General features: G+C 52.5%; 2 protein-coding genes across 2 annotated transcripts; both read left to right on the top strand.

Moving 5' to 3' along the window:
* Nucleotides 1–17,992: 17,992 nt before the first annotated feature.
* KCNJ12 (potassium inwardly rectifying channel subfamily J member 12) lies at nucleotides 17,993–19,465 on the top strand (the record flags this gene model as incomplete). The annotated part of the gene is made up of 1 exon (XM_082603823.1): nucleotides 17,993–19,465. One exon carries the CDS (start codon nucleotides 17,993–17,995, stop codon nucleotides 19,274–19,276), a length of 1,284 nt encoding a protein of 427 aa, XP_082459949.1. The 3' UTR covers nucleotides 19,277–19,465.
* Nucleotides 19,466–41,110: 21,645 nt separating this feature from the next.
* LOC309792854 (disintegrin and metalloproteinase domain-containing protein 29-like) lies at nucleotides 41,111–57,373 on the top strand. The gene is given in 3 exon segments (XM_082602779.1): nucleotides 41,111–41,266; nucleotides 55,538–56,242; nucleotides 56,245–57,373. Coding segments are annotated over 2 exon segments (1,662 nt in total). The 5' UTR covers nucleotides 41,111–41,266; nucleotides 55,538–55,602; the 3' UTR covers nucleotides 57,267–57,373.
* The last annotated feature ends 13,496 nt before the right edge of the window (nucleotides 57,374–70,869 follow it).

The raw sequence follows: 70,869 nt of genomic DNA, 5'->3' as shown, positions 1-70,869 counted from the left end.
TCCATGGGCAACTGAGCATAGACTCCTGAATTAGTGAGCAGGGAACATGTGAGAGGGTAGGGCCGTCTGAGCAGAGACCCTCATGGAGCTGGGGAGGAGCTGGCCGGGGTCTGGCAGGCTGCAGCTGGGCTCGTGTCTCTCTCACGTGTCTCCTCATAAAAGTGGATCGCAGTGAACCAAGGTGATCTGTGTCGAGGGGCTGAGCCCTCCGAGCCCCGGGTCCCTGGGCGTGCCGTGGGAGTCACGCCACCCACTCGGGGTCCCAGTGGAGCCGTGGGAACCCCGGGGTCCCGCAGGCCTGGCACACAGTATGTGCTCAGTGTGTGCTCAGTTGAGGGGCACAGATGTGGACGTGTGTGTGCCCAGCAGGCATGGGCTCCCCAGGGAAGGGGGTGTCTGCCTGCTGCTGGGAGGACAGAAAGGCTGGCAGGGGACAGGAGCCCCTCCCTCTGCACCCCACAAAGGCGGCAGCTGCTCCGGGTGGGAGGCGGGGGCACAGTTGATGCCCCACCCCCTAATCAGCGTGTCAGTTCTGAGGGGCCTGCAGGAGCTCCCATCAGGGCTGTGCCGGTGGCTGGATATGGAGGGAATCCCAGCCACCTGGTTCCCCTTGGTCTGGGGGCTGGTGCTGCAGGAGTGGAGGGTCTCATGGACCCCCACCCTCCTTTCTGTGCCCCTTCTTACAGCACAGCATCCTCAGGGGGTGGAGCCCAAGCACGTGGGTTCAGAGGGTGGGCCTGGGACCAGCCGTGTAGGTGGGGTCAGGCCGTCTGAATGGCAGACTGTGTAGACGGGTGTGGACAGTGCGGGGTGCTTGGCTGTGTGTGCTGCGGCTGTGCAGGACCCTGACTGTGTGGCAGGCGCGTGTCTGAGTGTGTAAGCGGGCATGAGGAGTGTGTGCGCTTTGCGCTGTGACCAGTGAGGCGGGTATGACCGATGGCACAGGTGGGGAAGGGCCGTGCCGCCCCGTGCGCTGTGTTTTGACCCTTGGTAACTTTTAGGTCCCCGTGTCTTTCGTTGTCTCCTGTCCCATCACTCTGCTCCCAGCATCTCCCCGGCTCGTGGGTTCTATGGCTCCCCTGTCACCCCGCCTCAGGATCCCCCCGACCCCCCTGCTGGATGAAGAGTGTGGGCTTCAGGGTCTCAGGAAAGGACGTTCCTGGAAGCTCGTGCTGCTTTGGACTTTGGTGGATGTTGACACATTGCTTTCCTGTGGTGACCCCAGAAGGCGCCAGTACTCTCTTTACCCCCGTTTACAGAGGAAAGCATGAGGCTCAGAAAGGTTATGGGATTTTCTGGGGCCCAAGGTGCTCCTCTGAGCCTGTCTGGGAGTGTGGCTGTGGCTGATGGGGCAGCCGTCAGAAGCCCAGCTTCAGGGCCCCACGCGGTCTGCCCCCGCATCGCTGGCTACTCGCAGGGCTGGCCCTGCTCACCCCCGCCCCTCTGCCACCCTTCCTTGTGGGCACAGAGTCTCTGCGACTCCCTGCCTTTGTGCAAGGCCTGGAGTGCCTTTTCTTCCTTGCTTATGGGGCCGTCACTGTCCGATGGCCATCAATCTGGTGCTGGGACCCTGAATGCCCCTCTGGGGGCCTCAGACCCCTGTCTGGGTTGACCTGCCAGTAGGAGGTGGAGGCTTGAGTGGCGGGAGACTGGTGGACCCTGGGCCATTAGGGCCCCTTCAGCCCTCCCTTCCATAGCTGATGGCTGAGTGCCCAGTTGGCCAGGTGCCGGGCTTGTTCCTACCACCCATTATACAGATGAGGCTTCAGAGGCCGGGAGTGCAGCCCCCACGCACCTACTACTCCACCTTCCATCCGCCACGCCGAGCACTGAAGGCCCTGCGTTTGGGCCAGGATGTGGCTTCCCAAAGCTCGGGGCCGGGGGTGCCACCGAGGGTCAAGGGGACCATCCCCACCGAGAGTCAAGGGAGCCGTCCCCACTGCAGGGCATTGCCGGTCACTAGTGCTGGCCTCTCCTGCCACCCCACAGGCAGAACAGAGAAGGGGGTGGGGTCTGGGCTGCAGCCCACATGGTCTCCAATGTTCAGAGGCCATCCTCCTGTGCCTCGGTTTCCTCCGATGTCAAAGCAGGACTCTCATGAGGCTTAAATGAAAGCATCCAGGTAAAGTCCCCGGGTTCCAGGTAGGCGTGTGGTAGGTGCCCAGAGAGCATGCGCACTCCTTACCGCCATCTGCCCTGGCTGCGCCCGGCCCTGTGCTGGGTGACAGTCAGATCTAGAGGCTCAGGACTCCAGGCTGGAGGTGAGGGGTATGTAGTGTGGTTGCTCTTTGGGCCCCCGTGGCCAGGCTCAGGCCGAGGTGTCGCTCAGAGGTGCCAGCTGCCCTGGCCTTGGAGTCGGGTGGGGTGAGGGTCTGTTTGGCTGTCAAGTGCTCGCTGAGGCCGGAGCACACCTGGACAGGCCCATGGGCAAGGCAGGGACACCAGGGCTCAGAGACGGGCTGCCAGGTGCGTGAGACACACAACCAAGGAGTCAGAGTTGGAATTGGAACTCAGAACCGGCACCCCGCAAAGCCCGTGCAGCTCTGTGGTTCAGCAGGTGGGCTGCTTCGTGCTTTGCAGACGACGTGAAAGCCAACGCCATGACCACTTGCTGAGGGCTTCTCGTGTGAAGGCCTTGTTCTGGGCGCCACATCTTGCGTACCCACCCCACCCTCAGAGGGCCTGCTGGTGCCTGTCTTACGGATGAGGACACAGGAGCTGGGAGGTGGCCTCACTGCCCTCCGGAGCTTAGCTGGCTCCGTTCCCAGGGTCTCAGGAGAAGCCAGGGCCAGGGGATGCCCAGGGGGTGGAGGTCGGCAGGGGCTTCCCAGAGTTCCCTGCTCTAATGCTGATGCAGCCAGGCGAGGGGCACCTTCTCTGTGAGGGTGATGACCGGAGGTCAGCGCTAGGATTTGAGGGCCCTTCACACTCGTCCCTGTGCTGGTACCTGGGTCCTTGGAGGTACCAGAACCAGGCAAGCTGCCCTCCCCTGGTGTCTGGAAGGTGGGCTGGGCGTTGAGGCAGGGCCGCCTCACAACGTGAAGGGGCCCCACATGGCTTCTGCTTCAGGTAGCAGTGGGGACTGACTGCCCTGAGCCATCCTCATCCCCCTGGGGCTGTTCCCTGCAAGCGTCAGTGGGGGTCGCGCAGGGCATGGATTGGAGCACATTATCAGTCAGGGTCACGCATCTGGCTTCTGTTCCTGGCTGTGTGACCCTGGGCAAGTCACTTCACCTCTCTGAACCTCAGTTTCCTCTTCTGTAAAACAGGAATCATAATGATGCCCACCTCATAGGGCTGCCCTGGGACTCAGTTAGGGAGGTCAAATGCTGTGCAGTAAAAGCCCAGGCTTTGCGGCTGCTTGGCTGCGTTTAGTCCCCAGTTCTGCATCCTACAGGCTGTGTGGCCTTGGGTAAGTCACTTCAGCTCTCCAAACCTCAGTTTCCTCACCTGTCAGATGGGGGCAACTGCAGACTCTTCCTTACAGGGCTTTCTCAGGGCACAGGGAGGCAGGTAGGGCAAAGCCCCTGTAGATGTGAGTGCAGGCCCGGCCCAGGCTCTTGAGCAAGGGTGTGGGCACCTCGCACTTCTGCCTGACGCAGCCCGTGTCGGGGTCTCAGCTCCTGGCTGCTCGCGGGGTGCGGAGCACTGGCGGTCTCATCCCTGTGCACGCTGTCTGATGAGATATAAATAGCGTGCAATGTTTGCGAGCGAGATAGGGAAGCGTCTGGCCGGGCCCTCCCTCCCCACCCAGCAGAGGCTGCGAGGCTGGCGAGCTGGCCGCGGGGATGGGAAGGGGATAGGAGCTCGTGAATAAATCATCACACGACCTGGGCTAATGCACTGGCCACGAGGCAGCGCGTGCAGTTAGTGTGTTAACTGTCCAGAGAGGGTGACTGTGTGTGGCCCGGCCCAGTGCCCCCTGATCTGCAAAGTGCTCGGTGTCTAGGATGCCCTCTTCCGGGGCTTGGTGAGTCTGCAAAGAGGGGGGCCCACCCAGTCCCTGACTGCTGCCATCCCGGGTGGGCTCCCCGGGACTCTGAAGGGACCCCCCACACCAGGGGCTGTCTGCCCGCTGGGTCCTGGGACCTGGGTCCTGGCTGTGGCAGCCCTCGCTGGGTCGGGACAGGTGGGCCGGGTTGCGGTGGGAGCCGTGAGCGGAGGCTGGGGCTGAGCCTCACCCTCACAACCCGCCAGCTCCTTCCCTTCTTTGTGTTCAGTGGTTTGATTTTTTTTTTTTCTTTTGAAGCAAGGCTGCCCCAGCTCAGCCAGTTACCAAGGTGACCAGACCATCTCCACCACCACACGGCCACGGCCAGGGTTGGGTGAGGGGCTTTGGTGCGTGCACACGCACATAGCCTGAACATGTGTGCATGCCTGTGCCATACCTTGTGCACACGTGTGCGCACACACAGCTCGCACGTACGCATACACATGTGCAGGAGCAGGCGCACGGAGACTCACCCCATGTGTCCATCCTCGGCATGACGTAGGCACAGATGCATTCTCGTGAGGACACAGCCCACGTGCCTTTGCGTGTGTTCCCGTGGGGGAGCAGGGACGCACAGACATGCGCTGCCCGGTGTGAGCAGCAGGCTGCCAGCTTCGTACCTTGTGCCCTGGTCTCTGTGTGAGTGCCGCCTGCGGCTGCACAGCTGTGGGATGAAACACAGCATCCTGACTCCAGGCCACTGCAGCCCCGCCTCCCATGGCACCCCCTTCCCGCTGATGCCCCTCCCTGGTCACCTCTCTGGGTTCACCTCCCAAGTAAACTACCTGCCCCCAAATCCTTGACTCAGAACCTGTTTCTGGGGAAACAAAGTGAAGCCAGGTGTGTACGTACCACAACGCTCCTGGAATAACACGTACCCACACCCCAGGCCGTGTGTCCATGCAGGATGTGTGCGCCCACGAGCACGTTTGTGTGCTGGACCCGGCTCTGCGCCCTGTGCATAGACTAACAGCTGTACTAGGCAGGCAGTAGAATTGGGCCCCTTTTACAGATGTGGAAACTGAGGCAGGCATTAGTCATGTAAACACGTGCCTTAGAGGTGGAGGAGGGCAAGCTGGAGCTGGCGGAGGTCGGGACCAGGTGTGGGGGTGTCCCACGGGCCCCCAGCTGCTGGTGGTGCTGGCGTGAAGGTGAAGGCGGGAGCAGCCCCACCATTCCCCCGGCTTCTGGCCATGCACCCCGGCCACTGGGTGCACACAGCCTCTCCAGGACTCCCTGCCTGAGGACGGCGCAGCCCCTGGCACTGATTGGCCTGTGGCCTTGGGGCACTGCATTCTCTCTCTGACCCTGTTGCTTCCTCTTCGGGAAGTGTCTCATAGGATTGTTGAGAGGGGCACACAGTTGGTGCTAAATAAAAGCTCCAGGTGTGAGAAGACTTTTCCTGGGGCTCTCAGTGGCCACCCTTCCTGCTCTTGGGGCAGAGACCTGCTGCTCACACCCCCTGCACCAGGAACCATCCCCCCGCAAATATGCCTCCTCTTCCTGGGCGCAGGCTCAGAGAGGGCTGGTGGCTCAAGCCAAGGTCACACAGCACAGCAGGGCCTAATAGGATCCAGACACCAGGCCCCTGCCCCACCAGTCTTGGGCTCTCAGCAGCCCCTGCCTTCCTGCAGCACCAGGTAGCCATGAGGGAGGGGCAGCCAGGCAGAAGGCTTCCTGTAGGAGGTGGTCCTGAGCCCCTTGGAGAGACCGTGGTTTCTCCTGGAGACATCAGGGCCAGACATGTGTGGTCAGTTCCCGGGTCTCTGTTCCCATGGCCCTGAATCTGGGTTCAGATGATTCCCACCCAGCTCTGGGTGGACCAGCTGTGTGGCCCTGGGCATGGCGCTCACCCTCTCTGAGCCCCAGTCTGTTGCGACTGTCCGAAGGAAGCATAGTGTGAGCTGAGGTAGCACGTGTCACAGTGTTCATGTGTATAGTTCAAGTTGTGGGGTTGGAAAAACGTGTGTGGCATTGAGGTCACAAGCGTGGGAGGCTGCGGTGGGTCAGAAGGTCAGGCGCCCTCCAGCTTGGTGCTTTACCACACTGAGCCTCGGTCTCGTGCAAGGCAGGAGGTGGAAGTGTTTCCTCTGAAAGCCATTTCTGGGATGTGGATTGTTATTGCTGCTGGCAGATGAGAAAGAGGAGGCTCGGGTGCCCCCATTGGCCGTCAGGCTGTGTGTCCCAGACAGGATGGCTCTCCCTCTGAGTGCTCCTTCCCCTATCACCTTCTCTCCCTTCTGGCACATTCGGCTCCGTCCCCACTGCCCTCCCTTGAGTCCCTTGAACACATGGAGCAACATTCCAGCCTCAGGGCCTTTGTCCTTGCTGTTCCCACATTCTCTCCTTTTGAGGCCCCGAGTCAAATGTCACCTCCTCGGAGAGGTCTTCCTATGCCCACCCTGTCTCTGGAATGACGTGGGTTCTTTTCTCCCCGGCATGTTTTTTGTCTGCCTTGTCCCACTTGGATCTCGGCCCTGAGCACCGTGTCTGCACATAGTGGAGGCCCAGTAGGTGTCCACTGAGTGAGTGAATGCCGAGTGCGGGTGGAGGCCCCAGGCCTTGGCATTGCTGCCGGAGCCGAGCTGGCAAGGGGACCCTGGGTGGAGTGGTGGGTCGTCCGGAAGCCCACCCTGTTTTCCCAGACTCCTGATCTCAGAGCACAGCCTCCAGCCCATGCCAGGGTGAACCCCAGCCCTCAGAGGTCTGTCAGGCCCTCCCAGTGAATCTTCTGTTCCCAGAATAAAGCCAGATTTACACAGTGAGGAGGGGAAGAGGAGGGAGGCTGAGAAAACAACTGTCCCTGTGCTCCCCCAGCAAGCGGCCGGGGGTCAGGCCATGTTCTGCCTGGCCTTTGCCAGGCAGGCCTCATGCTGGGCCCAGCCTGCTGTGAAGCTAGGCAGCCCCTGGCTGGGAGGGCTTCTTAGGAAGGAGGTGGCTGGATGCAGAGGGACAGAGGCAGGACCCTGGATGCTGGGCTTGGAGCCGTGGCTCATAGCCTGGTGACTGTGGACACAGTGCTCTTTTCCGTGACTTACTTCCTCCTTGGTCAGAGACGCTTGGGCCATCTCACCTGGAACATTCTCGGATGTAATGCCAGGCACTCAGCAGAAGCTAGGCATTTGGTTCCAGGGGTCCAAGAAAGATGTGGGGACCTGGCAAGGGGCAGCAGCAGCTCCAGGGAAATCTTGGAAGGCTTCTTGGAGGAGGCATCCTTTGAGCTTGAAAGATGAAAGGCAGAGAGGGGCTTTCCATGGTGAGGGGCCAGCTCATGCTGAGGCTCGAGGTGTGGACATTCCTGAGACGTCACCCACTGAGGATCGCAGGATTACACGATCATTCCTACCATGTCCTTTTCTCTTGTTGATTTATAAGAACCCTTTATATATTAAGTATATCAATCCTTTTCATAACAAACATGTTATCATTTACCTTTTGTTTAGCTTATAGTGGGTTTTGATAAGCAATATCATAAATATTTTTATGTTGGCAAATTTTCCAGCCTTTTTTTTCATGGTCTTTCTTGTCCCAGGATGTTTCTTGTCACTATCTCAGGTCCATGCTCTCTTCTGCACACTTAGAAAATGTCTGAGGCTTGAATTAACTTGAAGCTTGAAAAATTACAGCTGTAAGAAAAATAGACACCATGGTGCCTTTGCTCACTGGGTCCCTCCCATCCTGTCCATCTGGTCTCTCCTTCCTGCTTGGAGGTAAGGTCCAGTCCAGGCCCTCCAGGGACTGGTGGCCCCTCTTCAGAGTGAGTCAGGGGCTCAGAGATGTGATGAGGGGAGGGCGTGGGGGACCAGGAAATTTCCAGCTCCTTGTACTAACTTGATGAACCCCATCATGACCCCATCGACAGATAACATTTATTTATTTATTTTTTTGCGGTACGCGGGCCTCTCACTGTTGTGGCCTCTCCCGTTGCGGAGCACAGGCTCCGGACGCGCAGGCTCAGCGGCCATGGCTCATGGGCCCAGCCACTCCGTGGCATGTGGGATCTTCCCAGACCGGGACACGAACCCGTGTCCCCTGCATTGGCAGGCGGACTCTCAACCACTGCGCCACCAGGGAAGCCCCAGATAACATTTTTAATCCCATTTCACAGGTGAGAAAACTGGGCTCAGAGAGGTTATATGACTTGCCCAGGGTCACCCAGGAAGGGACAGAGACAAGATTTGAACGCAAGCCATACTGCCTCAGAATTTATACTTTCTCTGGCACCCCAGTGCCCTTGGGGTCAAGTCCAAGCTCATTAAAATGACTCACAGGGCCTCTCCGAACCTCCGATTCTGCAGGCATTGGTGCAAGGCCTGTGCACACAGGCACTCAGCACACCTCCGCCCTCACTGTTATTAGGGTGACAAGGGGTGCCCCTGCCTGTCTCTCTATACCCACCTCAGCCCCAAATCCTTAGGATCCTGAATTCTGGGACCGGAAGGGCCAGCCCCCTCATTGGCAGGTAGGAGCAGGGAGGCTCAGAGTTAGGCGGGACTTGCCCGAGGCCCAGTGTGTGAAGAGCAGAGCCGGTATGCACCTGACCTGGGGGACCCTGAGTGCCCTGCACTGCGCTGTGCTCAGTCTCAGCGGTCACTCTCCGGGGACTGGGTCAGACGCGTCCCCTGGGCTCCGAGGGCTCTCCCCGCAGCCCTGACCCTGCCCGTTGTGTTTGCTGCCTAACTCGCTGTCTTCCTGCTCGGTGGGGACGCCCCTTGCAGGTGGGCACTCCTGGTCCATCGCCAAGTCCCTGGCACCCTCAGGAAAGTTTGCCTGCCAGAGGGAGGCCCAGAGAGGGACAGGGGCCTACCCTAGGTCACACAGTGAGTTTGAGCAGAGCTGGGAGCCCCAAGAAAACCCCAAGACCCTCCAGGTCCCATTTGCTCCTGGGACCCAAGGAATCCCAGGGATGGGGCAGTGTCTGTAATGGCTACTCTAGCAAAGGGCACCAGGGGTCTGTGTCCTCTGCTGCTTCCAGGGGCCTGGGGCCAAGGACACCTTGTCTCTCTCCTGCCCCTACCCACCAGGGAAGGATGTTCTCAAGATAAAAATACCCTCGGAAACATTCCCTGGTGCCTGGCATGACCTGTCATCCACCGTGGGGGCCAGCACTTCCTGCCCTGGCTTCACCTCGGGGCTCAGAGAGTGGACACCTGTCCCTCCCGGCTGCTTGGTGCAGCCTATCCTTGTGGTCAGTGCGTGCAGCCTGTCTCCTCCAGGCCATGGAATCTGAGGGGCCTGAGGGGCCGTGGTCACTGTGGTTGCTGTGGCCAGCGTTTACTGGGCACCCCTGCCAGCGATGACACCCCTGGCACAGAGGAGCGGGGCAGCCAGGCCTCTGCACCCTCAGAGCTCAGGCTCTCCTGCTTTGTTGCCTGTTGGGTGCATCCTGAGAGCATCACAGCAGACTGCACGGGAGGGTCCGGGATGCCCCAGCTTCCCATCGTGTCAGGCATCCCGATGGTTGTCAGAGCAGGAAGACCTTTCAGAGAACACTGGGAGGACCAGTGCTTACCGTGTGTCTGCTGCGCACCAGACCCTGGGGCAGGGCCTCGGTCTACCTTCTTCACAGCCTCCCCAGGCAGGTGGGATCTACCCATTTTGCAGATGAGAAGCCTGAGGCCCAGGGAAGTTCCCCCTGGGAGCTGGGGAGTGATCAGGCCTCGAATGCAGGGCTGGGAGCTCACTGGACCCTGGGCCCCGCCGCTCCGGGGGAGGCTGTGATGGTGGTGACGGAGCCACGTGGTGCCGGGCCTGTGCTCAGCGCACACCTGCTCCCCAAGTTGAATTTCACAGGCACATCCGTGGGGAGGCCGGGCAGGAAAGGGAAGTGCCTCGCCCCTGGCTGACAGGATGGCCCTGGGGGAGGAGCAGGAGGCTCCCCTCCCTTGCTGGGAGGCCGAGGGACAGTCTCACTGTCACATCCAGTCACCCCTGTCACCTGCAGACCTTGCCCCTGCTCCGGCCTCCCCTGTCCAGGACTGTGACCGCCACCCAGGAAAGTGTTTGGTGAACTTCAGAGGGTTGGGGGTCACGTCTCGTGGGCCATGGCCACTGCAGGGGCAGGGGGAGCGCTGGATGGGGTGTCAGATCCCGGGCTCTTGTGTCCAAGCTGCCACTCAGTCCGTGGCTTTGTGACCGTGGGCAAGGCCCTTCTCTGATCTGAGCCTCCATTTCCTTCTGTGTAGAATGGAGCTGGTTTTGCTTCCCTCATAGGAGAAAGCCCCTTCCAGGAAGCAGGGAGTCAGAGGCTGAGAGGGCTTGGGGCAGGCGGGCTGAGTAACCACGGGAAGTGGGGAGTGCAGGTGCTCCCCTGCTTACCGCCCCCTTCCCTCCCCACGGCCCTGTGACACCTCCTCTGCTCTCGGAGACCCGGCACGAGTGACCTCACCTCCCTCAGCCTCAGTTTCCCCGTCTGTCCCTCGGGGTGGGCTGCGAAGGTTGGAATGACTGAAGCCAAGAGCCCAGCACACAGGGCCAGGCACAGTGGGTGTCCACTCCAGGGGAAGGACAAGAGGTCAGTGACCCGGGAACAGGTCCTCGCCGTGGGGAGTCCAGCTGCGTGATGGGGGTCTGGGATGGAGCCTCCGTTGGCTTTAGAAGGAAACGGCGGAGAGGGGCCAACGGCAGGGCCGCTGGCTGCTGCTCTAGGAACAATGAGGGTGGGGAAGCAGGGGCTGAGGACTGGGCGTCTTGAGGTGGGAGCCTGGAGTGAAGAGGGACCAGCCAGGCCACCACTACCAGAGCAAGCAGAAGCCCTGAGCCGGGAAGTGACACACCCAAGGTCACACAGCTCGTGAGGGACGGAGCTGCGACTTGAACCCAGGTCTGTGTGCTCCTAAACCCACTGGTGGCACTGCCCCAGGAGGCTTGTGATGTGGGCTGACTCACAGCAGTTCCCTTAATGCCAGCCGGAAAATCCAGTGTCACTGTGGACTCCCGCCGGCGTCGGCTGTGAGAGGGTGACCTGCATGGATGCCGTGGCCGGGAGGGCAGAGGTGACGGGGCATCTCGGGCTGGCTCACCTCCAAGGCTCCCGAGCCCCTCCCTGCTGCTCTCTGCCCTGACATCACAGTGCAGTGCCGTGGAAGGCGGGGGCCGTCCGCCCACAGCTGGGCCTGTTGGGGGTGCGTCGGGAAGGCTCTGCAGGTGGCCAGGCGTGCAGGCTGGGCCCCGAGGTCCTCTGTGGCCTGAGGAGAGTTCCCACAGTGCCCACGCCTCTGGAACGGGAACAGCGGTGGGTCCAACTTCTTGGGGCTGTCATGAGGCTTACCTGAGTTGACGTCCGTGAAGCAACTACCAAGTGTCTGGCATGCAGTGGGCGCTCAGTAGCTACCAGCGGTCATTTTCCCTGGGGGCCCACCTTGTTTTGCCCTTCTCTGGTTCTGAAGGGTTGTTATGGACAGGCTCACGGGCTGTGAAGCTTTGGGGCATTGGGATGGGCTGGAGGCCCCCTCTACCTCCCCTGGGGTCCTGGGCAAAGCAAGCAGAAATGAGGGTTTGTGTGGAGGTTTCTGACTGTTGAGCTCCCCGAAGGAGAATGGTAACTGTGCTCTGTTAACTTTAGGGTCTTCCAGCCGCTGAGTCCCCTCCAGCTGGTGCCTGGGAAATGGCAGCTGCTGTTAGTGCAGCCTTGAAGACAGCCACTTGCCTGGTGAGCACCGTTACTTAGAAGATAGGATTCCAGAGGTAAGATTAAGGTCACGGATATGCACCTGTCCACGCAGTCATCCGTCCAGCCAGACGCTCATCTGTGCCTCCACCCACCCACTCATCTCTGTGTCCACCTACCCACTCACCCATCCACCCACCTGTTTGACGTCTCATTCACCCATTATCCGTCCATTGGTTCCACACATCCCCCCATCCATCTGACTGTCCACCCCCCGCCCCAACCCAGCCAGCCATCTTTCCATCCATTCATCCCACCAGCCATGCAGCCACCCACCTACCCATCCATCTGTTATCTGTCCATCCACCCACCCATCCATCCATCCACTCAATCCATCCATCTATCCGCTCATCTGTCCATTCACTCACCCGTCCATCTGTCTGTCCATCCATCCATCTATCCATCCATCCATCCATCCATCCACCCACTCATCCACTCATCCGTCCAGTCACTCACCCGTCCATCTGTCCGTCCATCCATCCGTCCATCCACCCATCCACTCATCTGTCCCTTCACTCACCCGTCCGTCCGTCTGTCCATCCATCCATTCACTCATCCGTCCATCTATTCATCCATTCACTAATCCATTCGCCCAACTCATCTAACCAGTTTTCACCCACCTAAACGAACCATCCCTCTAGTCACCCTCTATCCATCCATCCCCGTCCGTCAGCCCTATTTCTCCATCCACACGCTTGACCACCCACCTGTACGTGTAACTGTCTCCTCATTCATTGATTCATCCATCTCCTCATCCATCCCTCTGTTCAGCAGCTTATTCCCTCGTCTTTGTCTGAACACTGAGCATTTCCTGGGTGCCCCCACTGTGCCAGGCCTGCACCATCCTCTCTGGACTTCTGAGGTTGGCCTGAGATGGGGCCCGGGCAAGGCCAACTCTCACACAAGGTGGAAAGTAGCTTCTGGTCCTAAGAGGAGAAGCCCAGGGCCAGAGAATGTAAAAGGGCTTCATGAAAGCGGTGGGCTTCTGATGATTCCTGACTGATAGGGGGATTTCCAGCATTCCCATTGGCTGTGATTGGGAGGTTGGGCCACAGAGGGCAAGGCTCACCATGGGAAAACCCTCAGGAGCCTGTTGCTGTGTAGATAGGAGTGGCCTGGACAGGAGGTGTCTGTGGGCTAGGAGCGGGCGGACAGCTTTGATCATTCAGGAGATAAAATACACAGGACCTGGGAAGGGAGTGGATCTGGGGGCTAAAGGAGAGAGAGGAGGCCAGGCTTGTGGCTGGGGTAACTGGGGAAGTGGTTGGACTGCCCACTGACCCCATAGTGGGGAGGAGTGGAGGGAAGGGGGGAGGAAGCTTTGGAGGAGACGGGGAGCATGTTGGCCACGTGGCCTGTGAGGGGGGCCCAGGAGCTGAGGGGCCTTGGGAGGCCGAGTAGAGCAGGTGCCCCAAGTATGCCCGTCGTGGTAGGCAGCTGCTCCTGGGGCATTAACTCCCTGGCATGCCGGTGCATGGGCAGAGCAAGCTTTCGGGTGGAAAGACTGGTGTTGGTGGTTGGAAACTGGGCAGGTGGGCCTCGAAGTGGTGAGGGCCTGGGGAAAGCCAAGCACCGGCCATTCCCATCCCCAGCACAACGCGACACGTCTCTCCTCAGGCCTCACAGGGGCCTTGCAGAGGCCTGGCCCAGAAGGCCTGCACGGTGTTGACCCCAAACGTTTGCAGGCCATGGGTGACTGAGGCCGGCTGAATGTTTTGGGGAGGGGGAGGGAATGTGTCTGGGAAAGGTGGGCGGGCACAGGAGATGGCCGTTGTCTCCCCAGAGTGTGAGAACAGAAGTGTCGGCCCCCTAACCCTCCACCTCCTGTCCAGGCCAGCTGTTGGCTCTCCCCAGCCAGCCTCAGCCTCCTCACTGGACCCTGAGGTGCCAGCCTGTTCTCCCCTCCCCACCAGGAGTGCCCCCCCGCCACCTCTGCTCCCCAGTCCTTGGAGCCTGCCGCCCCTGAGCTGCCCTGTCTCACTGCAGTGCACCCTCCAGGCCTGGCCCATGCCTCTCACTTCCTGTGTGACTGAGCAAGGGCGCCCTTCTTGGAGCCTCCGTCTTCCCGCCTGCAGATGAGGGATTGGATTTTGCAAGCTCTTGTGCTAAGTCTGATGGGTAATAACTGGATAAGGATGCTGAGGCCACCACAGGGTGCAGTGAGAAAAGGCTCTGTGACAGATTAGTATGTCTGCCTTGGGCATGGGCTGGGGAGGAGGTGTATGTGGCTGCATGCTGGCTTTCCCTGAAACAAGTGATTTTTAAGGACTCTTCCAAGAGACCATGGACTTGGAAGGACTTGACCGTGAGGTAGTGAGTGCCCTGTCCCTGGATGTTCCAAGCAGGGCCTGAATGGCCATAGATCAGGGGTGCTGGTGAGGGTCTTACCTCTGCTTTCATGTGCTCAGATTGGGGTTATTTGTGTCTTATCACCATGTGGCATTGCAGGGACCCTGAGGACTGAGGCTTGGAATACAGTGTCATGTCCACAGTCTGGCCTTGGGGCCTAGGGGAATGGGGGGGTTGAGTTCTCTCCTACCCCCCCAGACTAGGAGCTCACTCCTGAAAGGCTGTGTGACCCTGGGTAAGTGACTCAAGCTTTCTGAGCTTCAGTTTCCTCATCCAGGAAGTCATGATAAGGGATTATGTGAGCTACTTGAGCTCTTAGCGCCTGGCAGGTAGTAAGCACTTGATAAATGCTGATTACTCGCTCATCCCTATGAAGGGGTCCTGCCGCCTGGGAGGCCTCCCGAGGGAGGGGGACACTGAGCTCCTCCTCGGTGCCCCCTTCACTGATCTGACTAGTCAGTGCTTTCTTGGCCTTGCCCTGGTCTCCTCCGGACGTTGCTGAAACCTGAGGCCCAGAGCCTCGGGGGACCTGGCATGGGGTGTCCCGCTCCGTCCGGGGGCACTTCGCGATGACTCTTGGCCCTCAGGTCATGTGTTAGCTGCCTCCCTAAAAGCTCCCAGCCCAGGCCCTGCTGGTGCGCCAAGCCTGCCGGGTGCCGGGAGGCTGTGTGCACAAGCGCTGTGGTCGGCGGGGCAGGGACGCGGGCCCTGGAGACGCCGGGCTCGGGACAGCTCCCCCTCCCCTCGGGGTCTCTGGGTCCAGCCTGCTGGGCCTGCCTCACTCCCAGTCTCCAGTGCTGAAGTCGCCTAGGCTGGCTCAGGTAGGGGACCCTAGTGCCTCTCTCCCCTTTCCCTCCCAGCAACACCTGGGACCCCCACTGGCCAACCTGAGTGTCCGACCAGCGTAGCCTTAATCATTGTCTTTACTGTCTATCTCATCCTGGCCCACAAGGTGTTCTGTGACCTGGGACAAGTCTCAGCCTCAGTTTTCCCATCTATAAAATGGGGAGCCGGCCTCCTTGCTTGCTAAAGCCTCTTCCCGCAAAGCAAATCTAATTTCCTTTCTATCTGACCTAACCGTATGCACCCATTGAGCAGGAGCCACATGGGACCGCACGTCGCTGGTTGAGAATCTTGTCCCTCATTTCTTTTTCTTTCTTTCTTTCTTTTTTTTTTTTTTTGGTCACGCTACACGGCTTGCGGGATCTTAGTTCCCCGACCAGGGATCACACCCGGGCCCCCCTGCAGTGGAAGCGCAGAGCCCTAACCACGGCGCCACCAGGGAAGTCTCCCACATTTCTTAAACCGAGTCCTTAAAGACCGCAGAGCCCTGTAACCTTCTTGACTTGCGTGTGCGGAGGGTCCCTGGACATTTGGCAAGTTTGTGGTGCCGGGGCTGCTACTGTGGATCCTCTTCTTGGCCTTTCTCTGTGGTGGTGTGTTTACCAAGCACCCGCAAGGTACTCCCCCCACCCTTGGCATCTCATGCACGCATACGTGTGCACACACGCGTGCACACAGAGCCGCCCGCTGTGTCTCTGCTCCTTGGCTTCAGGGGATTTTGCACAGGTGACTTTGCTCTGAGTACCAGTTTCCAGCTCTGAGAAGTGGGGGAGCGGCTGCGAATGTGACCTGTTGATTTTCGCTGTGGCTTTAGGAGGAAGCTCAGTAGAAGAGGGGTTCCCAGGCCTGTGCAGCACAGTCTGGGTGTGGCCCAGGCGCGCAGCCCAGGCAGAGATGCCAGTGGTCACTGTGACACGCCCACCTGTCTGCGAGCTGGCCGGGTGGGAGGCTGCCCAGCTGCTGGGAGCAGTGTGCCAGGATGGGCTCCTCTGGCCTTCGAGTCTTGCGATTCTGTCCCCCGCAGACCTCGAGGTGCTCAGAGCCCCATCTGGGGCAGCCATGACCCGCTGGACGTCCCTCAAGGCCTCCCGGCCACACAGACCTGCCCCTGGTGATCTGGTGGCCTGCTGCTGGCATCTGCGTGCCCCAGACCTGGCCACCTCCCCCTGGAAGGCCCAGGAGTCTAGGGCTGAGCTGTCTTCCTGGCACAGTCCACGGGGTTCCCACCACCACCGGCTCCTGGACCAGGCAGGAGCTGTGTCCACCACTATGGCCTGAGGCCTCAGCTCCTCAGACCCAGGGTGAGGCTGTCAGCTGGAGCAGCCATGGGGGAAGGATGGCAGCCTGAGCAGAGGCCGCCGCAGAGCCTGGGGTCCCCACGGTGGGAGGCCTTGTGTTAGACAGAAGTGGTTCTGCGCCCAGCTCTCCTGCCTAGTGGTTGTGTGGCTTTGCGGAAGTCACTTGACCTCTCTGAGCCGCCATCCAGAGCGTAGAAGTAGCCACGGTAGCTACCTCCTTGGGCTTCTGAGCCGGTGACACAGGAGCATTTGCTGACAGGTCTGGCCTGCTCTCCCTGTGGATGGATGAGCTGGGCCAGGCAGCAGGGAGCGCCCTACACCTGCCAGGCCTGGGGATCCAGTGGCTCCAGCGACCGGGCAGGCCCTGGGAGGGGTCTGCAGCCTGGCTGGCCGTGTGTGTTTGGAACAGAGGTCAGAGGTCACCCCGTCCCACAGACCAGGGCTGGGTCCCAGTGCTGCCGCCTCCCCTCTGCTGGCCTGGCCGCCCTGGACCTTCTCTGGGGCCTCAGTGTCTCATCACACGTGAGCACCCCGAGGCTCAGCTAGCTCTGACCTCGTTGGGCGACTGATGGGGGTCGGGGGGCGTGGGGTCCATCCGTAGGGGGCGCAGGCCCACCTCTTTGGCGCCCTGCCAGGCCATTCCCGCAGGGCACCCAGCACGGATGGCGGGACGGCCTCTGTGCCCGCGGGGCCAAGTGGTGTCGGGGTCTCTGGTCTGCGGATGCTTCAACCTGGCACTGACAGGCCAGCCCAGAGCCGGCAGGGCACTGGGGGAGGGGTTGCCACCGGCCTGTGCGTCTAGGGCCCGGGTGCCTGCCCCCAGCCGTGAGAACGGGGAGTGGTGCCGTGGAGTGTGCCCCGTGTGTGAGGACGTGCGCCGGCCTGGTGCTCTGCCGAGGGGGCTGAGGACAGGGCTCTTCTGAGGGCTCCCCACCTGCTCTTGTTCAGCACTGCGGAAGGCGGGGTGGCGGAGGCCGCCGGGCTGAGGTCCGGGGTCAGCGAGCTCCCTGGTGATGGGGTGGCCACGGGCACAGCATATGGGCAGCGAGAGTGGGCACCTGTGGGGAGAGCGTGAGCCTCAGGAGGATGGGTGGGGCCCGGCTTGAGGCGTCTGTCATGCCCAGGTCTAGGCCCTGGGGGTGAGATAGCAGTGAGCAAACAGCAAACGCCCCCACGCTCAGGGCCTCGCGGTCTCGTGGTGGGATGGTGGGTGCAGCCCCAGCGAGCCATTGCTGTCGTTATTATGACCGTTAAGAGGTCAGAGGCCGGTGCAGTGGGATTACCATGGGGTCCTGGGTGGGGTGCAAAGTTTGCCCAGGTGCAGGGGGGCCCTGAGACACCCTTGTGTCTTGTGGCCTAGAAGCCAGGGCCTGGGAGGAGGGTGTCGGGGTGGCCCTGGGGTGAGCAAGGGTGAGACTGGAGGTGAGGTCCGAGGGGTCCCAGCGGAGGGCGCACTGACTCCTGGCGGCTGCCGTGGGCACTGGCACCGGTGTGGGAGTGGGGAGGCTGGTGTGGTGGCCGTCATGCTGCTCTCGGTGGGTGATGCCAGGGACTCAGTCCGGGAGGTGGGAGGAGGGGCTGGACCCTGAATATCTTTGCAGGCAGAGCCCTTGGTGGGGGAAAGGGAAACTGAGGAAGAAGCCAGGCTTCCCGTCTGTAGCAGCCGGGAAAGTGGAGGTGGCCGAGGAGTGGCTGGGGTGAGGCCGGGTCGGGGTGGAGGCGCAGGTCGGGTGGCTGCTCTGCCGGCCTCACTGCCAGCCTACTGTCCCCTCTGTTGCAGGAGCTGCCCCACCTGTAGCCGGCCCGGGGGCAAGCTGGGGTCCCACCACCCCTGCCCCCGGGATGACCGCATCTGGCCGTGCCAACCCCTACAGCATCGTGTCGTCCGAGGAGGACGGGCTGCACCTGGTCACCATGTCGGGCGCCAATGGCTTCGGCAACGGCAAGGTGCACACTCGGCGCAGGTGCCGGAACCGCTTCGTCAAGAAGAACGGCCAGTGCAACATCGAGTTCGCCAACATGGACGAGAAGTCGCAGCGCTACCTGGCTGACATGTTCACCACTTGCGTGGACATCCGCTGGCGCTACATGCTGCTCATCTTCTCGCTGGCCTTCCTTGCCTCCTGGCTGCTGTTCGGCGTCATCTTCTGGGTCATCGCCGTGGCCCACGGGGACCTGGAGCCGGCCGAGGGCCGCGGCCGCACGCCCTGCGTGCTGCAGGTGCACGGCTTCATGGCGGCCTTCCTCTTCTCCATTGAGACGCAGACCACCATTGGCTACGGGCTGCGCTGCGTGACCGAGGAGTGCCCGGTGGCCGTGTTCATGGTGGTGGCGCAGTCCATCGTGGGCTGCATCATCGACTCCTTCATGATCGGCGCCATCATGGCCAAGATGGCCCGGCCCAAGAAGCGTGCGCAGACTCTGCTGTTCAGCCACAACGCGGTCGTGGCGCTGCGCGACGGCAAGCTCTGCCTCATGTGGCGCGTGGGCAACCTGCGCAAGAGCCACATCGTGGAGGCCCACGTGCGGGCCCAGCTCATCAAGCCCCGGGTCACGGAGGAGGGCGAGTACATCCCGCTGGACCAGATCGACATCGACGTTGGCTTCGACAAGGGCCTGGACCGCATCTTCCTGGTGTCGCCCATCACCATCCTGCACGAGATCGATGAGGCCAGCCCGCTCTTTGGCATCAGCCGGCAGGACCTGGAGACGGACGACTTTGAGATCGTGGTCATCCTGGAGGGCATGGTGGAGGCTACGGCCATGACCACCCAGGCCCGCAGCTCCTACCTGGCCAACGAGATCCTGTGGGGCCACCGGTTCGAGCCTGTCCTCTTCGAGGAGAAGAACCAGTACAAGATCGACTACTCGCACTTCCACAAGACGTATGAGGTGCCGTCCACGCCCCGCTGCAGCGCCAAGGACCTGGTGGAGAACAAGTTCCTGCTGCCCAGCGCCAACTCCTTCTGCTACGAGAACGAGCTGGCCTTCCTGAGCCGCGATGAGGAGGACGAGGCGGACGGAGAGCAGGACGGCCACGGCCCCCAGGCCAGGCGCGACTTTGACAGACCCCAGGCCGGCACCGCCCTCGATCAGCGGCCCTACAGAAGGGAGTCCGAGATCTGAGCCGCCAGCGGCCAAGGTGCAGCATCCGCCCCGCCAGGGAAAGGCCCTGAGTCCTGCGAGGGCCCCGGGCCAGAGCGGAATGGGCTTGGGCCCTGGTTGCAGACTCAGTAGCGTTTTAGATGTTTTATGTTTCTTCACAGCAGCCTGGGAATGTTGGTGCGAGAGTGGGTGGCCTGAGTGGCCTCTGAGGCCAGAGCAGGCCTGGGGGCGGGGAGGTGGCCTCCAGGGGGGGCCGGGCCACAGGAGCTGGGGGCTTCTGCCGCAGGTGGGGAGCCACAGCCTGTCCAGAAACGGCTCACCAGCTGCCCGGCCCCTGTGGGCGAAGGCTGGCGGGCTGTAGTGCACCTCGCTGGTTTTTAACTTGGGGAGAAACACCGGGTTTGGGCTTTCTCGACCTTAGTTTAAGACTGTTTACAAAAAAAAATTAACATGTGATTGAAAAAAAAGTTTTATAATTTGAGGGGGGGTGGGAAAGGACAATTAGAATTCCATTAGTCTGTCAGGATGCAAGTAGCTGGGTGGGGTTTCCAGAAGGTCCCAGAGGCTGGGCTGGCCTCTCTTCCATGAAGGCCGTGCACCTGCCTGACGCCACGGCCTGAGGGCAAGCACGGAGGTCAACCCCACCTCCCCACCCCGTTGTGCTTTATGCTCACGGGGTGAACTGGATTTCCTTTGGAATGGCAAAACCAAGACCTTGTTAATGATCATAACAAGAGCTTTTCAGTGTCACTGGGGTGGGAGTCAGGGCCGGGAAGAATCCAGTCTGAGCTTTTTAAGTTTGACTCTGTACCTCCTTTGAGGTGCATCTCAGGGCCGGGATGGGACCTGCCTGCGGTGGAAGGTCTGCTCCCCACCCCCAGCCCTACCCACCCTCCACGACCCCAGCCCGCCGGATTCTCCCTCCTTTTCTGCCCCGTGGCCTCCACCCCCTTCCCCGGAGAGGGGCAGCTGGGGAATATAGGGGTAGATGGCTCCATGGGAAGGGGGGCCAGCTTCCCCGACTCCAAGGAAGTGTTTCAGCCCTGTCCCCATGGGGCCCCAGCATGAGTTGTGCCTTAGAGACCCTGGGGGGGGTCTGGCTCCAGTTGTCACTGTTTTTATGGGACTCACCCATCCTCCCTGCTGCCCCCGACTCCACCCTGGCTCTCTGTCTGCGGAGGCCAGGCCGAGCCGGCACCCCATCCCCCCAAGGGTGGGCAGCAGAGGTGAGCCTGGGTGGGGCTCAGCCAGGCTGTGCCCTGGTGCTGAACGCACAGGAACGTCCTAGGAGAGCCGTGGGCTGGTCAGCACATGCATCTGGGCACCTCGGTCAGGTGGCGGCTTGGGCCCCCTGATTTGTCACTGGCTCTTTCCTCTGCCAGCGCAAGAGCTGCCCAACGCAGGCTCGTTCCTGGCGAAGGAAACAGCTGTCAGGGCGGTGCCTGAGCCCTTTCCAGGACTGCTGAAGAGTGTTGTCCTCACAAACGACCAAGCCGGTCAGTCATTAGAGAGCCCCAGCCTGCCTACCCAGGCTGCCGTGGGACAGCTCACCACCAGGAGATGCCAGGGCTCCGGCCCAAGTTAGGAGACAGAGGCCGAGTGCAGATGGGCAAGGGGCAAGGAGAGGCCAGGGGCTGCGGTGGGGGCTTCTGCCTCTCCCCTCCTCCAACCCCTGCAACAGCGAGAGGCCTGGCCCTGAAGTCAGGGGCCGTGCAGGGTCCGGGCACCGGCTTTGTATTCCCACCCAGAAGGCCCTGCCCTGGCCTCAGATGCCACCCTAACTTCCGGTCAAGAAGAGTCAGAAGGGTCAGCCCGAGGCAGGTAGAGGCCTCGTTCCTCTCAGGATCTGCTGGACAGGCCTCTGCTCCTTCCCGGCCTGAGCCCCTGCTTCCTCAGCCTTAGTCCTGGGCGGTGATGTGGAGTCCCTGTGGTTGCCAGGTGGGTGGCAGGTGGCCCTGGTTGCTCGGGACTGGCACATGGTCCCATTGGGCCAGCCCTCCACTCACCCCACCAGGGCAGAGCCCCGGGGGCCCTGGGTCCCCTAAGGCCCTAGCTGTCTCGGGTGGCCTGGGCCGCCTCCTCTTGGGCCTGTCCCCCTCCCAGGCCCACGCTGGACGGCTCAGGCCGCAGACCCTGCAGGAGGGCCTCCCCGAGCTGCCTTTTTCATCTCTCACCAAAGGCAGATGCTGCGTTTTCAAACTCCGCTGCCCTCTTTTTGCCTCCTCTGTGTGTATTTATTTATTTATTTATTTATTTATTTATTTATTTATTGCTTGTGCTAAAGACCAAAATAGCCTCCCTCTCTAGTGCCCTTGAAGCGGGAGGGCGGATGGGAGGAGCTGTGTGTGCAGAGGCATGATCACGTGGCCCCTGGGGTGCGTGTGCCTGTGTGTGGGGTGTGGAACATGTGAACCCAGCAAGTGTGCGGTGTGCTGTGTGTTGTGTGTGCGCCGAGCACGTGTGTGTGTTACGTGTGGCCTGTGTGCTGAGCGGGTGGGTGTACAAACCTGCTCCCGACCCCACCGCCCCCGGCAGTGGTATTTCCAGGAAGTTTCTCGACAGCCTGGACCCAGTGGTGCAGAGGCTGGAGCTGGCTGAGGCACCCTCTGCCCTGAGACACTGAGCTGCTTACGTGGGGAGGGGCCTGGGGACAAAATGCGTGTGTGAGCACCGAGGTGTGAATTCCTGCGTGGAATCATCTCATCCGTGTGCCAGTGAAACGTGTCTACTTATGGCTTTTCCTGTAAGTGCACAAGTGTACACGGGAGTGCTGTGCAGATGTGTGCCCACGACGATCTCCGTACACGTGTGAACCTGGGCTGCTGGTGTCTATACATGGTGTATACATGTGTGTAAATGCACACAGGCTCACATAGTTATGTGTATATCTCTCCATAGGTCTGTTTGTGTGCTCGTTGTATACGCAGGCGTTGGTTTAAATGTTTACCAGGCTGTGGGGCTGGGCACACAGTACTCAGGACGGACACCAGCCATGGTCCCACCAGCCCTCTGCCCCGACTCTGTCCACGTGGGCAGGTGTGGAGTACGTGTGACAGGGTGAGGCTTCTGTGTACCTGGGCACAAGGTGACAGCTACATGTGTATGTGAGGACATGGCCTCCAAAGGTGAGCGTTTGCACGCAGTTGCATGTAGGAGGCCTGTGTGCATTTGTCCACGAACGCACGTATGTGTGTGTGCCGGGCTCCGTCAGCAGGGCTGTTGCCTGCCTGCTGGGGGTGGCGTGTGTGCGTTCACGGACCTGCCCGGGTCCCGGAGGTCGTGTGTCCAGACGGGCGAGTGTCTCAGAGCACGGCGCCCCCTGCCTCCCCACCCCCCTGCCCCGTACCTGCTGGTGCTGTGCCACCCAGTCCCTGCAGCCCTAGGGTCCTGGCGGGGGCAGGGGGCCTGGTGGGAAGGAGGCCCCTGCACAGGTCAAATCGATGTCAAATCTATTTTAAATGGTGAAACTGGAGAATTTTCATGTTATTTTCAATATACAGCAGTATCTAAAGACGTAGGCCACAAGACTAGACCGCATTAAACCATTTTGATCTCTCGGAGTGCCACTGCGTGCAGACGTGTGTTTGAAAGGCTCCACCTGGCACGGCGGGTGCTGGTGCTGCCTCCACCCAACCCCCACCCCCCCGGCCGTGTCCTGGGCTGGGGGGCTCCCCAGAGGCCGGTGGGGGAGGGGAGAGAGGACAGAACTGGCCTCCTCGAGGGCCCCCGCGTGCTTTCCAGGCCGTCGCAGACGCCGTCACCTCCCGCCCCCCGCCACCACCGTCCTCTCCACACGGCCCGAGTGTGCCAGACCGCCCGCCTTGCCTGGACTTGCGCCCCTGCCTTGCCCTTCCCGGACACGTGCCTCCCTTTTCCTTTCTTCTGCAAGGGTTTGATGAGGGCAGGGCAGGCGCGGTCTGGGCCCCCAGCTCGAGGCAGCCCTGCTTCTCACCGGTGGACAGGAAGCTGGGTGGCGTGCGGGCGCTGGGGCGATGGCGCCGGAGGGCAGGCAGGTGCCGCCATCTGGGAGAGCAGCGTGCACGTGCACAGCCTGTTCCAGGCAAAGGAGAACGTCATCGCCCCGAGGGCTTCGGTGGCTTCTGGAAGTAGCCCCCAGGGAGAGAGTCCTTCCCTTTGCCCAAACATTCCCTGAGTGGAGACCTGCTCTGTGTCCGTGAAGGACCGGGGCCCTCACACCGTGGGGTCCAGGTGACATCCCAGACCACAGGGTAAGAAGCCGGGTGACGGGAGGAGCTGGGGTGTTTGCGAAGACTTCTTGGCGGGTGTCCCGTGAGTCGGACCTGGAGATGGTCGGCCTTGTGTGGGCGGGGCTTTCCTTGCCTGGCCCTGAAGCTTCCCCTGCGACCCCAATACCGGAGTCTAAGCCGGTTGTGGCCTCCCGCGCTCCCCGGAGAGCTATTTCCACAGCACTGACAGGTCCGGCCTCTGGGCAGGAGGACCTTGCCCCAGCCGGAGCTCAGGAGTCCCTTGGGGCCCGTCCTGGCTGGGACCCCGGGCCAGACGCCAGGCCGCGCGCTGGCTCAGTGATCTTGAGTAATGGCTGCCCCCCCCACCCCCCCGGCCCCAGTCTCTCCATCGGTGGAAAAGGGTGTTCCTAACAACCGCCAGCTCGCAGACTTGTTGAAAAGAATGGAGGAGAGAAGCCCTTCGTGCAGCGAGTGCTTTGGACCCGTGCCCTCCTGTTTGAACACAGGTCTTCGGGTAGGGGCGACGCAGCCAGGTCCCCTCTGTGTGTGGCCGTCACCACGGGCTCCCTCTGCTCTTTCCTGCCTCCCTGAGGATGAGAGAATCCGCATGAAAACTGGTACACGTGGGGTGGGCCGGGAATCAGGATCAGGGCCCTGAGGAAGTCAGTTCAGGGTCAGTGAGGGCCTTGCCCAAGGGCAATGGGAGGGTAGTTATCTGAGCTGGGGTCAGAGCTAGGCCTCAAGCCCCCAGCCCCCACTGCGGACTTCACGTCTGCTCCTTTGACCCAGATGCCTTCGCCCTCCCGGCCTGGAGGGATGGCCCGGCCAGAGGGTCTGACCCGGTTTATCCTCCCCAGGTCCACCTCCTGCGACTTGGGAAGAAGTCGGAAGTGGGCTTCTCTTCAGTGTCAAGGGGCCAAGGTCAGAGCGGTGGGGCCTCAAAGGACACCCCCATCCCCCGACGGCCCACCCTCCACCCAGGACCAGAGGGGTCTCAAAACCAGAATCAGGCCTTTTGACCCCACTGCCTGAACCCCGCCCTGTCTTCCTTGTACACTGGAACTAAAGTCCCCGCTCTTTCTCCAGCCCTGGAATTCTGCCCATCCTGCCCCCTCCTCTGCTCCAGACACCCTGCCTCGCTTTAGCTCCTTGAGAGCACGTTTTTGCCCCTACCCCAGGACCTTTGCAAGGGCTGGTCCCTCTGCCTGGATCCCTCTTCCCCCAGACCTGCCTCTCACTCTTCCCGGCCCCCATGCAGAGGCTCCCCAAGGGCAGGGATGGCCGTGTCTCTCGTCCACTCCTGGGTGCCCAGTGCCAAGAGCAGGGCTAGGATGTGCTCCCTGGGTATTCGTCTGACAGATGGTGGGTGGATGGAGGGCCGGCCCTGGGGCTTCACCACCCAGAGGAGTGTCTACAGGCCTCACCAACCTGCAGCCCCCCCTTCACCTTCCCACTGACCCACCTGGGCCAGAGCCCGGCCACCAGCCACGCTGAGGAGAAAGCAGCTTGGCCTGGGGCAGGAAGGGTGGAGAGCTTGGTGCTACAGGGGATTTGAGCCCACTGAGCACTCCGGGCCCTACTTTCTTCCCTCTCAGTGCTGCCGAGAAAGCACAGAAGCGGGCCATCCTTACCCAAGCCTGGACTGGGGTCTCGAAGGCCTTCTGCCTCCTAAATGCTTACGACCGGCCATCTCTGGGCCTCAGTTTCCCTATGTGAGAAATGGGAGCTCCACCCATTCCTTCAACAAGTGTTTACGAATTGCCACTGTGTGCCAGGCAGGCATTGGCACTCTGGGAAGAAGCAGGACAGGCCCAGCCCCTGATGTCAGTCTAGGGGCTCAGGGGACAGGCGTTCAACAGTGTGAGTCCCCAGAAGTAGAGCCTGCAACAGGGATTCGTGTGCGTGTGATTCACTGGGGGGTTAGGGGCAAGGAAGCAGCAGAAGCAGGAGAGGAGCTGAAGGGCCGAGGTGGGTCCAGCTGACGGCCAGCTGGCCTGACCCTGGGCTCGGGAATGTGAGCTGTCCCACCTGCCGGCGGGGGCTGGGCTTTTGTGCCCTCAGCAGCCAGCCTGTGGCTACTGCCACCCTGCCGAGCGGGGAGGTCCAGCCTCTCAGCCATTTCGGGCCAGGGTGGCTCCTGTTGGCCCAGAATGGTTCTCCAGGGAGGGGGCAGCTGAGAGCCATTAGCAAATGACACAGCGCCTGGGCGCCGGGCTCATCCTGGTAAAGGGGTCCAGGTGGCGTACAAGCCACGCCTGCTGCAGCAGTAGCGATGCAGCGCGGTCCCTGGGTGAGGGACACGAAAGGGTGCCATGGGTAAAGCAAGGGGAGGCCTTGTTGCAGGAACCAAGGCGGGGGGGGGGTCCTCCAAGGAAGTGACGTTTCCTCTGAGATCTGAAGGGTGGGTAGAGGTTTGCCAGGTATGTGGGGAGAAGCTTCCCAGAGAGAGAGAGAGAGACCAGCACCAGCAAAGGCCCTGGGGTAGGAGAGCACAGGGAGAAGCAAAAGGAGCAGCTTGGCTGGGGCAGGGAAGACCACCCAGGGCCCGTGGACCCCACGCAGGGCCCGGCCTCCTTCCCCAGCACTCAGCTTCCCTCAGGCCTCCCTGGCAGCTTTGCTGCATCGCCCTCCTCCTCCTGCAAAGTCAGCCTCTCCGGAGCGGGAACTTCGGTTCTATCTTGCTCACGACGGAGCCCCAGCACCCAGAACAGCCGGTGCCTGGAACCCTGTACGGGCTCAGCTTTGGCTGCTCCTGCAAGATGTGAAAGAACCACGGGAAGTAAGATGTCAGTAGTTGTTCTTGGCGTGTCCTGTGAGTGGCCTGGGGCCTTGCCGCAGGGCTGGCCGGGGTGGGAGGGTCCAGGAGGCCTCCTCCGTGTCAGCCCAGGCTGTGAGGTGCCGGGGAGCCACTTCCTGCAGACTTTTAAATTTTTCTATGTTGTGGTCTTCTTCTCAGAATAACATTTTGAAATGCACAAAATGAAATACCTACGGTTGCAGAGGAAACCCATCCTCGTGCAAAGCAGTTACCAAAATACAAACGAAAAAATGGGTGGGATATTAATAACCACATTTCCTCACTAACTGCTGATGCCAGCTTCCTGGTGGTGAGCACAGCCTCACTGTCGGGGGTCCCAGAAAGTCACTGACGAAGAAACCGCCCCCCCCCATTCTGCAGGCAGCAGAATCGCCTCCATCCATAAACGAAGAGGATGGCCAATTTCCATTTGAGGTGAGCAACACGGAGATGGACATGTTTCTCGTCCCAGTACATATGCCCCTGGGTTTTTCCCTGAGCCCTGGTGGGCGTGCGGGCCCGGGTTCAGGCCCTGCAGGCCCAGTGGTTTGGAGACAGCCTTGCTGCTGTCAGGCAGGACAGGGGAACTTTGCCGGCAGAGGCCCGAGAATAAATACCGTAGGCTTTGTGGCCATGAGGTCTCTGGAAGCAGCGTGGCTCTGTGGTGGCATGAAAGCAAACCTGTTAGTTATTAGTTACTGTGTTCAAATAAAACCTCATTTATGGACGCTGACATCCGAATTTCATATATTTTTCACATGGCACAAATTATGACTCTTCCTTTGATTCTGCCCCCACCCCACAACCATTAAAAAAATGCAAAAACCATTCTTAGCTAAAGGGCCATACAGAAACAGGCTGTGGGCTACATCAGAACCTCCCAGAGGGCTTCTTTAAACTCACAGCGCTGTGAGTTCTGATTCATCTGGCCAGTGGCAGTCCCCAAATGTGCATTTCTAACAAGTTCCCTCACCTTGAGAACTGCTGTTATTCTGCCTGGGGGATGGAGCCCCGGAGGTTTGTGTGTTGACCCCCTGCCCTGGCTGTCTCATATGGTTATAACCCATCCCGGGTGTGAGTTTAGGTGGCTGGTGTTCCCTACAGAGGTGTTGAGCCGAGGTAGCCCCTCTCTGATGTAGGAGAGGAAAAAGATTGTTTTCCCGTCTATCCTCCTAGGTCCTTCAGCTGGTACCCTGCAAAGTGGGCTGACAAAAGACAGATGAAGGGAGAAACAAGCAGAAGTTTATCAACATATCCATAGCACATACACATGGGGGAACTCAGCGATGAGTGGCGGACAAGGATGGTTAGAGCTTAGAATCTCAACAATGCTTTGCAGATGAGGAAACTGAGGTTCAAGGAAAAGAAGGAGTGGGCCGGCCTCTCAGTGCTCAAGCCAGATCTCTGCACCTCATTTTTGATGCACCCTTTCTCTCCCTCACCTCCCACTCTAGAGCAATACCCTGACCTTTTAACTTTTTAAAATTTGTTTTCAGCCCCAATACGTTTCTCCATCCCGCTGCCACCACCCGGTCCAGGCCACTGTCATCACCTACTTGGATGACTGCAGTTATCTCCTCTCTGGTCCCCTGGGCCCCCTCACCCTTCTCTACCTGCACAAAACTTTTAGAGTCCCCTGGGTTTTGGTTCTGGGTGACCTGGGCTCCCTGACCCTGATGGGTCCACTGGGGTACTGCACGAAGGCTCCTCCAGCAGGCAGAGAGCTTGGCTGGACCAAAAGGAGCACACCAGTTGCCTGGATCCTGGCACCATCCTCTCTGAGTGACCTGCCAGCCCCAGACCCTCCTTGAAACCTCAGTTTCTGACACATGAGGAATGATGCTCTCTGAAGCCCTGAGTCAGGCCCGCATGCTGAAGGGCTCTTCCTTTCCCTTCCTGGATCAATGCTCCTTCAGTGCTGAGGCCTGGGACTGTTCTTATTCCCTAGTGAGGCGCAATGCAGAAAGTGAGCTGGAGCTTGGAGACCACAGCTCTGGGCCAGGGCAGGGCCCGAGGTTGTGTACTGTACAACCCCAGGGTGCCATTCACAACCTACTCAATCATGCGCAGCAATGGCAACCGCTGAGGCCTCTTGCCTCTCCTTGCTGCCTGCGGGCTCCGTGGGGAGGGATCCACAGCATGTGTGGAAAGTGGTTTGGGATGCCCGGGGCCCAGATGGGAGCTGATACTGCAGACACCGACATTTTTTTGTGAACCTACTGGCTAGCTGGAAAGTGTTTGAAGGGGTGGTGTGGCCTCATTCCAACACACACACATAACCACATACAGACCCACACATACACATGCACACACACCTAAAATGTACACAAACGCATGCACTAAACACACACAACAGTGTACGTCATATTACACAGTTGTGCAAAAGAGCAGCCCCTGATGTGTGCACCAACGTGAAGGGGCCTCACAGTCACAGATGGAGACTCGCTCGAGTTCTAGGATAGACATGAGTCTGTGGGGATAGAAGTCAGGCTGGGGGTTGCCTGTGGGAGCAGCTGGGCCAGTAACTGAGTGTTGGGGGTAGAACTTGGTGGATTTGGGCTCAGAGAACAGGCAGCACCTGGATCTGGAGGGACGGCCCGACAAGGAGAGGTGTTGGGTCCATGTATCCTGCCCAGCAAAGAGCAGGTTTTTATCAATATATGCGTCACACACACACACGGGACAACTCAGTGAGGAAAAAAGATAGATATATATGTATATAGATAGATAGACAGAAAAAGCAGAGACAGATAAAGTGACAGAACAAAAAACATGCAGCCTGATAGATGGACAAAGAGATAGAATCAGAAGGATGGACACATAAACAGATATATTAACAAAAAGACAGACAGAAAGGCAGATGGACAACACATAGAGAAAGGCAGGAATATGGATCGAGAGACACAGGTGGACTAACAGACAAGTGAGGCAGACAGTAAAACAGTTGGACAGGTAGACGTGTACACACACATCTGTACATAGAGTCATACACACAGATGTAGATACAGAGAGAGATGCACAGCCAGTGGAACAGAGGGCCAGACAGCATTTTTTTCTCTTTTTTTTTCTGCCTTTGAATAGAGTTCCTCTACTGGGGTCTCTGGGGACGAGGCGCTGTGTGGGGCACGGAGCCTGAGAAAGGCACTCCCACAAGGGGCGGCGCCATTCTGAGCTTACTGTTAGCTGGAAGCCTTGGATTCTGGGTGAAACGTTTTGATGACTCCGAATGCTGTGAAGGGCAAAATGATGTAGATCTGACATCTCGTATGGGATCAGAATGCTTTCTGCTCTTTGAATATTTGACTAAGGATATACATCAAGAATTGTCATATTTTTATTTTATTTGTGCTTGTTTTGTGTTTAAGAGGAAACATCCAGAAAAATTCTACCCTGCAGCCTTTTTCCTGGAATGCATCTACTGGAACCAGCAGAGGGCAGGAAATCATTAGTCACTAGATGGTGTTGCTTGGTCTGTGGACAGTAAACTCAAGGTTTTCTCGTGTCTTTGCTTCTTGAGCACTTGGTTAATGAACTCCAGGACCTGCGCACACCCATCCACCCTTAATGAACGTGCCGAGTCGTCAGTATTTATAGCACTCAGAGTTTGTGCTCTTTCTCAGCAATGAGATATCAGAGGACACAGCTGTTCTTCAAAGCAGGGTGGAAAATCAACGAATATCCACTCAGTATTAACTTTATGGGTGGTCCAATGGGGTTATATTGGATAGAATAAATAACAACCCAGAATGAATATACTACTGAGAACACCAACTTTAAGCTTATTCTTTGTCCTTCATATTGCATTATTTACTAAATTCTGCATTCACAGAAATAAGTTGGCTGTTCAGAAAGAACGACTTTCGGAAGATAAGGAATCAAAGTGTATCTGAGCCCGTTACAATCGACGACCCCCCAGCAATGTGGTCTCTTCATCCAATTGCTGGCAACAATTAGACATGTACTCATCAGTATTTACAGGTGACCCCTCACGCCTCCACCACCCCCACCCCGTCATCTCTAATGTAATTTGCAATTATAAATGCATCCTTAAATTTTTACGGCTTTGGAATAAGTAGGGATAGGCTGATCTTATCATACGAATAAGATCAAGCATGTTTCTCTTTGAACACGGAAATTATGAAACAGAAGTATTCCCATTAAAATTAGCTTAGAGTCAATAAAGTCTGCTGGAATACTGATGAATGTGAAGAGTTAAGAAACAAAGAGAAGGACTCAAGCTAGAACACCGAGCAGACAATACGGTGCTTCAGGTAAAGGAAGGCCCTCTGTGCCCTCTTAATGAACGTCACCCTGTCCCAAAACTAGCCACACTTGTATTCTCTACTGGGCTTTGCCAGTTTCTGGACCTCCAAGCAATGCAAACACACATTAGGTACTTTTTTATATAGAGCTTTTCCACTCAAGGTTACGTCTGTGAAAGTCATCCATATTATTTCATGCAGCAATCATTCATTTCATCATTGCTATGCACTATTGTTTGAATATATCAAAATATATGTATGTGTTTGATTACTGGCATAAAATGTTTAATTGTCTAATTTTTCTAGCTTTTGTGTACTTGCACATCTTTTCGTGGGCATAAGCCATAATCTCTGCCGGGCTGTGTCAGAGGGGGTATGTATGAATGCTCAGCTGTATAGATACTGCCAAGCAGTTTTCCAAAGTTGTTGTACTAATTTACACTCCCATCAGCAATGCTTATCTTGCCAGTTTTAAAATATTTTATTTAGTCTGTTTAATTTTAGTCATTCTGATGTGTGTGCTGTATATGACATATTCGTTTGAATTTCCTGAACAGTAATGCTGTAGAATTGGCTGTCCGAGGCTTCTTAGCCATTTGGATATCATCTTTTCTGAAGGGCTTGTTCAAACTTTTGATTATTTTTAATTGGGCTCTCTTTAAAAAGAAAATTGATCTGTAGCAGTTCTTTTTTTTTTTTTTTTTTTTTTGTGGTACGCGGGCCTCTCTCTGTTGTGGCCTCTCCTGTTGCCGAGCACAGGCTCCAGACGTGCAGGCTCAGTGGCTATGGCTCATGGGCCCAGCCGCTCCGCGGCATGTGGGATCTTCCTGGACCGGGGCACAAACCCGCGACCCCTGCATCGGCAGGCGGACTCTCAACCGCTGCGCCACCAGGGAAGCCCTGTAGCAGTTCTTTAGACGTTCTGGGTATGAATCCCTTATGGGATAAATGCATTGCAAATACATCGCTCCCATTTGTGTCTATTGTTTTTACCTAAAGTTCTTAATTTTAACAAAGTCCAATTTAGCAATCTTTTACTTTATGGTTATTTCATTTTTTGGGTCCCATTTGAGAACGCTTTTCTGACACCAAATTCACAGATGCTGTAACAGAAAGAAGACGCACTCCTGTGTTTTCTTCGAGACCCTCTGTAATCCCACCTTTCGCCTGGGCAGGACCTTCTCCAAGGTCTGCATCCCGGCTCTGAGTAGCCCTCTGCCTGCCCAGCCACAGAGGTCTCAGCGCAGCCAGGTGACGGCCCTTCCCCAAGGGCATGGGCTCTGCGAGCCCGGAGCCCTGTCCTTTGTTCCTGCGGCCTCGCGGGCGGTGCCAGCTCCCCGAGTGGGGTCTTTCTTGTCTCGGGTCCCCCCTGCGTGCTTCTCCAGCTCCCCACGTGCACTGGTCTCTGTTAGACTAACTGGTATGGTTTCTGTTTTCCCAACTGGACAATGACGAAATGATTACCAACCTGGAAAATGTAAACTAAAGCTACTTGCAGTGCTTGTTACCTGTCTGATGGGTAACAACTGAGAAGATCAGCAATATCCCGGGGTGGTCAAACCATGGGTAAATATATATACTTCTACGCTATTTTGAGTACATATGAGTGCTATTTTTTGAGGAGCCGTTCGGCGGTACATAGTCATATTACAATGTGTATGGATTTGACCAGTTAATTTTCCTTCATGCCACCCCTGCCTCTAGAGAAAGACGCTCACCTGAGTAGGAAGACTCTTCCTGGCATGATCACCTACACGTGGTTTGGATGTAAATCATCATAACAGGACAGTTGTCAAACTGGCACCTCCGCTGTATAACATGAGGTGAATCTGTACGGACCGAACAGGACAGATAGGGTATGAAAGTGTTGATCTGTACAGAGAAGCATCTGGTATAATTGTATAAAATTATGGCCCACAAATTATCTTGTCCTGCTGAGAGTTCCAGGCACTAACCGCTCAGTTCAGCAGATGAGCGCTGCCCTAGGTCATCTGATGTTTGTAGGGGACCGGGGCTCTCGTGGGGATGCTGCTGGACCAGGGGACCACCCAGCTGTGTGGCCCCTGCAGCACGGCCACTGGCCAAGCCCATAAATTCAATACTGCTCAAAATCTTTCCTTGGTTGTTCTGGTCATCCTGATCATGCCGTGAGCAAGTATGTCCCCGGGTAGTCTGAGGGCTGGGACACAGGATATAAGGAGCCTGCTGAAGGCCCAGCAGGCAGTGCACAGCGGCCTCCATGGACAGCTGGCAACACGGAGAAGTTTGCCTCCCAGGGTGGCTGCCCCCGCTGCTGCTCCTGTGATTATGTCATTTTACACAGCAAAGGGATTTTGCGGATGTAACTAAAGTTCCTAATCAATGACCTTTGGAGAGATAAGACCCCAGTGGGCCTAATCTAATCACACGAGCCCTTGCGAACTGACTGCTGTCTCTGGCTACAGGCACAAGGGCAAGTCCGAGCGCCAGGAGCTCAGCTGAGAGGGAACTGAGCTGTTAGGTGTAAGCGATTAAAGCCACAAGCCACAAATGGAAGTGCTAAAGCTTTAATCACTTACTGTGATGAACGATGCAAGCATCTACAGCTGTTCCATTTTCCCCCAGGAAATGGTGCGCCTGTTGAGGGCTATGCAGAGCAGAGCCTCGTAGGGGTCGTCTTACCGCAGGGGGAGGCCCAGCAAAAGGCTCTGTCGGTTCTACGGACCCAAGGATGAGGGTGGGTGTGAGGGGGTGGGCTCAGAGTGGAAACGTTCTGGGTACCAAGTCAGAGTGGGGAAAGTGCCTTCAAGGTTTCCCCTCCTCCCCGAAGGAGGCCTCATAGAGGCGCCTGGAGAAGACCCCTGTCCAAGGCTTCAGATAAAGGGACCTGGAAATGGAGGTGCTGGGGCTAGAAATGTACATCTGTGACGAGCACTGCCGGCCAGGGGGCCTGAGTCCTTGACTGTGTAGGGGAGCAAAATCTGTCATCCCAAAATGTATCTCTCTGGCATGAGGATTCATTTAGGCTGATTATTTTAAGAAACAGAAGACTCAGGAAGTGTTTTTTTTTTTTTTTTTTTTTACCTCCCTCTTAGCTGCCTGTAGAATTTAGATAAAGGGTCTGTTCCTGGAACAGAGCTGTCACCACAGAAATCTGCAAAGAACGTGGGTTATGTGTGGTGGGGAAACTCAGCAGAGCCTGGAGACCAGAGTCCAGTCTGCGTCCCACTGTGTCTGCAGGGCCCAGGAAGCGGTGATTTACCAAACATCTGCTTTTCTGTCACCAGGTGAACTGTCTGCATTCCCTTTGAAGCCCCACATCCCTACCCGACATCCTCTATGGTCTTTAGCTGAAGATGGTATTTAAGGTGAAGGTTTGGCCATTGACAAGTTACTCAGTTTCCCTGGGTCTCTCCCATGTACACATGTCATTAAACTTCGTTTGATTTTCTCTTGTTAATCTGCCTCATGTCAATTTAATTCTTATACCAACCAGAAGAATCTAGAAGCGTAAAGGAAAATCTTCCTCCTGGACAGCTATTTCATTATATTTATATATATATATATATGTATCGATACATATCTCACATTTTCTTTATCCACTCATCCATCGACGGACACGGGTTGTTTCCATATCTTGGCTTTTGCGAGTAACGCAGCCATGAACATGGGGCACAGATATCTCTTTGAGATACTGATTTCATTTCCTTTGGATATATACCCGGAAGTGGCATTGCTGGGTCATATGGTAGGTCTATTTCTAATTTTTTAAGGTAACTTCCTACTGTTTTCCACAGTGGCTTCACCAATTTACACTTCCACCAGCAGTGCCTAGGAGTTCCCTTTTCTTCCAAGTGAGCGTTTTCAATCTGGGGAGATCATCAGATGCCTCCACAAAACCTCCCTGCTGGTTCCTTCTGGGTCTGAGCACCAGACTTCCCAGCATCGCTGCCTTGGAAGAGACCTGTGGGCAAGAGGGAGCTTGTTCTGCAGAGAGAAGCGAAGGCTGTGGGGATGAGGTGCAGGACCTGTGTGGGGAGGGGCAGAGAGACATCATCACCTCCTTCACCTGCAGCTCCTCAAAGGGCCCTGGAGGGTGCAGACACGGCCTGGTGCTGTCTTGAGGGCCACATCTGAAGAGTCTGCCTCGAGAGGTTTACTCCATGCGGGTGGCTGGGGTCTCAGTGAAGTCTTGGGGGCACCGGCATCCATTGCAGGCCACTGGGAGAGCAGCCCCATGTCCCCCCTGCCCTGGGCCTATCTCCTCCATGCTGGTGGACACCCACCCTGGTCCCAGATGCACACCTACTCTGAAAACACCTGCTTCACATGCTTTCAAACTGGAAAACATCTGATTTGGACTTTCCTGGGTAAGTCAAAATTCCTCTTTCATTTTTACCTACGTTAGCCATTATTTCAACGAAGCATGTCCCTTGTGGCTGGGGGACTGAGGTCTCTAAGAATAAAGGACCATAGTTTAAAGTTTTCTCCTCTTCTTCCCGTGCCCCCACCATGTGAGCAGGAACTTCTAGAAATAAGTTGGCAACTCATGTTGTGTGTCTTTTGCTGCATCCAGAGAGATGGTGGTATCCACGCTCTAGCACGTGAGTAGATACGCATGTGTAGAACATTGCTTCCGGCTGTCACCTGCTAATAATTGACATCTAGTAAATGCTAGCTTTTTATTAAGTGGCTACAATGCACGTAAGTCGATCTTTAGGATAATGACAGTGACAGGTGTTGTATGTTCTTTGTCAAGACACTCTTTGCAATGCCTTTTAAAATAAATGTGTTAAATTCTATAATTAATTTACCTAGACCTTGTTAGCGGGCTGACATTTTCAGTCAATAAAGAGTGGTGAGATGTGTCAGATCCCTTACTCGGACCCCACTTAGGAGCAGCTCCATGAATTCAACGGTTCTTTATTGAGCACCTACTGTGTGGCAGCTTCTGTGTTTGGCTCTGGCCCTGCTTAGCTCCTGTTTAATAGATGCTTAGATCTGCGGCTGGAGGACAAAGGCCAAGTGGTCTTGGGGATGTTGAGCCCATGAATGAGTTCTTTTGTCTCCTACGCTACCTTCCTGTGCTCACTGCTTTCAGGAAGCACATCTAGGTTTGGGGGGAGATGGGCGTTCCCCATGGAAACCTGGCCCCTACTGGAGGTCACTGCTGCTTGCCATCAGAACCACTGGCCTGTCCCCAGACTTGGTCCACAGTTGTCGCGTGACTTGTCTTGCACTTGCAGAACCAGGCACCTGTTCACATCTATTCTACAGTCTTTGTGTTCTTCTCATCTCAGTAGCACCATTACGTGAGCATCTTCTCTTGGAGTGCAAAGCTTCCAGAGTGTTCCTTTATTAGTGCCATGCTGCTGGATATTCCATTTTTTAAGCTATAATAAATAACTTTAACCTTCTAAAAAATACATTCGAGTACTATTCGGGATGAAGATATCATCTTAATAGGTATCAAATTGCTTCACCTGATTTTGCTTATCTTTTCCAAATAAAGGGTCCGTCGTGTGGGCTCCTCTCCTTGTGGAAGACACGTACCCAGTCCAGGCAGGGAGGCGGGATGCCCTGCCCTCAGGGAGTGGGCAGTGTTGGAGGCGTCGGCTCCCTCTCTCTTTTTTTTTTTTTTTGCGGTACGCGGGCCTCTCACTGTTGTGGCCTCTCCCATTGTGGAGCACAGGCTCTGGACGCGCAGGCTCAGCAGCCATGGCTTACGGGCCCAGCCGCTCCACGGCATGTGGGATCTTCTTGGACCGGGGCACGAACCCGTGTCCCCTGCATCGGCAGGCGGACTCTCAACCACTGAGCCATGAGGGAAGCCCTCGGCTCCCTGTCTGACTCAGACACAAGGCCCCAGTGGCATCTGTCCCTCACGGTTGTGGACCTCAGGAGATGGTCACCTGGCGTACAGGTGTGCGGCCTCCCTGAGATCAGATGTTTTGTCTAATGAGACAAACAATGGCAAGGAACAGCAGGCACTCAGGTACGTGCACGTGACCAGGTGACACCCGTGTGCAGCTGACCCAGACACCCAGGAAGCCCTAAGGAGCCACACCACATCCCGACGGTCACAGTAAGGCCACCACTTTGCTCACAGTGCGCTCACAAGGCACTTGTTCTCTGTGCTCTGTTATAAAAAGTTCAGCTGCAGCACGGCTGGAGCACAGAGAATGGAAGACAGGAGGCATTTGCTGTTGTAGGAGAGGCATGCTGGCAGCGGTGACCAGAGGAAGAGACTGGGAAACTGAGTAGCAGATCTGAGAAATCAAAAAGCCCAACAGACAGGGCAGGTGGTGTCAGGGCTGCTTCCTTGGGTGCAAGAGCCGTTCTTGCACTATTGTTCAGTGAGCTGTGGCCTGATCTTGCAGACATGTGTGCCATGGCCCCCGGTGGGCAAGGGATTTCCCAGGCTCTGTGCCAGGTGCTTGGCAGCCGTGACTCAAGCTGGTGTCCTTCTCACTGTCCGAGGAACAAGGGCATCAGTGGTCTCTGCAAACTGCACCCCAGGTCTCCAGGTCTCCGGGGGCTGCAGCAGAGACGAGGCCTCCAATGCAGTGCTTTCCCTGGGTCCCCTCCTCGGCAACATTTGTGCGTTTTGGAAGTGGGCCTGACGTTAGCTAATTCAGCCTTATCAACGTTAATAAGATCAAATTGGGTTCTATCATATTACATTAGTTGGCAGCAAATCAAAGTAGATATTTTTGAAAATCTGAGTTGACAGAGAAGGCTGCCCCCACAAGTAAGTTTTCCAGAAAATAAAGCCACGACTTATGGAGCAGCAACTCACAGCCCAGTGACTTGGCTTGTAGCTGAGAACCTCCTATAAACTCCCCTCCATGGCTCGAGTCACACTTCCTGCTGCTGCCAGGTGGCGATCAACTCCCAGGGCTGGCCTCTGTCCATGGCACGTACACGGCCTGAGCACAACCAGATGGGTCGCTGGCATGGAAGCTGGAATGGAGAACTAACAATCTGTGAGCCCAGATGTAATTTCTAAGGGGATCCAGCCTGCAGAGCGGAGCTACCTGGGTGTGTGGCTCTGACACAAAGAGACATCCGTGGTGCTGAAATGACCCCCTTGGCCTCCCGCTACCCCACCTCCTCCTGTCATAAATGGGTGACTAGAAATTCCAGTTCTAGGTGAACTGAGGGGGTATTAACCCCGGGAGGTGGAGGGCAGCAAACTGCCCCAGGTCCTACTTCTCCCCACTCTGGCCCATCCCTGGTAACATCAAGTCATCTTTGGCCCCAACCTTCTGCTTCAGGACCAGAGGGAAGGAAACCACTTGAAAAAGCCAATCTCACAGAATCAGCATTTCTTTCCAAGACTCCAAGTCATGTCTGAGAAAGGAAAGATCAGCTACAAGGCAAAAGCACTCAGCTAGTGCTTCTCTGGTGCTCCAGGGGTCCAGGTCCAGGCGGGAGGACTCATGGGGTCGGGGAGTGTCACCAAGCCGGATCCTATGGGACCTTCCTGGGACAGACCCCTCTCCATGTCCTCTGCTGTACCTCTTCCCTGAAGTACCTAGATGAAGTACCTAGATGAAGTACCCTCATTTTGGAAGGTTCTGAAGCACATTCTCTTATTTCCTTGTAAAGCTGTTGTGTCAGAGTTTGAGACACCACCAGGAGACGCCTGGGCCCAGTGCTGCTGTGGCTTCATCAGAAGGGCCTGGGTGGAAAATAGAACCACTGCAGGCCCCACCCATGTCCCCACTGGGAATGAACCCCATCGGGGCTCCTGGGCTCACAGACTTCAGGGAACCCCTGCCCTCAGGACTGGTCTCCTTCCTTCCAACCAGCTGCTGGTCAGAGGCCCAGGCACCCCCATCCTGGCTCTACCCCCCAGGGCCTGGATTCTGGGACAGCCTAGGGGTAATTCAAGACCCTCACGCTCCTTTATCTGGGGGCGAGAATGTCTTAAAAGCTGCATTTGGCTGATTTTGGAGGTCTGAATTTTTCTAGCCCACATGGGTGGAAAGTTGGGGTGTGATGTTCCTACCTCTGCAGGACCTTCCCAGGGTAAAGATCTGTGTGTTTCCCCCGGCCAGTCAGCATCCTCCAGGAAGCCCAGATCCAGGATTAGGAGGGCAGAGGCTCTCCACTTGCTTATCTGTAACTTCCCACGCCCACAGCAAGGAGGCTGGCTCCCACCATCTGCCATTTATCTGTGCATTGCTCCTTTCCAGGTTACATGTGCAGAGGTTTCAGAATTGTTAGCTACTACACCCTGGAAAGAACGTCGTAAAATAGAGCCCACTCTTTATATATGGACCATTTTGCCTTTAGTCTACAGATTCCATTCATTTCCAAAGGTAACTTAGGTCAGCACCTTTTACCCCATCCCCTACAGTGAGTTGTTTCCATATATTTCTAATACAGTTAGACTCTGTCACATTATGTATTCCATCCTGCAACACTCCTATACCCTAAATAACTAAATTTGAATAGATTATGATTGACCCCTTGAGCTATACAAATCTATGGGTTTGGACAAATGCATAGCGACAAGTATCCGCCCTAAAGTGTCACATGGACTACTTAAAACTCCCCAACACATGGTCTGCTTATCATCTATGTAGCTTTGCCTTTCCTAGAGGGTTGTAAATGGGGTCATACTCCATGCAGCTTCTTCAGACTGGATTCTTTCACTTAGCAATATGCACTTAAGATTCATCCATGTCTTTCCGTGGGTTGATGGTTCATTTCTTTCTATTGCTGAGTAGTGTTCCGTTGTATGTGCATGGGAGGAAAAACAATTTTCCCTCTACCCTTCTAGGTTCTTGGTTGAGATCCTCCATGTAATAAAAGATTAATAGGAGAAAAACAAACAGAATTTTAATAACACTCATACCTCTTGTATATATGGGAGATACCCAGGAAAACTGAGTAACTCCTTGAAATGGACCAAGCCCTCAGCTTAAATACCATCTTCAGCTAAAAACAAACCAATAAAACAAGACTTTGGGGAAGGGGAGAAGCCAGTTATGACAGGTTATCATGCAATGCACAGTAAACAAGGGTATGGTTATTATGCAGATTTAACTCAGGACTTCTCCACTGATGAGGGTTTCTTGAGATTTAATCATCCTTCTATTCTATTCTATTTAATCATCCTTCTATCTAATCATCTTTCTACAGAGAGGGACACAGCCTTGAAATGGAGATTTCCCTTATAAATGTAAATGTCCCTCAAAAAGGGCAAACTCTACTCAGTTTTCTGAAATTCTTCAGTGTCATTTTATTATAAAAAACCAATCAGATCAAAATAATCCCTACACCTAAGAGCATTTTGGGGTGGCATATTCTGTTCCCCATGACATGGATGTACCCCAGTTTGCTTATGCATTTATCTATTGAAGGACATCCTGATTTCTTCCAGTTTTTAGCCATTATGAGTAGAGCTGTTATGCATAATTCCATCCTTGTTTGTGTTTGGATATAGTTTTTCAAAGCAGTTACCTAAATACTGGAAGCACAATTGTTGGATCCCAAGGTAAGACTTGTTTAGTTTTGGAAAAAAACTGCCAAACTGTCTTACAAATTAGCTGAACATGCATTCCACCAGTAAGCAGGGAGAGTTCCTGCTGTTCCTCACCTTGCATTAACTGGTATTGTCATTTTCTTGGGGTTCAGCAGTTCTAATAGATGTACAGTGATATCTTATTGTTGTATTAATTCCTAATTCCCTCATGGTGTATGATACTGAGCATATTTTTTTATACTGTCTGTATATCTTCTTTGTCCAGGTGTCTGTTCATATCTTTACCTATTTTTAGTGGGGTTGTTTGTGTTAGAGGTCTTTGTATATTTGAGACAAATCCTTTATTAGGTATGTGTTTTCAGATATTTTTCTCCCAGCTTCTGGCTTGTCTTTGGATTTTCTGAATAAGGTCTTTCACAGAGTGGAAATCTTTAAGTTTATAAAGTCCATGCTATTACTTGCTCTTTTTTTGTGGATTTCCTTTTCGTGTTGTGTGTTAAAACTCAAAGCTCATGATCTACCTAACCGAACACAAGTTCATGTAGATTTTCTCCTATAATATTTTTTTTTTTTTCGGTACGCAGGCCTCTCACTGTTGTGGCCTCTCCCGCTGCGGAGCACAGGCTCCGGACGCGCAGGCTCAGCGGCCATGGCCCACGGGCCTAGCCGCTCCGCGGCATGTGGGATCCTCCCGGACCAGGGCACGAACCCGTGTCCCTTGCATCGGCAGGAGACCTCCCAACCACTGCGCCACCAGGGAAGCCCTTCTTCTATAATTTTGAAGTTGTGCCTTTTAAATGTGTCTAAGAATAATTTTGAATGAGTTGGCGTAAGTTGTAAAGTTCGTGTCTACCTCCATTTCATGTCCCACGGTTTCCAGTTAACGGTTCCTTAACTATTTTTGGAGAAGTTATGGGACACAGTCTCCATTTCAGTGAACGCCCAAAGTTGAATGGGTTCCGCAGTTCTGCCTGCAGGGAGCGCTGTGACCCGTGAACTGTGAGGGACGCGCGGCCTGCAGTTCCTGAACTGACCACACGGTGGCGCTGAGCGGGCCTCTCTGACCCAGGGCGCATGCGTGTTCCCCCTCCCTGCGAGCAGCTGAGAGGAGTTGTGTCTCCTCAGGCACCGCTGAGACGCCGGCTCAGCGTCTCTGCTGACAGGAATTCAGTCTCCTTAGGACTCGCTGGGGTTTCGGTTTCAGGACGACGCAGGGCTGTGTCCACGGAAGCTGTTTCCTGAGGACCCAGGCGACGCCGGGAGGAAAAGGTGAGAAGAAGTGGGGAGAAGCTTCCTGTGGGCGACTGACGGCTGACGGGGGTCCGTCTTCATGCGACCCAGGAAGGGCTTGGTGTGGAAAGCTGGGTTTTTAGTCACTTCGGTGTGCTGTGTAGCCAGCATGTGGTAGGGGGGGTCCACTTTTCCCAGCACCATTTATTGTGGGGCCTGTCCTTCCCCTCGGTGTGTCCTTGGCCCCCTTGTCGTAAATTAACGGGCCCCACGCGTGCGGGGTGGATTCTGGGCTCTCCGTCCCGTCCCTCTGGACCGTGTGCCTGTTTTGGTGCCAGTTCCGCACTGTCTTGGTGACTGTAGCTTCTCAGCAGAGTGTGGAGTCAGGGAGCGAGATGCCTCCATCCCGTTCTCCTTTCTCAGGGTCGTTTTGGCTCTTCGGGGTCCTTTGTGGCTCCACACAGATGTTAGGAGGATTTGCTCTGTTTCTGTGAAAAATACCATTGGAATTTTGGTAGGAGTTACGCTCACTGTGTACATTGCTTTGGGAAGAATGGAGATTTTAACGCTATGAATTCTTGCATTCCATGAGCACGCGATACCTTTCCGTTGATTTGTGTCTTCAGTTTCTTCACCAAAGTTTTCAGTGTGCGGGTCTTTCACGTCCTTTGTTAAATTTATTCTAGGTATTTTGTTCTTTTTGATGGAATTGTAAATAGCTTTTGTTTGTTTGTTTTTTCCCTCTTTCTGATGGTCCATGATTAGTGTTTAGAAATGCAGTTGATTTTCTGTGTATTGATTTTGTAACTTCACTGAGTTTCTTTATTATTTCTAATAGTTTTTTGGTAGAGTGAGGTAGAAAACTGGAACTCGAAAATCCCACGGTTTCTATCATATTTAGGTCATCCACAACACCAAAGACACAGTGTCTCCCACTAGAGTCTTCCCACAGTGCCTGTCAATTCCATGCGGACTCCTATAAGGGCAGTTAGGTTCATGACTTTGTGTGAAGTGGATCTGGATTAAGGCTTGGCCTCTATAAGAAAGTGTAATATGTTCTCTGCCTTTCTGGTGTGGTCTTGACATGGTGTTTTGGAAAGTTATTGACTTTGCAGTAACTCCAAACCTACAGAAACTTGTAATAGCAGAACAGGGTACCGTGTAGCTGCACACTCAGATTACCCAGACTTCCTTGCTTTACTGCTTTAGCCACTGAACACAAAATACTCCAGTGCATTTTACCCAAAACGGGGGCACTCTTCCAGGGAACCAACACAGAACCTCCAAATGAGGAAATTATGATGGTTTCCACATTGCGGTCCAATCCACAGGCCCACTTCAACTTTCACCAGCTGCTCCAGCTCTAGGGAAACGTCTTTTCCCATTCTGATCCAGGTTTCTTTTTCTGGAACAATTACTGATACTTTCCCTCATTTTCACAACCTTGATGGATTTAAAGCACACAAGATGAGTAGGATCTGGGTGGCTTTTCTGTATTGTAACATGTATCAGTACTTCATTTATTTTGTGTGTGTGTGATTAAATGTACGGATCATTTACCATTTAAACTATTTTAAGTACACCATTCTATGGCATTAACCACGCTCACATTGTTGTACAAATATCCTCACCATCCACATTCCGATCTTTTCAGTTTTCACTGGTGAAACTCTGTAGCCATTAAACACGAATTCCCCTCAGCCCCTGGCAACCACATTCTACTTTCTCTCTCTGAATTTGACTTTTCTGGGTACCTCATATAAGTGGAATCATATCATTTTTGTCCTTTTTTGATGGAGTTATTTCACTTATCCTAATGACTTCAAGGTTCATATATGTTGTAGCACGTGTCCGAAGTTCCTTAATTTTTAAGTCCGAATGACATTCTTTTGTGTGTATAGCACATTTAGTTTATCCACTCATCCATCAGTGGACACTTGGATCGCTTCCACCTTTCGCTATTGTGATTAATGCTGCTGTGAGTGTGTGTGTACCCATATCTCTTCCAATCCCTGCTTTTAGTCTTTTGGGTATATACCCCGATGTGGAATTGATGGATCATATGTTAATTCTGTGTTTACCTTTTTGAGGAGCTGCCGTACTATCTTCCACAGGGGCTGCACCATTTCACTTTATTCCTTTCATGGCAGAATAACATGGCGGTTTATGGATCAACCCCATTATGTTTATCCATTTACCCACTGATGGACGTTTGCATTGTTTCTTCCTTTTGGCTCTTGTGAACAGTGCGGCTATCAATATATACGTACACCTGTTCTCAGTTCTTTGGGGTCTCTAGGAGTGGAGGTGTTGAACCATATGGTAATTGCACATTCATATTGTAAACATAGGTTGCATGCTTTTCCATTTCCATGAGTCATGCTTAAAGGTTCCAATTTCTCCGCATTGTTGCCAACATTTGTTATTTTTAATTCTCTTGATTATAACCATTTTAGAGTGTGTGAAGGAGTTATTGCATTGTGGTTTTAATTTGCATTTCCCTCCTGTCTTGTCATCTGCTTGTTGACCATTTTTTCATGTCTTGTGCAAAGAAGGGTGTATTTAAGTCCTCTGTCCATATTTAAAATTGGGTTGTTTGTTTTTGTTGATGAGTTATGAAAGTTCTTGATATACACTGGATAAATAAAGACTCATCAGATATATAATGTGGAAATATTTTCCTCCATTATGTGGGCTGTCTTTTCACTTTCTGGATTGCATCTGGTCATTGTCAAGCCACGGAGAGAGGCTTGACAGACAGGGCTGTGAGGGACAATTATGTTTGACTTGGCCAACATGTCAAATCGACTTGGCCGACACGTCACATTTCCTTCAAGCCTCCAGATCTGTGAGATAATAAATTTCTATTGCATATAACTGCTCAGTGTATGGTATTTCATATGGCAGCCCTAGAAAATAATAAAGATTTTGGTATCAGGAAGAGGAAGGCTGCTTAACACTTACCTACTCGTGTGGAAATATTTTTAGATTGGGGTAATGAAAAGAGGCTGGTGTTGGTGTGCTTAATAGGAAAAGCTCAGATAGATTGGAAGACCTGTTGGTAGAAAATGTACATTGATGGAGATTATGGTGAGACATCAGAAATGAAAGAGGAAAGCTGAGAGAAACTTCTGTAATCTTAGAAATACATATCTAAGCATAAACAAATGAATGTTGGTGATATCTCAGATGGAAATGGAGAACATGCCATTGAAAACATGTGGAAAGGTGAATCTTGTAATAAAGTGGCAGAAAACTTTTCTGAATAGTATTAGGTTGCGTGTACAAACTAGAATTTGAGTGTGATGATTTTGGATGTTTAGCTGAAGAGATTTCTAAGCAAAGTATTGAAGAAAGTATGGCCTGATTTCTTCTTGATGCTTGCAGTTATGAGAAGAGAAAGTAAACTGCAGAGAAAATTATTAAGAAAAGCAGAAAGAAATCCTCAAGTTTTGGAAACATCTCAGTCTATCCAGATAACCTGCTTTTGAAATGGAGCCAAGGGTGTGCCTGGAAAAACTTTTGCTAAAGGGTTGATGCATGTGATTCATACAGTCAACCATCTCAGCAGAACCAGGAATAGCTATGTGGTCATACAGGAAAGGCCTGTGGAGGATCCTCTTGTCTGATGACCTGAATCTCATGAATTGCATAGAAGGCCAAGAAGGGTTTTGATAGTCTGACAGTAGCAGGCACAATGTTGCTCTGGACTGAAGTAACCAAATGGGATGAAGTAGAGAAAGATTGATTTGAGGACAGGGACAGACGGAGTGGCTCACTTGGTTGCTACTGCCACCCGGTGTTCAGAGGGCACAGGCTGAGGTGCCAGGGTCACAGACAGGTGGGCCCAGAGGACAGAGCATGCAGATGAAAGGGAGCAAAATTTGCCACCCCAGTGTGTCTCATTATCTTGAGGATTAAATTAAGGTCATTCTTTTTAAGAACAGAAGAGTCAGGAAGAAATTTTGACCTCCCCCTTAGCTACCTATAGAATTTAGATAGAGGACCTGTTACCAAAATAGAGCTGTCAGCAGAAATATGTGCAAAAAACATGGGCTAGGTGTGGTGGTGTGGGGGCCAGGAGACTTAGCAGGGCCTAGAGATCAGAGTCCACTCTGTGTCCCATTGTCTCCACTGGCCCAGCAAATATTTATTTATCAAACATCTACTTTTCCATTTTCATGTGAATTGCCTTCTTCCCCTTTGAAGTCCCAAACCACTAACCCCAACCTCCTCTTTCGTCTTTAGCTTAAGATGATATTTAAGGTGAGTTACTCAGGTTTCCTGGGTCTCTCCCATGTATACATATTATTGAGTGTTTATTGGAATTTTTCCTTTTAATCTGTTTCATGTCAACTTAAATTTTAGACCAGCCAGAAGGACCTAGAAACGTAGAGGAAAATTTCTTCCTCCTTGATAGAGCCAATACATTTTTTTTCTTATTGTAAAATCCAATAGAATTTGCTCTGTTTCTTTCTGACTTGCTTGACACCTTGTTTACATCATTTTGCTTTTTTACTTTGGGAATGAGAAACTCTATCCTATGCCTGCCCCACCAGTGTAATTTGAAAGCAAAGAACTTGGGTTAAAGAACAACAAATTATAAAACTTATAAAAATAGCAAGTGAGACTCTATTCAGTACTACTGCAACACGAGGCAGACTGGACTAAACTCCAAATACAACAGGGACAAGTGGGGTTTTGGAATGGATGAGGCAGGGTAGGTATGCTGAGTAAAATTAGTCCTGGATAACTTGAATAATTTTGTCAGGCTCTTGGGCATGTGTGGTCCCTGGTTGTCTGAGACCTGGCTCTGGGGTGATCCAGGTCAGGAGGAATGTGGAAAGGTGTGTGAGAGCTTGTAAGAGAGATAGAAAATAGAGATATGCTCTGGATTGGTGGCTTGTATATCAGAGGTACACCTGCAGGAAGGTGTCTGATATCTGCAGGAATTTGCAGCCCAGGAAGGGGCAGTCTGTGCAAGATCAAGGCCCCCCAAATCAGAACATTGAGAATACAGAAATAGGAAAATATAGTTACTACAGTTGTCCCTGCGGTGCTCTGGCTTCAAATTAAGGGAACTTTGGGTGAGTGACTTTCAGAGAATATGGCAGAAGTCACTCTAAATGGAATAAAACATTTTACTATGGGAGTAGGAAGAACAAACACAAGTAAAAGTCTATGAAGATTCCTTGTAAACTGGCTCATCACCAAGTCCCCATTTGTATGACATTAGCCAGGAAAATAGATTTGAAGTTTTGGGGCTCTCTAACAATAGCTGGGCGGAGTTGTGAAGAGTATTAGAATGCGCTCAGGTCAAGGAGACGGGTCCAGAAGTTATGCCCTTTGAGAGTATGAACTGTAAGTAAGTTTATGCAAAGATAGTAGTATTTGTGTATAGCCAAGGTTGTAGTAGGAGCCGGTGGTCCTACTCCATAGGGGTCAAGGTGTTGACTGAAAGGAGGCCGGTGCTTCCTGGAGACAGCATTTATGTCCATTATTTTCTTTCTTTTTTAAACTTCTGCTCCCTGCATTCATTCATTCATTCATTTATTTATATTTTTGGCTGCGTTGAGTCTTCGTTGCTGCGCGTGGGCTTTCTCTAGTTGCGGTGAGCGGGGGCTACTCTTTGCTGCAGTGCGCAGGCTTCTCATTGCGGTGGCTTCTCTTGTTGCAGAGCACGGGCTTCAGTAGTTGTGGCTCGTGGGCTCTAGAGCGCAGCCTCATCCATTATTTTCTTTAAATAAAGACTTTTTTTTTTAGAGCAGTTTTAGGTTTACAGCATAATGAGGGGGGGGGCAGTCCAGAGCTATCCCATATACGTACAGACCCTCACATGCACAACCTCCACCATCATCACTACCCTCAGATGGCACATTTGTTATAGCTGATAAACTGTCATGACACATGGCAATTACCCGACGTCTATAGCTTACCTTAGGGTTCACTCTTGTACATTTCACGTGACTTTACAAATGTATGACATGTGTCCAGTATTAAGGGATCATAAGGAGTATTTCTCTGCCCTAAAAGTCCTCTGACTTCACCTGTTCATCCATCTTCCTCTTCCCAAGCTCTACACAATCACTGATCTTTTTACTGTCTCCATAGTTTTGTGTTTTCCAGAATATCACAAAGTTAAAAGCATACCATATGAAGCCTTTTCAGATTGGCTTCTTTTACTTAGTAATATGCTTGCCTCTTCCATGTCTTTTCATTCTTTTATTGCCAAATAATATTCTGTTGTTTGGATGAACCACAGTTTATTTATCTGTTCACTTACTGTAGGACATCTTGGTTGCTTCCAAGTTTTGTCAACCATGAATAAAGCTGATATAAACATTTGTGTGCAGGTTGTCACGTGGACCTGTGTTTTCTGTGTCTTTGGGTAAATACCAAGGTGTATGATTGCTGGGTCATATGGTGAGAGCATGTTTCCTTTCATAGAAACTGCTGAAATGTCTCCCAAAGTGGATGCACTGTCTTGCGTTACAACAAGTGGTGAATGAGTTCCTTTCCTTCTACAGCCTTGCCGGCATGTGGCAGGTAATTGCAATGTGTCATGACAGCTTATCAGCTTGTCATCAGTGTGGTCCATGTTCTAGATTTTGGCTATTTGAATAATTGTGTATAGTCATCACATCATGGTTTTACTTTGCATTTTTCTGATCACGTGAAGCAGAGCTTCTTCTCATATGCTCATTTGCTATCTGTTTATCTCCGTTGGTGAAGTTTCTATTCAGGTCTTTGGCCCATTTTTTTTAATAAATTTTTTTATTTTTAATTTTTTTAAATTTTTGGCTGTGTTGGGTCTTTGTTGCTCTGTGTGGGCTTTCTCTGGTTGCGGTGAGTGGGGCTACTCTTCGATGCAGTGCGCAGGCTTCTCATTGCAGTGGCTTCTCTTGTTGCAGAGCACAGGTTCTAGGTGTATGGGCTTCAGTAGTTGTGGCACACGGGCTCAGTAGTTGTGGCACACGAGCTCTAGAGTGCAGACTTAGTAGTTGTGGCGCACGGGCTCAGTTGCTCTGGTGCTCTGTGGCACCAGGGCTCGAACCTGTGTCCCCTGCATTGGCAGGCGAGTTCTTAACCACTGCGCCACCAGGGAAGTCCCTTTGGGCCACTTTTTAATCAGGTTTTCTGTTTTCATATTGTTGAGTTTCAAGTGTTCTTTGTATAATAGGGTAACAGTACTTTACCAGATGAATCTGTTACAAATAATTTATCCTAGGCTGTGGCTTGTATTCTCATTGTCTTGACATTGTCTTCCACAGAGCAGAAGTTTTTAAATTTAATAGAATCTAGCTTATCAAAGATTTATTTTATGGATCCTAAAAAGTCATCATTCATTCTACCCCAAATCATATAGTTTTTCTCCTGTGTTATCTCATGGAGGTTTTAGAGTTTTGAATTTTACATTCAGCTCTGTGAACCATTTTCAGTAAAGTTCTGTGAAGACTATAAGGTCTTTGCCAAGATTCACTTTTTTGCATGTGGATATCCAGTTGTTCCATTTGCTAAAAAAGCCCCATTAATTTTCAGAATGGCACAGATAGGAGTAATATCTTCCAGACTTTGCTTTAATCTTGGGAAAACGGGGGTGTACATTTTGGCAGAGAGCAAGGGTTATACCAGGATTGTGGTCTAAGCAGAGGGTGAGCCCAGACACATAATAGAGATCCCAATATCAAAGGAAGAAAAGCAGTAAAGGCTATGTGTTCATCATTTGTGTTTTAAGAGAGACCATCCATAGGCTTTACTGGGGCTCAGGATTTAGCATCCAGGATGAAGTCATCACCAGTGGGAAGGTCTTGAGTTGGACGGGTATCATCTGGGATGTGGACTGGAGAACCTCCAAGTGAGTTCCTGTTGCAGTGGATGTGGGTCTCAGCATTTGCCATGGTTGATTGAAGCAGTGTCTCTGTGGCAGAGTGGGCTTCCAATTATAATTTAATGAAAACAACTAGACCGTTACTAATTAGATCAGCAGTCATCAGGATGATGCGAGCTGTGCTTGACGGGTCTCCGTTGTTGTTGCTGTTTGTGGGCATATAGGGTCCTGTATCAAATGAGCCACCTGCCCTGTAGGACAGGTTATGGTTAGTGCTTCCAGGAGAGTATGTGCCCTAGATCTGGTGTCCAACCCTTTCAGTATGGGGGAAAGATAGTAAAATATATTAAAAAATAAATTAAGCCATGGGGAAAGGGAGAGACACATTCAGGGGATTATGTGCCTGACTGGAATTTGGAAAGGAATTATTTGAGAAGAGCGTTATGTTTCTAATATCAAACATCTGTCTAGGACCTATCAGGGACATGATGGTTCTATTGAATGATATTCCAAGACCCTACATTGTGTGTATTGAAAATGAAATGTGTAGTTTAGTTACTATTAGTAAAGTTTGTAACTCCAAAGGAAATAAGTACTGCCCTAGTAAGGCATTGTAGGTCTTAGCATACATGGAAATATGTGTCATTTTGATTGATGTTTTAGGTATCTTTGAGGCAAGAGATTCCCAGATACTTTTACACCAAAGGGGACAATTTTTGGACAGTGGCCCAATAGTTTATTATAAATGAGAAGATGGGGTTATTTGTTGTCCAGGGTATCCACCGCTAAGGCCACTGCACCTGCCCTGTCCCTGGGACTAGACCTCATGCTCCTGAGTCCAGAGCACTCCTTAGTGTCCTGATGACACCCTGCAGTGCAGCCCCTCCTGTCTCCCTGTGGGGAGGTTTGTGTCTGGGCTCACACTGACCTCCCTTTATTGTGTCTCTTACACAGTAATGCATGGTTCCTGTCCATGGCTCTCAGCCTGTCCATCTGCAGACATAGCATGTTCCTGGCATTGTCTCTGGAGATCACAAATCAGTCCTTCACAGAGTCTGCATAGTTAGTGCTACCAGTACCAGTATTAATGGATGAGACCCACTCCAGCCCCTTCCCTGGAGCCTGGCACACCCAGCTCATCCAGTAGCTACTGAAGGTGACTCCAGAGGCTGCACAGGAGAGTCTCAGAGACCCCCCCAGGCTACACCAAGCCTCCCCCAGACTCTACCAGCCAGACCTCTGCAAACACAGAGACATCCTGGTCAGGAGACTGTCACACATCCACTGATTCCCTCACTCATATCCCCTCACATCCTCAGTATCTCTTGTTCTCCATCAATTACCTTGTAAAATAGCAACAAAGACAAAGCAGCTCAGCCCAGACTCCACAGTGTGTTGTCTGTATTCAGTCCTTGCACAGCTGTTGCCAAGGCAGGGCCATAACAGTGAGGTGTGGGGGTCCTCCGAAGGACGACTTGGGCTCGAAGATGCCCCAGCTGGTCCTTTCTTGGACTGAAGGACACTTGATGTCCCATCCAATCTTACTTCTCTCTCCATCACTCAGGGTCAGAGCTGCGTCAGGGCTGACATCACTCTCAGCATCACAAACATACTTTCCTAAAAACAAATTCCATGCAAATGGAATCCATTTTCGATGACTGCTTTTTAGGTGACCTGAAATAACTGAAAAAACCTTAGCATAGTTATTGATAATACGAACCTGCTTCTTTAGGCAAATATAAAATATAAAATAACAATGGCGATGGTCAGTTTTATGTGTCAGCTAGCCTGGGCTCCCTCTCCAGTTATTCAGTCAATCCCTAATCCAGGTGTTACCCCAAAGGTATTTTGTAGATGTTGTTAAATTCTATCATCATTTTACTCTAACCTAGGAATATTATCCTAGATAACCTGGTTGGGCTTGGTTCAATCACAGCAGACCTGAAGAAGATGCAATTCCACAGTGGACAGCAGCTTCATCTACTACTCGAGATTTCCAGACTGGCCTTCCTGACATCTGGCCCCATGAAGATTGTATGTCTCCAACTGGCCGCACAGCCTCCATCCTCCAGAGCTCCCAGCACAGCAGCGGGGTGTCCATCAGGCTCTGCTGGAAGCTACAGGTCAGGGTGGTGACCCCACAAGAGTTTGATCAGGACAAGTTCAAACTCCACATCCCGTTGTGTCTAAACAAACATCACTCCCTTGAGTACTCGTGTCCACTCACCTTCCCCAGTGAGTGCACGTGCAAAGGACAGCAGGCACGTCCTGGTCCACAGCAAGTCTGAAAGTCCCATCACACCTTCCCAGGTGCCTGCAAGAGCCACGGCCTGGGCCACACCTGAGCTCCAGGTAGAGGGCCTGCCCCTGGGGTTTAGACAACAGAGAGGACATGACCCCTTTTCAGAGAGTGGAAAGAGAAAGGGTTTGGGGACAAAAAGATGAAGGAGAAAGAAAACTGATTCACAGAAGAAGAGACAGCCTGACCAGTGTTCACTGTTCAGCATTGAGTCTGGTGAGAGGAGGGTTAGATTGAAAATCCATCAACTTCTCTAAGGGACTGGCCCAGCCTTAGGCTCCGTCTGGCTGGGACCAGGACAGCAAAGACTGTCCTTGTCTAGGATTTCTACTGAGGTCTGTTCTCCCAGTCTGATAGGAAAGCAGCAGCCAGCTTCCTCGGGCTTCCTCACATCCCTGCTGCTGGTGACCATCAGCAGTCATTCCTGGCTCTGTAAGTGGGACTCTGCATTGGTGCACGTGAGACTGCGTGCTCGTGTTAGAGCAGAAGCTTCTAATCAGAAATCTATAGTTGACAAACAATTACAAACATAGAGAGGGTCTACAAGAAATGGTGAGACGCAGAGGGAACCACAGGCTCTGGCAGGAAACCTCTACCTTCATCCGCACCTGCTCGTGTGGCTGGTCTCTGCTCAGTGGGTCCTGAGCATGCCCTGGTGGCCTCAGCCCTGCCTCATGGTCCTCAGTGAAACCTGCAGCCCAGCCCCTCCTGTCTCCCTGCAGGGAAGTTTCTGTCTGGGCTCACCCTGACCTCCCCTCCCTGTGTCCCTCGAACAGTCCGCAGCCATGCCCTCGGTGGTCACAGAGCTCAGCTGCAGGGAGAACTGGTTCCTGGACGTGTATCTGGAGATGGGGAGTTAACTCCTAGGGGCTGGGTCTGGGTCTGTGTCATCTTTCTAGCATATTCCTGATGACCAGTGCAGCCCCTCCCCCAAGGGCTGATGGATCCCAGCTCCAGCAATAACCACTGGTTGGGATGAGGAATCCAGAGACAGCACAGGTGAGGGAGAGGGTCTGCAAGGTGCAGTCCTGGGCCCAACTCCTGTGCCTGCACCTGGGACAGGACACCTGGCAACAAGGAGAATCAGTCGTTGTCAGTCACCTGTGGCCACAGCCATCCCCACAGCCCCATGTCTGACACCTGCGACCCTCACTTTGGGGAGGTATCACCAGGCGGAGGAGAAGAACCCACAGCCTCCTCTTCTTCCGGACCACAGCTCTGCCTTCCCCAGGGACCTCAGCCCTGTCTGCGGAGGGAGCTGTGAGCTCCTGCAGCCCAGGGGCGGACTTTACCCTCGAGCTTGAAGAGGAATTTTCATATTGGAAGCCTTGTCCTTAGAAGTGGGGAGAGACTGAAGAACTCCTTTTCTGTTATTTCTTATTATTTCTAACCAACATATAATCATTCTCCCCACTTCCTAAGGACTCAGATTGTTTTCTATCCATAATGGCCCTTTTCTCCTTTCTTTTCAATTAGTTTTTGCAGGTGTTAAGTGGAAGAAATAGTCCTACTCTCTTTTCTGATGTTTGAGAGCTGACACCTTAAAGTTCACTCCTCTCCTCTTCCTCTGCCCACGGCTGGGAAATTTGGTAAGAAGCACAGCTTCTTCCTCCTTCAATGCAGGCGGGAGATCAAAACCACATGAGCCCCACCTGTGAGCACAACAGTTAACCCTCCCACCCCCAGGAACCACATTAAAAACCCTAATCCGTCTCCATTGCTGGTGCTATCAAACCATTTCTGATGTTCTTGAGAGGTCTGCCCTGCTCTCAACAGACACCTCAATAATGGAGGTGATACATTTTTCAAATTCCTTTCATGTGTGCCTGTGGCATCATCAGACTGAACTTCTCTATTGAGCTTTGGTGGGGGATGGGTGTCACTAGGCATTGCCTTGATGTCCACTATTAACACTGTTGGTGCTGTGAGTGTGGTGTCAAGTCAGTAACCACCACCACCAGGCCCTTCTCTTGCTTTGGGTGTGTGATGCCGGTGTTGCCTGATACCCATCATGCACTTTAAGGCGCTGCTTGCTGGCTAGTTGTGCTCTGAGCTGTGCCGTGTAGTGCTGCGTTGTTGACTGCAACAGAGCCTCTTGTATGGATTTAGCCAGCTTACTTCAGAAGTTTTGATAATTAATTGGTATTTACGGACAGGAGTAAGGGAGTCTGCCTTTTGTGCATGGGAGTGTTTTCCTCCTATGGCAACACATCTTCCTAATTCAGAGGTTTTGGAGTTAAGCATAGAATCATGAGGCAGAGATGGGCTGGGGGAGACTGCTCTAAGGAGAGGAAGCCCCAGACCCCGGCAGGGAACAGCCCTGAACCTCCATCTGTGCCTGCTCCTGCGATCAGCCTTGTGCTGGCAGCGCTGACCTCCCTCTGAGGCCCTGAGATCTCCTGGGAGACCCTGACTGTTATCCGCAGCCCCCACACCTGCCCCTGTGAGGAGGCTTGTGTCTGGCTCACCACACACTCGGACTGCAGTGTCTCGGACACAGCTGTACCTGCCTGCACTCCTGGCCTTGGAACTGCACACCTGTGAGAACACTTGCTTCTTGGTTGTGTCCCTGGAGATGGTGACTCAGGACTGGAGGTCATGCTGTCCTGAGTGTGCCCCTGAGCCCAGGCCACAGCAGCTGCTCCAGCCCCTTCCCTGGGTGAATGTGGATCCACCACAGGGAATATTTTGAAATTGGGAACATGTAGATGACCCAGGTGAGGGTGAGCCTCTCCATGGAGACCACCTCTCCCTCATGCCTTTGTACAATGTGGTTCTCAGCCTGGGTACCTTGGAAGAGAGAAAAATCCTGAGTCACACAGGCACATGGCCTCATCCCATCATCCCACTTCTGAAGGAAAAGTCTGATTCTCTTCAAGTGGTTTAAGATAGCAGTTAAGTCATACTTCTCATCATGATGTGTAGGCAGACAGAAGGGCTTGTGGCCTCCGGATTCTGAGGGGGAATTAGTGCAAGTCTGTAGTACTGTACCTATGAAACTGGGCCTTAAGAAAGCACTTCATGCTGAAGAAAGTACTTTAATGGAAGACATAGTATGAAAAAACAAGTTAGAGTCCATTGTCAACTAACAGGCACCAAAGGAGATTATGAGATATAATTTTACAGTAAAATGAAAACAGGCCCATATAGAAGATGGGAGAAGAGGAAAGAAATGAGAAGCAAAGAGGTAAAAGCCATATGTGTAAGCATAATTAAATGGTGAATAGAGGGAAAAGAGTACATCATCTTGTACAGGGTATAAATTAAAAGAGTAGAATTAACATTCAGAAGGTCAGTGGGAATTCGTTTGAGAGGGCAGAGCTGTGAGCACTTAGAGTGAAGCCCTGGGACTGCACAGGGGGGTAAGGGAAACATCATTAGATTTTTATGGGTCAATTACCCTCAGCCTGTGCTCTGCGAAAACCCTAATGTGGAAGTGAAAGAGCGTCCAACTCTTGCCCTCTTGGAGGGGAAAATTAGCCGATGTGTTAGATCCATCAGGGATGAGCAGGCCCAGTTGGGACGGGGAGGAATACAGAACGGCAGGCAGAAGGCAAGGAGTCAGTGTCCTACCGTGGAAGTTCATCCCCGATCACATTCGGTTTAAATCACAGGACTATGTTTGTAAATTAAAAGGGAAATATTCATAGTCTGGAGGACAATGAAATTTTTCTTCTGATCATGACCTGGTACTAGATTTTTTTCCTCCCCTCAAAACAAGTACAAAATTTCACAAGAGTGAAATATTTGTTCTCTCATATTGGGAACCAACAGAGAGAAGGGATCAGCACGTGCATAGGAGGAACCTACCACTGTCCAGGAAAGAACCGCAGAAAAGGACTAGAGGGAACACCCCCTGGGGCTCTCACGTGGCCAGGAGCAGTGTCTCTCCTCACCCGCTGGGGCGAGGAAAATAAAATCTGATAATTAAGGGAGCATCAGATGGTGGACTCTGAAGGGTTTTACAGAGCATTGAGGAACGATTACTCCTACTCTAGATGCTGACCCAGTAAGCCCTCAATTCCATGGTAGCACTCATGGACATAGTCCTCCGCTCTCCCACCTCAGCGCTGGCTGAGTCCATATCCAGACCTATCCACTGCCACACCCTGGCACTGTTACCTAATCCCATTAGGAGACCCACCCAGTGACCTCTTATTCTCTGTCACTGTCTCCTTTGTAGGAAGTGGCCACAGCAGATGGTGTAGACCTGGCTCCTGTGGGATCCTGCTTTTAACTCATTGGCAGATGTCCCTGAGCAGGGCCCCAAGGCTGGCAGAGGGCCAGGTCACTCTGGGGGCAGCCATCTTGCTGCTTGGACTCTGGGCAGTACTGGCTCCAGTCCAGTGCTCTCAAGGCCGTCCCTCATGGCGCTACATCTCTTCGGAGTTGGTGATACCCAGGAAGGAGTTGCACCGAGGCAAGGGTGTTCAGACGCCAGGCTGGCTCTCCTACAGCCTGCGTTTTGGGGGCCAGAGGCACGTTATCCACATGCGGCGCAAGAAGTTATTTTGGCCCGTACACCTGCTGCTGATGACTCAGGATGACCAAGGAGCCTTGCAGATGGACTACCCCTTCGTCCCTTCAGATTGTTACTACCTTGGCTACCTGGAGGAGATTCCTTTTTCCATGGTCACCGTGGACACTTACTATGGGGGTCTTGAAGGTATTATGAAGTTGGATGACCTTGCGTATGAAATCAAACCCCTCAAGGATTCGGAAAGGTTTGAACATGTGGTTTCTCAGATAGTGGCAGATGCCAGTGCAACGGGACCTGCATATGGACCGGGACACAAGGAGGATAGACACCCACTGTTCTCTGAAGCAGATGTCAGTGCAGCCCCCAGGAGTGGTGCGAGGGTGTTTGCAGCACATAAGGGAATTATGAAAGGATTCTTCAATATTCTAATTCAGTGTATCGTGTATACAACAATGTGTCTAAGTGTGTAGAAACCCTGGTACATATGTGTACTATAGTGGACTCCTTTCAACAAGGTCTTGCTGTAAGGTTCTATCTAGTTGCAGTGGTGCTATTTAATGAAAGGGATCCAACTGTCATGAGTGACTGTAGAGTACCAGGTGGTGCATATGCTCGTTACCACGCAAACAATTTCAGACTAGTTACAGAAACCACTTCATCCTTGATAGTAATTCGTGATGGACCACGACCAGGTCAGTTTGAGTCAGAGACCTATACTATGTGTACAACTGATCGTAGTCTACTCTTCGTTGGTTATCTAGGCAGACATTATTTAATATTAGCTATGGTATCGACCCAACTCATTGGGAGAAGTTTTGGTCTGTGGTATGATGGTGATAATTGCTATTGCATGAGAAGGAGCACCTGCCTTATGGCAAAATACCCAGCCTTGACAGATGCCTTCAGTGACTGTTCCATTGGGCAGTGGTGGAACATAGTAGGAATACGGGGCAGTTGTATATTTAACAAAACGGTGAGCTATTTTAATGAAAGCCTGATAAAGATGCGTTGTGGAAACTATATAGTAGAGGATTGGGAGCAGTGTGACTGTGGCTCCTTCAAGCAGTGTTATAGCAACAAATGCTGTGAGTATGGCTGTATGTTGGCAGAAGGGGCTACTTGTAATGAAGGACTATGCTGTACAAACTGTGCCTACTCTGAACCTGGGACACTCTGCAGACCAATCCAAAATACATGTGATCTTCCAGAGTACTGTTTTGGAACAACCAGTCAATGCCCGAAAGATTTTTATATGCAGGATGGAATGCCCTGTACTGAAGAAAGCTACTGCTATCATGGAAAGTGCACTGACCGCACTACGCACTGCAGAGAAATCTTTGGAAGACACGCTATTAACGCGCATGATGTCTGCTATACAATAAATAGAAAAGCCAATCGATTTGACACTGTACAAGAAATGATAGGGTGTTGAACCATGCTGCTTGCGGAGAAGCAGACATAAAATGTGGAAGGCTGCAGTGTAGCAATGTCACTCATGTTCCCCGGTTGCAGGAACATGTTTCATTCCATCAGTCAAAGATCTCAGGGGTCTGGTGTTGGGGAGTAGGCAGTCACTATTCCCCAGAAACAACTGATGTTGGTCATGTGAGAAGTGGTACCCTCTGTGCTCCTGAGAGGTTCTGTCTCAATAGCACCTGCAGTGCTCGTATAGATGCAATAACTTATGACTGTCCCCCTAAGAAATGCAATCATAGAGGAATTTGCAACAATAGAAGGAATTGCCATTGCCATGTAGGCTGGGAGCCTCTACTGTGCTTAAAGAGAGGTCCTGGAGGGAGCATGGACAGCGGACCCAGTTCAAGAAGAATTCGCTCAGTAAAAACAAGCCAAGCGTCGATCCTATATTGGAAACTGGTCTTTGGTCGCATTTATGCCTTCATAGCTGCGCTCCTCTTTGGTGTGGCCACCCATGTTAAAAATGTCAAGACCTCCAGAGTTAAGGAAGTGATAGTAGGTGATAAATAAATTACAAACCAGCCTCCCGACCCCTGTACAACCATTGGTAATGTAGAAGTAATATCAACATATATGATGGAATCAGTAATAAGATGGCAAGGATGAATATCATTTTCTAGAAGTCTGCAGGAGATGACGGCAGATTTCGCTACATCAGGGGCGGTCGAGAGGCATCGATGTTCTCACATCAGGCCTCTTTGATAGGTTGCTGATCAGCGCTCCAAAATAAATCTTGAAAAACCACTTGTTGGTGCCCTCTAATATTTTGTAAACTCTAAGAGAGCAAATTGAGCCTGAGACTTTGGCCCGGAGAGAGACCTGAGTCAGCAGCTGGGTCTTGACCTGAGTTCACTGGTCCCAGTAATAACAAACATTTTCATGGGCTTCTTTAGGGGCAGATTCATGACATTTCTCCAAATTAGCGTTCTTGAACACTGGGGTTCCTCTATTTAATCTCTTCTTCTCTAAACCCAAAGTGGGTTCAGGGTAATAGAGGGCCTCTCCCAACCAGCACTGTCTATCTCCTTCTGGGGTGGCTGTGGTCTGTGGAGTGAGAGTGATGTGGGCTCCATTCCCACCTAGCATAAACTAGGACACTCTGGAGAGCTTATCTCCCAAGGTGGGACACAGAGATCAGGAGGCTGAATGTAGCATTCACTGAAATTCCATCAGAAAGTTAGGTAGAACCGCCTCTCAGTTGCTCTGGCATTCAGAGGGAGTCCTGTGAACGTTAACCCCTCCTTCCTTCTTACGTCTACATTTCAGTGCACTTTCAGTGAATGTAAGCTGAGGAATTCCTGATGAATAACAGACACTAGTCTTTTTTATTTTATTTTATTTTTTATTTAACATCTTTATTGGGGTATAATTGCTTCACAATGGTGTGTTAGTTGCTGCTGTATAACAAAGTGAATCAGCTATACGTATACATATATCCCCATATGCCCTCCCTCTTGCGTCTCCCTCCCACCCTCCCTATCCCACCCCTCTAGGTGGTCACAAAACACCGAGCAGATCTCCCTGTGCTATGCGGCTGCTTCCCACTAGCTAGCTATTTTACATTTGGTAGTGTATATATATATATATATATGTGCCTGTCACTCTCTCACTTCGTCCCAGCTTACCCTACCCCACCCCCCGTGTCCTCACGTCCATTCTCTACGTCTGCATCTTTATTCCTGTCCTGCCCCTAGGTTCTTCAGAACCTTTTTTTTTTTGGTTCCATATATATGTGTTAGCATATGGTATTTGTTTTTCTCTTTCTGACTTACTTCCCTCTGTATGACAGACTTTAGGTCCATCCATCTCACTACAAATAACTCCATGGCCTTGCTGTCCTCTCTTAGGGACTGTGGCATCATCTCCATAGAAGGAGGTGGGTCAGCTTGAAGCCCGGTTCCCTCTTCTGCACGTTTCTTCTTTCTCTCCCAGCGATGGTGCTGGCCGAGCTGTGCCAGAGCAACCAAGGCAAAAGGGTCGTGCACAGAATGACTGAGAACTTTGACTAGGTGCCGTGGACTCCTCAGAGGCAGTGACCCAGATATGAAGCCCCAGAGCCTCCTTCTGAGTGTTGTGGCCCCGGTGCCCCTCTCACGGGAATTGTTGTCAGGCTTGATGGTTGACGCAGCCATGGTATCAAGATTTCACTGGTAGAAACTATTCCTTTTCTTCCCTGGGAGAAGCAGGTCTCCTTCTACTTTGTTGGGGAGACGCCCTTTCTAATAAACAAAAATGATAAGCTGTAAGTACATATTAAGTTTTAGGTTATATATATGTAAAGAATAATCATAAAGATCAAGAAACAGAACATGATGAGTGGACACCCAGGAGTGCCCTTCCCTCGTCCCAGCCTCCTCCTCACCGTGAGGTAGCTGTTCTCCTGATTTTGTGTCAGTGACTTGTCCTCATAGTTTATTCCCGGGCATGCATCCCTAAATAAGGCAGCCCAGCTTTGCCTAGTTCCAAAGTCCGTAAGTGGGTGTACCGTGCCGGCTGCTTTATTGCTCTTGATGGCTCAGCATTGTGTCCATGAGATTCTTTCCTCTTGTGAATATAGTTTTTTTTAAAAAATAATTTTTATAGTTTTACTACCTTTAAACAAAATGTACTCCATTGCTGTGGAATATTCCTTCCTAGGAGCGTGCACGGTTCATTTCTGCATCTGCTTGTGATGACCTTCAGGTTCTTTCAGGTTTGGCTCCTGTGGCTGCGGAGTCCATGTCCATGTGTCCTGGTGCAGGGCTGGGGGGTTTGTGTTCAGCTGGGAGGAGCACTGTGGGTCTGTGTGCATGGACTTCGCTCTCTGAGGCCTGATTGTTTCAGAAGTGGTTACATCCCCTGCTGCGCACCAGGCTTTCCATTGCTCCACATCCTGCTGATATTTGATACTGTGTCTTCATGTCTGCCATTCTGGTAGATGTGTGCACAGTAGTTTTCTTATGGTTTTAATCCCTCGGTTGTTAGTGAAGTTGTGCATCTTGTGGTATTCATGGACTATTTCCTGTTGTTTTTAAAGAAGTTTTAAAAATTGTGGTCAAATACACATAACATAAAATTTGCTATCTTAACCATTTTTAAGTGCACATTTCAGGGTCATGAAGTAATTCGCACTGCTGTGCAAACCTGACCGCCATCGTCCTCCAGAACTTTCTCATATTGCAAAATTGAAACAGTCCCCATTAAACACTCAGTCCCCATTGTCCCTCCCTCAGCCCCTGGCACTCAACATCCTACTTTCTGTCTCTATGTTTCAGACGGCTCTAGGGGCCTTGTATGAGTGGATCAAACACTGTTTGGTTTTTTTGTGTCTAGCTTACATCACTGAGCATAATGCCCTCAAGGTTCATCCCTGCTGCAGCCTGTGTCAGAATTGCCTTTTTAGGCTGAATAACATCCCCTTGTATGGATGGACCATGTTTTTCTTCTCCATTCATCCATTAGTGGACACATGTAATATCTACATTCATTTCTCATGTCTTATAATATTTGTGGAATAACGTCGGAAAGTCCTATGAATCAAAAGTCATTTGCCATTAACTTTTTTCTTAAACTTTTTATTGTGAAAAACATCAAAGCTAAGAAAAAGGGAAGAATACACGTCAGCCTCACTTGTGTTCAGGAATTAATGCTTTACGGTATTCACTTTATTCCCTGTGTGTGTGCTATGTGTGTGCGTGTGCCTGTTTGCATACATGTGCATAGGTATGTGCACTTGCACACGTTAGTGTGTGCATGGGCATTTGCGTGCGTGTGTGTTCATATGCTAGTGTGTGAATATATTTGTGCTGTGCACGTGCATGCGTTTGTGTGTGTGCTGTGCCTGCCTGTGCGCACACCTGTGTGTTTGCTAGAACCACTTGCAAGTTGGTTGCAGAATGAATTGTGCCACAGATATGTCCGCACCTGCTCCAACAATCCTGTGTAGTCACGTAAAGGTCACAGATCTCGGGGGTTTAAATGGATGGAGCAGGATGTCCTGACACAGAGTCTGTCTTCCAATGACTGTCACTGTCTCAGTAACATCCTTCACACCTTCTTTAAGCCCCATTCAGGGTCCAGTTTAGACGCCCATTACATTCAGTCACCTGCCTCAGGTCCCCTAAAGCTACAATGTCACAGTTGGAGAGCCCGGCCAAGGCTGGGGGTGCCCCTCCTGTTGGCCTCGCCTCCAGGCTCTGCACTTGGCTCCTGTGTTCCCATCTCTCAGCCAGGCCCCGACTTGGATGGGGCCGCCACCTCTTTCCTCACAGGGTCCCATCGCCCAGTCAAGGGGGTTCATTCTCCCAAACTCATCATCAGGAGCGGTGGGGGGTGACTGCTCCCACTGGGTCTCCTTCATGTGAGACCCTGTGCTGTTGAAAGAGCAGGCACCCTGCCCTCGGGGGTGGGGGCTGGGGGGATGACATGCGGCCCACGATGGGCAGGCGGGTCACCAGGTGGGGCGAGCCAGTGTGCAAGGAGTTCCGTGGTGGGTTCTCCTCTGCAACGGCTTCTGTGCCCCTACCTCTCCCCGTGCCTCCCCTCGAAGACAGCGTGGTGCCCGGGACCGGAGCCATGGGAGCCGTCAGCCACCGCCCCCTCTACACACACACACACACACACACACACGCACACACGCACACGCACACGCTGCAGGGAAGCAGGACCTGAGTGCAGGGCTCTCAGCGGCCCTGAGCGCCCCGCCCGGAATCGACCAGCGGAATGGACAGACCGGATCTCCCGGCCCGGACCATGCAGGACTGTCCTGCCTGGGCTTCCAGTGCGGCTGCCTCCTGGAAGCCTGGGAGGCTGGAATCAGGCCACTTCTTGTCTGTCCTGGCAGCAGACTGGGCTGCACTCTCAGAAGTTCGTGGCTTACCCGTGGATCCTGACCATCAGGTGGCCAGAGATATTGGTAACATTTCGGTTTTGCCTGTTAAAATGTTTAGTGACAAAGATTATGTTCACTTTCCTGATGTGGGTGTCCAAAGATGAGAGACCCATGTGTGTGACCTGTACCTCCTATGAGATCAGCCCTAAGCTAGTTTAAACATGATCAAGTTCTGTCTACACAGTAGATTTAGACCTCTGCATGTCCTGTCTACTGATTATGTTTAGACCTGACCATGTTCTGTGTATGCTAGGACTATGGGAACCTGGGTAGAAACCCGGCCTGGCCTCAGTACTGGGAAGCTCCGTGCCTGCATCTGAAGGTCAGTGCTTTGATGTCTGGAGCTGAGGAGGGCTTGTCTAAGTAACAGCCTCTCTTCTGAGCGTGGTTACCTGGTCCTCCCAAGGGTCTGTGCTATGGTCAGGGCCTTAGTCTTAATCCCGGCAAGGTTCACCTTCCCTGGGGCTCGTGGAGAATCTGCAGGAGGGCTACCTGGCAATAATTCCAATTCACCAGCACGTGCATGGTGTGTAGGGAGGCAGGTTTAGCTGGTGAATTGATTGCAGGGCACGCAGATCAGGCAAAAGGCTGATGGGTAACAGCTGAGGCTGCTGCTGAGCTCTCCTTCCAGTCTACTGTCCCTACTCAGAAGCGTCCAAAGCTGCCCCTTGGCTTTCAGCCCTGCTGTCCTGTGAGTTTTCTCAACATGTAAGTGAGACAAGAAAGGACTGAGCCTGCCAGATCCAAGGAAGTGTGTTCAACTCTAGCATGAAAGCTTTAAAAACAGGTAAAATCAACAGAACCAAAGTGAAAAGAGGAGGACTTCTCTGGGACAAGTGTGGGGAGAGGAGACCCACCTGACACTTCTTTTGCCATCCCAGGAGGTCCCAGGAGCCCAGCTTGTTTCCACATTAGGGGAGCCACCAACAGAGCCATGGTGTCCTGACCAAGGGGAGGTGTGACCCCCAGGTGCAGGCTCTGGGGAGGTGGAGTCACCTGGTGAGTGAGAATGTGTGACTTTAGATGCAGGCTCTGGGGAGGTGGGGTCACCGTGGTGAGTGTGGATGTGTGACCGCAGGTATAGGATGTGGGGATTTTGTGGGTCTCACCACATCTGCATGGGTCAGGATCACATGTATGGGGAGACCCCATATGTGCTCTTTGCCTGCAGTGTGTCTTGTCCCCTTTGAGAGTTCCAACCTCTGCATTAAGGGTGTTGCCCTGATTAACCTGTGGTTCCTTTTCTTCTCTTAATCTTGTCACATTCATATGAGGTCAGGCATGTTTGAGTGGGTTGCTGCTCTGTGTTCTGGTGAGTGACAACCCTTGGTGGTATAATATTAATAACATATCATATCATATGTCTAATCTATGGGGGTCACCACTGCCTGGGTCTCCCTGGACAGAGGTCAGGTGAGCACAGACTACCCCCCCTAAGAATGGTCCCCCACATGCCATGTGAGGGTACCATGATGGCCCCTAAGTTGGGGGACTGTGTTTGGGCCTCCAAAAATTGTGATGAAGGGGAGTCGAAATGGAATCTCAGTTAACAAGACATTATTTTAAGAATTTATTTTAAGTGAAATAAAACACACGTCACATACCCTTTACCATCATCACCATTTTAAGTGCACGTTTCTGAGGCATCACATATACTCACCTTCTTGTGGAGCCATCACCACCATCCCTAGAACTTTTCATCTTGCAAAATCAAACTTCCACAACCATGAAAGTCTCACTCCCCATCCCCTCCCACTGCCCCTGGCACCGATGTCCACTTCAGTCCCTGAGTTGTCGGCTCCAGGGCACCCATTTGAGTGAAATCCTGCAGTGTTTGCTGACAGGTTATTTTGGAAGAGCTGACTTTCAGTCTGACGCTCTGACTGTTTGCATCTGAAGAATCTGCAGTTAAGGAGAGGGCGTATGAGGAAGGGGGTGTATGAGGGACAAAGGTGTCCGGCGTGCAGATGAGCCAGGACCTGACCAGCTGCCTGTTGGGCCCTCTGGTCCCATCTCTTGGTCTGTGCCTCATCTGCATCATCACTGTCCCTGCTGGCACCCCTGGGGTGTTGTTGTCTGAGTGAGATTCCTCTGGTGCCCCTGCTCCCCTCCCCTCTTCCTGCTGGTTGGGGAGGAAACTGCTTGCTGTGTGGTCTCTACTCCTGAGGCACGAAGGACCCTGCAGAATGGACCTGCAGAGTGTGGGGTGTGGTCCCAAGAGCATGGGGCCCACACAGGACACAACATCGGGGTGTGACAAGTGCTAGGGCTGCCTCATCACTGACAGGGAATATTGCCAAGATTCTGCTCGGGAGGGCATGGTGGGTGTCCTGGGACCCCAGAGGCCCCATTCCTATCCTGGAGCTTGGAGAGTGCATCCCCATGGGTTCCAGATTCACCCCATATCTCAGCCATATCCCTCTGTTCTGTCTTTAAACTCAGGAAAACGACCTCTACTGATCATTGTCCACAACATAGGCCTGGTCGTGTCGGTATTAGGATTCTTTAATTTAGGCGTCCTGGGATAGCAGCTCTTTTTAGGCCGGAGAAGGAACAGCTGAGGAGTGTACAACAATTTCAGATGAAACTAATATTCAATGACTCTCTATACTACTCAGTTGTTGACTTCTATTAGTCATTATTCACCTGGTTTTAGCTCTGATGTGGGGATTACAGAGGTGTCAACATTTAAATCTTCATAATCTGTGTATTTGTAGCTTCAGTATCATTACTGATCCATAGTTAGTATGGTTTGGGAAGAGTTATTGATTTCATGTATCATGTAAAGGATTCACAGTGATGATAGGGCAATTAAGATTACAATAATGGCTGGTAAATTGTTCACATTTTCTTTACCTGTGCATCTGTTGTACATATATGAGTTAGTTTAGTTGTCAATATTAGTGAAATAATATAGAGGACTAGAGAACTTATTTTAAAAATAACTATTAATGTGTGATTATGAAAATGTAAAAGTTCTTCCATAATTGGTGATGTTGTATCTTGAGAGCCTAGATGAAATTGATATGCCTTTGAGATATACACTATTTTAGCCTATAATTTAACTTTGACAAAGTTACATCACTTTTAACTTTTATCTCATTTATTGAGAAAGACATAATTGTTATGCTGTTGGCTTGAAACTGCTTGAAAAGGACTTGAGTCCTTCCTTATTTTACATTTACATAGGTAGGATCTTCAAACATAGGATATGGTGGAGGGCATCCGTGCAACCATTCTAGGTTAGGAGTAGCAGTTTCCACTGCTGAGACTTCTTGTTTAGACGCAAATGCTTTTCACAGTATGAAGATTATTAGCATTACTGCTGCTACTGAGATGAATGAGCCTAAAGACAAAACACTTCATGTTGTGTGTACCTCACGGTACTCAGACTAACGTAGTGACCTCCTTGAGAGGCCGAGAAAGTGCTGCAGAAAGTCATATTTACTACTACAAATATACCTGTGAAGTGAGTTTTGCTACTGCTGAGTTAACTGTGTAACCTGAGAATAGTGGGAATCAGTGTAGGAAGCCTCCTATAATAGTGAAGACTGCTCCCATGGACACTACGTCATGGAAGTGTGCTACTACATAGTATGTACCCTGGAGGACAATGTCTGGGGATGAGTTGGCTAAGATGATTCCTGTCAAACCACCTACTGTAAAAAGGAAAATAAAGCCTAAAACTCATAATAGAGTGGGAGCTCATATAATATTACCTCCGTGAAGAGTTGCTGCTCAGGGACTTCCCTGGTGACGAAGTGGTTAAGAATAGGCCTGCCAATGCAGGGGACACGGGTTCGATCCCCGGTCCGGGAAGATCCCACATGCTGCAGAGCAAAAAGCCCATGTGCCGCAGCTACTGAGCCTGCGCTCTAGAGCCCGTGAGCCACAACTACTGAAGCCCACATGCCTAGAGCCTGTGGTCTGCAGCAAGAGAAGCCACCGCCATGAGAAGCCTGCGCAAGGCGACGGAGAGTAGCTCCTGCTCACCGCAACCAGAGAAAGCCAGTGCGCAGCAACGAAGACCAATGCAGCCCCCCCCCCGCCAAAATAATTAAATAAGGAGTTGCTAATTGGCTACATACTTTTACTCCTGTAGGGATAGAAGTAATTATGGTAGCTGATGCAAAGTATGCTACTGAGTCGACAGCTATCCTTATGGTAAATATAAGATGGGCCCACAAGAGAAATCCTAAAAAGCCAGTGGACATGACTCATAATATTCCCAAATAGCTGAAGGGCAGTTTTTGTCCTAAATAGTATGTAATGATATGTGAAATTATAACAAACCCTGGTAGGCCATGAATACACACTTCAGGGTGACCAAAGAATCAAAATAGGTGTTGGTATAGGATTCGGTTTCCTCCTGCAGGGTCAAAGAATGTAGTGTTGAGATTTCTATCTCTTAACAGTGTGGTAATTCTGGCTGCTCGGACTGACATTGGTAATTATAGTAATGTGACTATAGTTGGGGAAGATTAAACAAACAATGGAAAAAAAATAATGGTGTTTGGTATTGGGATATGACTGCTGGTTTTGGATTAAAGACTATAGTAATACAGGAAATAGCACGAAGAATTGAAGAGACACCTGCTAAATGTAAGGAGGAAATGGTTAGGTCGACAGAGGCTCCTGCGTGGGCCAGACTGCAGGCTAGAGCTGAATACATGGTTCCACTGGTACCAGAACCAGCTTCTACTGTTGGTGATATGAGTAGGAGTAAGAATGATAGGGTAAGTAGTCAAAAGTTTACATGATTTATTTGGGGAAATGCTACCTCAGGTGCCCCAGTTATTAGTGGCCCAAGTCAGTTTCTGAACCCTGCAATCATAATGGGTACAACTATAAAGAAAATTATTACAAGTTCAGGGACTGTTATGACTACCGTACAGATTTGGGCATCTCCAAGTAGCGCTCCAGGTTAGCATAGCTCAGCCTGGATTAATATACTCAAGGTGCTGTCTGCTACTCCAGCTCAAGCACCAAATAGTAAATACAAAACACTGATATCTTTGTGATTTGTTGAAAATAATCAGCAGTGTATGAACAGAAGTAAAATGACTTGAGCTCGCATTAGACTGTAAACGTAAAGACAGAGATTGAGCCCTCTGCTCTTGTCCTGTTTAGCTGTGGATCTAGATGGAGTCAATGCAGGTTTCATCACAGCCCCTGAACGAATTTTGTAACAGTTTCTCCCTGTGTGTGTGTTTTTTTTGTAATTTATTTTTATAATGGGGTATAGCTGATTTTCAATGCTGTCTTTCTTGCTGCTGCACATCCACTTGATTCACTTACAGAGAGACATCCATAAATTCTTTTTCAGATTCTTACCAGTTGTATATATTCTTTGAGGGTGACTAGAGTGTGCCCAGTCCAGTTCTTTGAGCTATAGAGTAGGTCTTGTCGATTACCTATTTGGTCTTTGGAACCCTATCTGTGCTAATTTCAACCCTCTGGTTTATGACTCACCCCACCCCACCTTTCCCCTTTAGCAGCCATAAGTTTGTTTTCTAAATGTGTGACTCTCTTTTGTAATTTAGTTCATGTGTAGCCATTTTTAGATTCCACCTATAAGTGATATCTTATGCTAAGTGTCTTTTTGTGTCTGACTTATGTCACTTAGAATGATCGTACCTAAGTCCACCTGAGTTGCTGCAACTGGCCTTATTTCATTGATTTCATGGCTGAGTAATATTCTATTGTACATAAGTACCATATCTTCTTTATCCATTTTTTCCTTCCAAGGACATTTATATTGTTTCCAAGTCGAGGCTCCTGCAAAAGGGCTGCACTAATAGTTGAAGTGCCTGTGTCCTATGGATTTATGGTTACCCCGAGATATACACCCAGGAGTGGAAGTGCCGTATGCTCTGTAGCTCTATTTTTAAAAATTAATTATTATTATTTTTTTGCCTGTGTTGGGTCTTTGTTATTGCACGTGGGCTTTCTCTAGTTGCAGCAAGTTGGGGCTACTCTTTGTTGAAGTGTGTGGGCTTCTCATTGCAGTGGCTTCTTTCTTGCAGAGCATGGGCTCTAGGTGTCAGGCTTCAGTAGTTGTGGCTCATGGGCTCTAGAGCACAGGCTCAGTAGTTGTGGTGCACGGGCTTAGTTGCTCCGCGGCATGTGTTATCTTTCCGGACTGGGGCTCGAACCCGTGTCCTCTGCATTGGCAGTTGGATTCTTAACCACTGCGCCACCAGGCAAGTCCCTATAGCTCTAGTTTTTAGAATTTTTAGGAAACATCATACCCTTCTCCAGCGTGGGTGTTAGCAATTGACATTCCCACCATCAGCGTAGCAGGGTTCCCTTTTCTCCACGTCCTCTCCTCCATTTCTTGTTTTTACACTTTGTGAGGATGGCCATTCTGACTGGGGCAAAGTGATACATCTTTGTAGTGTTGATTTGTATTTCCCGCATGTTTGGTTGGCACAAGGGCATATGGATTTACACCTGTACGCCCTTTTTGGCCAACTGAATCATAGGCAATGTTGAGCAGCTTTCATGTGCTTTAATGGCGAGTCCAATCTACCTCTTGCAATCCGGTTCTTGCAATTCTGCCTTGTTTTCAAGTCCTTTTCAATTACTTACCCCAAGACATTTTCCCACCATAGTTGTCATTTACAACCCTTCAGGCGTTGTGGATTGCAGTGCCCCTGAGCAACTGTCTTCAACTTGGTTCTGAAACCGGCCACAAGGTGGCAGGATTGCTTCAAGCCCCATTCTGGTTACGGGGGCAGCCTGAGCCTTTGGGAAATTCCTCTTCCTGATGGGAAATTAGAGTGGCATGCGCTGTCCAAACATGTAGAGCTTGTTTCTCATTCTTCCCCCCACCTTCCCCTTCATCTTCCGGACAAATTCCAAGCCGTGCACGACCGGCTGTTGAGTGTGCTGACTTCCCCAGGTGGGGAGACTCTAAGGAAAGAGGTGGGCGCGGGGACCCCTCCCCCAGGACATGTGGAGATAAGGTGCCTTTTCCAAACTCTTCCTGCCCATCCGGGCCCCCATCCTCTGGGGTTCTGTCCGGACACTGCGAGGTTTCCAGCGGTGTGGGGCTCTGGCGCTGCCCTGCAGGGAGCAGCCCTGCTACCCGCGCCTACAGCGCCGCCTGCTTGTCTCTCCGTCCTCCCGTCGGGCACAGTCTTCCACCTTCCCTGCTGCCTCGGATGCTCTGTCTCCACACTGTCCTGTGATCAGCCCCTCGTCCCCACCGCCATCACCCCCAGCTCCATACCCCTCGTCCAGCCTCAGGGATGACCCAGGACCCTTCCTGGGCTCCCCGCCTGCCCACCCTTGGTCTGTGTCCTCAGTCCACCTGTGCAGACAGGTGAGGATCCCCTCCAGAGGCTCCCAAACGCTTCACCCCTACATCCTTCCCGGGTTCGGCCCATGTCCTGTCATGATGTTCCACCCCCACCAAGCCCCCAAGTACATGGCAAGGGTAGGCATCAGGCCTTCTGCGTGCACTGCTGTGCGTCCTGCTGTATACACAGGCATGACCCTGCCCCAGGATGCAGGAAAGGCAGCTCTACCTCGGGATGTGGGGAGAGGAGCTGCCCACAGGGTGGACATCAGCTCTCGGCTCACCAGGCAAGGGCAGCCAGCTTCTTGCTCCTTGGGCCCTTTCTCACCCAGCCTGACCATGACCCGGCTTTGTTCCCACCCCCGTTTTTCCCTCCATTGGCCTTGCTCTTGTGAGCAGAGCAGGACAGTGTGGTCTGTGGTTACAGGCTGAGAGACACAGACACTGGCTGACCCGTGTGCACACATGCTGACCACACGGAACGGGCACTGCACCAGGGCCCGTGCGGTGTGGGTTCACCTGCCCACAGAGAGGCCAGGCCTCTCTCCTGGCTCTGGGAGGTGACCTTGAGTCTGACGGGAGTGTCCATGCTCCATGGGCCTCGCTCCAGGCTGGTCTGTGCTGACGACGTGATACACGGTGGGGCTTCCTGAGTCGCTCCTGGGGGCTGGAGGCTAAGGTCAGGCACATCGTGGTCCCCACATTGACGTGACAGACCCCAGTAAACCCTGCACTTCAGGACTCAGGTGGGCTTCCCTGGGCTGCCACAGCCGAGGAGGCTGGACCCTGCTCATCCCCCCTGTCCTCGCTGATTTTAACTTGCATCCTTCACCATAATAAACCCTGGGTATAACAGCTTCAGGGAATTCTGGGAGCCTCCAAGAGAAAAGAAGCCGGGGAGGGGATCTCTGGGTCCCTGACTCTACAGTTGGGGTCAGAAGTCGGTGGGAAGGATCTTGGGGCCCTGGAATCTGAAGGGCCCCTCTACCAGGGGAGGGGTGGGAGACCCCAGGTGGTAGTTAAGCTGAGTCCAAGGGCCTCCTGCGCAGGAGGCATCCTAGCCCAGGGGATCCTGAAGAGGCCGGCTCCCTCCTCCCCTCAGCCCCCAGGCCTGGTCCCTGCTCTTGAGAAATTCCCTAGGGTGGAGTCCTGGTGCTGGAGGTGCCCCAATGCTGTGGCCTCCTGAGCCTCCAGTGAGGATAACGGGAGTGGGGGAAGACCTGTTTACAGAAAGGGAGCTTCTGTCAGAACAAAGCCTGGGTCTGCTGCCCCTGACCCCAGGTGCACTGGGGCAGGAATGTGAGAGCGAGGCTCCCTCCCCTCCTAAGACGCACAGGGCAAGTGGGCGCTGGTCACTGGACTCCCACATGATATGAAAATCTCCCA

Source organism: Mesoplodon mirus (genome assembly GCF_964341445.2).
Source record: "Mesoplodon mirus genome assembly, chromosome: 18".
NCBI lineage: Eukaryota > Metazoa > Chordata > Mammalia > Artiodactyla > Ziphiidae > Mesoplodon > Mesoplodon mirus.
This window is presented reverse-complemented; position numbering and strand designations above follow the sequence as displayed.